The sequence below is a fragment of the Ipomoea nil genome, unplaced genomic scaffold (genome assembly GCF_001879475.1).
Source record: "Ipomoea nil cultivar Tokyo-kokei standard unplaced genomic scaffold, Asagao_1.1 scaffold2494, whole genome shotgun sequence".
NCBI classification, from domain to species: Eukaryota; Viridiplantae; Streptophyta; class Magnoliopsida; order Solanales; family Convolvulaceae; genus Ipomoea; species Ipomoea nil.
Genome location: NW_017618922.1, coordinates 686,605 through 752,153, shown reverse-complemented (window position 1 = coordinate 752,153; position 65,549 = coordinate 686,605). Strand labels below are relative to the sequence as shown.

Sequence of the window (65,549 nt, the reverse complement as noted above, 5' to 3'; positions counted from 1 at the left end):
TTTAGTTCATAGATTAGATTATGGAATTATAGTTCATCGATTATGGAATTTTAATTCATATGTTGTTACTGGGAATCGAACCTAATTTTCTTTTTTTAAAGGGGAGACGCGCGTTTTATTAAAACGACGTCGTTTTTGCATCCGTATGCACCATGCATGGTGCATACGGATGCACAGCATAATTTGCCAATATAGCTTAGGTAGACGAGAGAGACAAGAGAAAAAAGTTGAGATGCTCCTACAAAGATTGATTTTTTTGGGGGCCCAGGAAAGAAAAAAGGAAAAAGAGAAGCTATGCAGGTCTCGCACCCAGCCTGGCGCGTCCGAGCCCTTGTTAGCTTCTTTTTAATTTTTAATATTTTTGTTCTTTTTTTTTTTTTTTTTTTTTTTTTTTTTTTTTGAACCAAACATAACTTCATTAATGTAAATCATAATAGAGTTCGTTAACAATAAAGGACAGAGGGGTGGTCACCCACTCCTGACGTACAGACATAGAACAGGCTTCCCTATCAAGGTTGTGGGCAACGCTGTTCACAGTACGGCTAACATAAGAGATAGCAACCCCGGTAAGAGAACGAAGCATATCTTTAACATCAAGAAGCACTAAGTCGCATGAAGACACTTCTTGGTTGTGGTTGAGGCTTTGAACCACCTGCAGTGCATCACTTTCAATCTGCACATTGTGTATGTCCATATTCTTGATCTAGCTCAAAGCTTCCCTGATGGCCATAGCCTCTGCCTCCATAGGTGAAGATGCCCCCAATCCCGGTATACTGGAAGCCGCTCTGAACTGCCCATTATCATCTCTCAACACCCAACCGAACCCCGCTCGGTTATGGACATTATCAACAGCAACGTCAGTGTTCAATTTCAGATGGCCCGGCAGAGGTTTCTCCCACTTGTGGATCACTGGTAATCTTGTACTGGGAATGCATGAGGCATGTTCAATCGCTGAATTCCAGTCTGCCATGCAAGCTTTCGTACCTGCTACTAGGCTTCTGCAAGTGGTGTTCTTGTTATTCCATACTTTATCATTCCTTGCAAGCCAAATTTTCCAACAAAGCAAGAACAGGAAACAACATTGATCTTCGTTAAGCGTTGTAACCAGGAAGTCGACCCAAAGCTCAAGAGAAGGGAAGGCCATGGTGATGACCGGAAGGCCACTAAGATCCCAACAATCCTTAGCGAACCTCCAATTGATAAATAGATGCATGTCGGTCTCATTCGATGATTGACACAGAGAACAGATATCTTGACAATCAACCATCCTGGAGCGTAGACGATCAGTTGTTGGGAGGCTTCTTGTACAGAGTTGCCAAACAAACACTTTGACTTTCCTAGGAATATTGAGCTTCCACATGGTCGACCATTTCTTCTTCTGATTAGGGTCATGTTGAGTGGAAATCGCCCTATAGCAGCTTTTGACGGTGAAGGTGCCATTATGATCATTGTTCCAGATGAGCTTGTCTGTTCTCGTGGCCAAGGGGAGGGGAATGCTAAGTATAAGATTTGCATCCCTTTCTACAAAAATATCATGGATAACATCTGCATCCCAACACGAAGAATCCTCCCTAATTAAAGCTGATACTGGAGCATTCTCAAGCAGGAGAAACGGTGGTGACTGCACTTTGGCATCTGTTAAACTTGGCAGCCAACTATCCCCCCCAGATACGGACAGATCTGCCATCTCCGATTCTCCACCTACTATGGTTGCGAATAATATCCAAGGTTTCAGTGACACTACTCCATATATAAGATGGGTTGGCCCCTTTTCTTGCTTCCAGGATAGAACAGTTGGGAAAGTATTTGGCCTTGTACACCCATGCCACCAGAGATTCGGGATTTTGTAGCATTCTCCAGGCTTGTTTAGTGACCATTGCTAAGTTAAAGTCTCTCAAATTCCTGAAGTTGAGGCCACCCCACTCTTTTGGGTGAGTAAGGTATTTTCACTCCTTCCAATTGATGCCCCTTCTGCCATTGCAAACACCCCTCCACCAGAACGAATTCATGATTCGTTCTATCTCCCTAATCAGATCTTTCGGCAGCAGAAATAAACTCATAGCATGTAAAGGGACAGCTTGGTTTAACACCCCCTAAAAACATGCTATTTTAAAGCCTTAAACATGCAGATAACTAAACCAAACAACAATCACAGCGGAAGACTGAAAGATAGATGTATATGAATAAACTGGAATACGGGGTGCTATGCCACGTTCACCAAAGAGATGAACGCACAGGCAACATCTGCAATGTTTACATCTAAACCCATTGTCTCATTGTTCTACATCTAAGCTGGCAGACATGCCACAAAACGAAAGGGAGAAGCTATACTAGCAAGTATTAGACCGTGCACTCGCCTAGACATCACCTGAAAGAACACAATAAACATGGGACGACGCCCGGTCAGCGAATAATGCTGGTAACCTACCAATACATGTGAAATAACATACATAGGTAAGATATAAGTTGTAAAGCCATTTTCGAAACGGAATACATAAGTATATAAGTACAAAACCAAGAGTAATAGTCAACACAAGACTTAATACTCTCAACAAGAACACGGGAACACATCCCAAGACCACAAGGACAACAACAACTCAAAAGGATAAAGACAAGACCAATGGCAACACATGCTTAGGCAACACATGCCTTTGTGACTACACACGTCACAAGAAGAGAACTCACAACAACGGCTACACAAGCCCTCGTGACATCACCCATCACGAGTTGATATGCCTTCCTTATGCCCGGTTCTAACCGTATGGCTACCCCCAACCTTATGTCTAGTTCCAACCTTTACCTCCAGGACCCCTGTACACCAAGTCCAACCTTATTCCTCCGGGAACCATCGTTCCCCCTCCAACAGTCCCTCCAACAGAACCATCGATTTCATAGTACACGAGGGTACCGATCACACACACGGCAACACATGCCTCCCAAGAATCACATGAACCTTACACAAAGGTCACAACTCCATAATCACGTGATGGCCACCACGAGGACCACTGCAATACCTTGGTGACTAGTGTCCCATACCACTAATCGTGCAATCCAGGTAAAGCCACACACACATCATGCCACTACAGGAATCAATCAACGGATCACAACGAAGATATGAAACCATACTCAATCAAGGAATGGATCAAAGTCCAACAACAACGATGAATAACACAAATTATCATCAACCCATAAGAAGGTACAAACAACACACACGCTAGCATTTAAACACCGAACTAGCATGCTTATCAAACGGGTAAACCGAAAGTAGTTCCGAAGAACACACAAGACTCATCACGGTTCAATGAATCACAATGTTGAACACTTAGCACGATTCAAGACACCAAAACCTACATGGATTCCTACCATATAGTTCTAGACATACGAAACATCAAGAAGACACTCAAATAGTTCCACAAAAGAACATTGGGAAGTCAAAAGACCAAATACCGAGTCAAAAGAATCACGGGGAACAAATCCCCCAACATCCACAATACGTACCCCGCGGGTGGGCCCACGGGTAGGCCCCTACCCGTGATCCTGCCCGCGGGTACAAGCCCTTCCACAACATGTACCCCGCGGGTGGGCGGCAGGTGGGCCTCCTACCCGCGGGTACACCCCTGTACCACAACAAAACACTTCGCGGATTTTCATCTCCAAACTCAAATTCAGTCCAAAACATGCCAAATCTCACCAAATACAACAAAATGACTTGAATCAAAGAAATAGCCAAGCAATGGCATACAAGAACCCTAAACACAAGCTCTAGATATGCATTTTCACAAGACAATGCATAAACACTCACATTTCATAGCAAAACACATGTAGAATCCAAGAAATATTCATATAGGTAAGCAAAATAGATTTTGTAGAGCATGGGTTACCTCTTGTAGACTAAAGACTTCACTTTACACCTCAACAAGCTCCTCACAAGGCTCACCTTCCAAACCCACTTCAAGAACATACCAAAAGATCATAAAGATCCTATCTTTAAGAAAAGACACCTTAGATAATACTAAAAACACAATATGAACTTAGATCTTACCCTCCTGGATGCCCAAATATATGAAAGGTTGAATCTTGGAAGCAACTCTTGAAGTTTTGGCAAGACTCCAACTTGGCTTGGAAGAAAAGCTATCTACCTTTTTTAGAGAGAAGGTGGAGCTAGATTTTTAGAAAGTGTAAGGAAAGAATGAAGGTGGTCTACTAGGTTAGGTTACAATACTAACACTAAGTGAAAGGTCAAGAATACCCTTTCTAACATAATGAAGTGTAAGGGAACAAGGGAACTCCTTACAAAGCTTAAGGTACAACTTTGACTTAGGGGTTGACTAGTCAATTACTAGTCCCCGACTATTGAATTTTCAGGATTATAGGAATTAAATCACCAATTGAAATAGGATTAATTACTCAATTAATCCCTTAGTTGAATTTGGATTTCGGGGTGTCACAGATCACATTCTTTAGTGAAACCTCCCTGCCTGCCCTAGATTGAAATCTGTACATCCATCCCTTCATTCTAGTGAGGATACGGTCCTTAATGAAACTGAGGATATTCCTTTTGTTCCGGCAAATGATTGAGGGGAGCCCGAGATAATTGCCAACTGCGGCATCATTACTGACCTGGAGGATATTCTTTATAAGCTCTCTTATATCACCGCTCACATTGGTACTAAATGACACAACTGACTTATCATAATTGATAATCTGTGTGACACCCCGTAATCCAAATTCAATTAAGGGATTAATTAAGTAATTAATCCTAATCCAATTGCTAATTTAATTCCTTAAATTCCTGAAAATTCAATAGTCAGGGACTAGTAATTGACTAGTCAACCCAAAGTCAAAAGTTGTACCTAAAGCTTTGTGAGTTGTTCCCTTGTTCCCTTACACATTTCATCTTAGTAAGGGTAAATGAGACATTTCCTTGACAATAGTCTTTCAAGCTAACCTAGAAAGACACATTTCATTTCTTCAAACACTCTCCAAGAGAAAAATCATAAGCTCTCTCTCTTCTCTCTAAAAGCTAGTTAGCTTTCTCTCCAAGCCACACCTAGGGCTACCAAGATCTTTCAAGTTTGCCTTCAAGATTCTACCTTTGATACTTTTGAGCATCTAGGAGGGTAAGATCTAAGCTCCTCTTGTCTTTTTAGTGTTTTCCAAGGTATCTTTTTATAAAGGTGAAATCTTTATGTTGTTTTGGTGTGTTCTTGAAGTGGGTGTGGAAAGGGAACCTTGTTGGGAGCCTTGTGAAGTGTTGTAAGTGAAGGATAAGTCTTCAAGAGGTAACCCATGCTCTACAAAATCTATTTTGCTTACCTATATGATGATTTCTTGGATTCTACATGTGTTTTGCTATGAAATGTGAGTGTTTATGCATTGCCTTGTGAAAATGCACATCTAGAGCTTGAGTTTAGGGTTCATGTGTGCCATTGCTTGGCTATTCCTTTGATTCAAGTCATTTTGTTGTATTTGGTGAGATTTGGCATGTTTTGGACTTGAATTTGAGCTTGGTGTTGAAAATCCCCGAAGGGATTAATTGTGGTACAGGAGTGTACCCGCGGGCGGAACGGCGGGTAGGCGTCCACCCGCCGCCCCACCCGCGGGGTACAAGGTGGCTTGTGGGTGTGTACCCGCGGGCGGAACCATGGGTGGGGGTCCACCGTGGCCCCACCCGCGGGGTACATATGTGGCTTGGGCGGGGATTTGTTCCCCGTGATTCTTTTGACTCGGTATTTGGTCTTTTGACTTCCCGATGTTCTTTTGTGGAACTATTTGAGCGTCTTCTTGATGTTTCGTATGTCTAGAACTATATGGTAGGAATCCATGTAGGTTTTGGTGTCTTGAATCGTGCTAAGTGTTCAACATTGTGATTCGTTGAACCATGATGAGTCTTGTGTGTTCTTCGAAACTATGTTTGGTTTACCCGTTTGATAGGCATGCTAGTTAGGTGTTTAAATGCTAGCGTGTGTGTTGTTTTTCCTTTCCTATTGGTTGATGATGACTTGTGTTAATCATCGTTGTTGTTGGACTGTGATCCATTCCTTGATTGAGTATGGTTTCATATCTTCGTTGTGATCCGTTGATTGATTCCTGTTGTGGTGTGGTGTGTGTGGCTGTACCTGGATTGCACGATTAGTGGTATGGGACACTAGTCACCAAGGTACGGCAGTGGTCCTCGTGGTGGCCATGACGTGATTATGGAGTTTGTGACCTGTGTGTCGGGTTCACGTATTTCTTGGGTGGCATGTGTTGCCGTGTGTGTGATCGGTACCCTCGTGTACTATGAATCAGTGGTTTTGTTGGCGGTCGTTGGCGGATGGGGACGACGGTCCTCAGAGGGAAAAGGTTGGACTTGGTGTACAGGGGTCCTGGAGGTAAAGGTTGGAACTAGACATAAGGTTAGGGGTAGCCATAAGGTTGGAACCGGGCATAAGGAAGGCATATCAATTCGTGATGGGTGATGTCACGAAGGCTTGTGTAGCCGTTGTTGTGTTTCTCTATTTGTGACATGTGTTGTCACAAAGGCATGTGTTGCCTAGGCATGTGTTGCCAATGGTTGTGTCCTTATCCTCTTGTGTTATGCATGTCGGGTGTTAATCTACTGTGTGATGGTAGATTATGCCTTGAGCCGTTCTTGTGAGTCGTTGTTGTTCCTTGTGGTCTTGGGATGTGTTCCCTTGTCTTTTTGTGAGTGCTTAGAGTCTTGTGTTGACTTTTGCTCTTGGCTTTGAACTTTTATATATATATATATATATATATATATATATATATATATATATATATATATATATATATATATATATATATATATATTCCGTTTCGCAAATGATTTTACATACGTATATCCTATCTATGTATGATATTTCACATGTATTGGTTGGTTACCAGCATCATTCGCTGACCGGGCGTCGTCCCTTATTTTATGTGTTTCTTTCAGGTGATGAGTAGACGAGAGCGCGGTCTAGAACCTGTTAGCTTAGATCCCTTTGTTTTGAGATGTTGTGGCCTGTGTGCCAATGTTAGACATTAGTACTCCTGTTCTGAACGAATTTAGCTTGTGGGTTATGCAGATGTTTCGCCTGTGCGTTCACCTTTGGGTGGGCGTGGCATAACACCATTTATTTCCTATTTATATAATCCTTGTTTAGTCTTCCGCTGTGTATGATGTTTTGGCTAGTTATCTGCATGTTTAAGGTTTAATGTAGCATGGAAATTAGGGGGTGTTACAATCTGCCAAGAAGCCTTGCCATAGTACTCTAGAGTTTCCTTCAAAGCCATGCATTCCTGCTGATTATACTTGATGAAGAAGAAGCTATCATCTTCGAAGAAGAGGTGGGATATCCTCGGAGCGTTCCTAGCAATGGCAATTCCATAAATAATACCTCGAGTCTCCAGATTTCTCATCATCGCACTAAGCCCCTCGGCAAGAAGAATAAATAAGTATGGGGAGAGAGGATCCCCCTGGCGCAGTCCCCTCTTAGGTAGAATGTGGCCTATTTCCTCCCCTTCTTGAAGCACATTGTAGGAAACAGTAGAAACGCAATGCAACACCAGATTGACCGATTTTGCATCAAAACCCAGCTTGATCAAAATAGCCTTTAAGAAAAACCATTCCACTCTATCATATGCTTTTGAGATATCCACTTTGACTGCAACAAAACCTTCCTTTCCCTGAGATTTTCTTCTGAAGAAGTGTTGAGTCTCAAAAGCCAACATGATATTATCACTTATCAACCTTTGGGGGACAAAAGTGCATTGGTTTTCCGAGACCAAAGAGTTAAGTAGCGGCTTTAGGCAGTTGCAATGACTTTAGAGATAATCTTGTATGAAACATTACATAGAGCTATGGGCCTCAAGTCCCCCATCGTTCGTGGGTTATTCTTCTTTGGGATGAGGACTATGTGAGTGTGGTTAATCCCTTGTGGCAGTTCACCAGATCTGATGAAGGAATTGTAGAGGTGAACCAAGTGGTTTCCTAGAATATCCCAGTAAGCTTGATAAAATCCCGGACTGAAGCCATCCGGTCCTGGAGATTTGTCTTGTTGCATGCTAAAGACGGCAAACTTGACCTCATCATGAGACACTCTGCGTAACAAGGCCGTATTCTGACATGCAGTGATACACGAGCTTAAGCCGTTGATGACCATATCAGATTCCCCTAGACTACTGGAAAATAAATTTTGGAAGTAAGTAGAAATGAGATTGTGTAAATCAGGTCCCTTATGCCTCCAAATACCCAGGTCGTCCATGAGCTTATAAATATTGTTAGTTTGTCTTCTGCCTCGAACAATATTGTGAAAGAATCTTGTGTTGGCATCCCCCTCTTTGTACCAGGAAACCTTGGCCCTTTGTCTCTAAAAGTCACTTTGTTGTTTCAAGGTAGCCATGTAATTATGTTGAGCTTCACGAAAAGATAGAAGACTGTGATGATCATATTTCTCTCGTAATGAATCCATCTGTCTCTTGTATCCTTCCACTTTCAAATTAAAATCCTTAGTGAGATCTTTACCCCATTTCCATATAGCTTTGCCACATTTATCTAAACGCACCGGTAGATCATCTCCTCTAGAGTTCTCCCACATTAACCACAACAACTCCCTGCATCTACTCTCTTTAATCCAGATATTCTCAAAGCGAAACCTTCGTATTCTGTTACCTCTGGCAGTTGGGATAGGCAACACGATGAGAGCCAAGTGGTCACTCGATGGAACATCATCAGATATAGCTCTTGCCTTATCAAATTTTTTGAACCATGAATCAGTGGCTAGGATCCTGTCCAATTTTTCCTCAATCCAGTTTTCCGTTCCCATGCCTTTCTCCCAGGTGAATTGATGGCCTCCAAAGTAAAGCTCCCGGAGTCCGGAAGTGTCGATAGCTTGGTTGAAACCCTTGAGAAGCCACTCAGGGTGAGGGTGCCTGCCCCTTGTTAGCTTCTTTTTAATTTTTTTTTTTTTTGTTCTCTTTTTCCTTATTCTCTTTTCCACCTCTATCTCTTAGTGGCACTCCAAACTATTAGGACTATATTATTCATATTAGACTAGGACTATATTATTCGTGTTAGATTAAGATTCTATCTAGCATCTCTATATATTCGCTCCATGTACTCTCAGACATTATTATTGAATACAACACAATTATATTCTCATCTGGTATCAGTTAGCTAGGGTTTTCCGATGGCATCTAACCAAACTAATTTCTTGTAAAGACACGGCGTCACCTCGCTTCGTAGCAGTAGCCGATGCATCGAACCAAGATACACCGTATGAGAAGCGGTCTAGTCAGCGACGTGGCATTGATGATCCGTGTTAAATTTGTAAGCGTTTTGGTTACACGGGAGCCAATTGTTTTTGGCGCTGTGATGATCCTTTTCAAATTTGTAAACGTTTTTGTCACACGGGAGCCAATTGTTTTTGGCGCTATGATGATCCTTGTCAAACTTGTAAATGTTTTGGTCACACGGGAGCCAACTGTTTTCGGCGTTATTCAGGGGCTTCGGGTTTTCAGGCTAATGTGACCGTCTCTGGTGATAATGGTGATTCCAACAGTCCTCATCAGTGGTTCCCTGACACTAGTGCTACAAATCATGCTACGCCCGATTCTTCTTTGATGACTTCTGCGACACGTTATGATGGCCCGGAGACTCTGCGAGTCGGCAGTGGTATAGGTTTGCCTATTGTTAATGTTGGTTCCGCTTCGTTACCTACTGATTCTAGGTCTTTTAAGTTACATGATATTTTACATGTCCCTAGTCTCTCTTCTTCTCTATTGTCTGTCCAGCGTTTTGCAAAAGACAATAATGTTTACTTTGAGTTTCACCCTCTTTGTTTCTATGTGAAGGACATTTTGACCAGGAAGGTTCTTTTTAAGGGACATGCGTCTGGGGGTCTCTACACATGGCCTGCGTCCTCCTCAGCTCCTACTGTCCCCTTGATGGGCGGGAAAATGACCTTGGCCTTGGATTTTCAGTCACTTTGGTGAAAACCCGCATTAGTCCTGTTTTCACGTTCATGGCTTCCTTCTTTTCTTGCTTCCGGAAGGGCTTGCCCCCTTTCTTGACTTCTTGTTTTGCAGGTGACTTGGATGAGCTAAGTATACTTGACATGTTGAGCCCTCCGTTAGCTTCAATACTCAATTCCATGACATCAACACGACTGTATAGTTCTTCAAATGTTTTGGGCTTGATCCCCTGCAAGGTGTAAGAAACCTCGAAGTGCATGCCTTGGATGCACATTTTAATTGCAGAGCTTTGTGATATCCTCTCTTTACAGTTGAGGCACAACTCCCTCCATCTCTCGATGTAAGCGCCCGCACGCTCACCCTTCCATTGGCGGGTGGTGGTGAGTTCCAAGAAGTTGACAATTCTTCTTGTGATGTAGAAGCAGGTCAAGAACTCGCGTTCCATATCATTCCCGCTATCAATACAACTGTGCTCTAAGTCGGTGTACCAATCAAAGGCAGTGCCCTTCAGAGAGCGGACAAACTACTTGACGAGGAGATCTCCGTATGTTCCAGCATCGTTGCAGGTTTCAACGAAGTGGGCGATGTGCTGCCTTGGGTTTTCTTTTCCATCGAACTGTTGGAACTTGGGAGGTTGGTAGCCCAGCGGCATCTTCATTTCTTTAATTCTCTGAGTATAGGGCTTAGTGTAACTGTATGAAGATTGTCTTCCCTCGAGCTTTCCTTTGATTGCTCCCATGATGTATTCATTCAACTGCTCGACAGGTATCATGCCCTCAGAAATTAGAATACTCTTTTCAGCGGGCGATGGGCGAGAGATTGTCTCTTCCATTCCTGCTATGGGCCTACTGTGATGACGCGGTGACTCGACATCAATCTCGTCTTCTTGGGTTTGAGGCTGCTTCCCGGAAGCTCGACTTGTTTCGTCGTTTCTTCCGCTTTCAACCTTTTCGCTGAGCTCATTGATCCTCCTTTCTTGGTTATGCATGAGTACAGTTATCCCCTCAAGAGCTTTGTTGATGTTTGCTAGTTGTTCTTCCACCGAAGCTGCGTTCGTTGTCATAACGGGCATGATTGTGTAGACGTGAGTCCATTCCAATGATGTTCTCCGCAGAGGTGATGAATGGGATATAGGAGATGAGCTTCCACTACTTGGTGTTCTATTCGAGGGCGTAGGTCTCGTAGGACTCTTGTTGCTGGGAGTTCCTTCGCTTGAAGGATTGTTGTCGCCAACAGCTTCCTTTGTAGAGGATGAGTCCCTGTCATATGTAGCTCTTTGTGACATGGTGGAGCTTCTGTCTGGCGAGCGATGTCCTGGGCCTCGTGCAGCTGCACCCCTAGGTTCCTCACTAGGCTCCGAGTCATTGCTCCTTCCACGTTTTGGCTATCATCGGAATCGGCCATGGATGATGCCTTGGAGCGGGTAGCCTAAGCGTAGGTCATCTTGGAGGATGGATTTCTTGATGCCATTTGGATTCCTTCCTTATAGAGTGATAAGCGTCAAAATATGCTAGTTTTAAGGAGCCTTTTAAGGAGTTTTGTGCATGTTTTGATCTGAAAGTCTTGCTTTTTAGAGTAAATTATCCTAAAAGCACGATTTGGTACGGAAATGTCTTCCTAATTGTATTTTATATGTTTTTAGGTATTTTTGGACGGAAAAAATGGTAAAAGAGGTCAAAAAGAGCAAAGCCAAGAAAAGAGCGCACACAAGGACCAAACACGTCGTGGCCACGCACGAAAGAATGAGGAAATGGGAATTATTTCCCATTTACGCCAGCTTCACAACGTGAGAGCAGCGTAAGAAGGCAACGCGAGAACAACAGAAGAATTGTTTCAAATTTACGAAGACCTCACGGCGTAAGAGCCAGTGTAAATATGAACTAACGAAGCCGGACAGAGCTGGACGCGGAAGAGGATTATTTCCCATTTACGCCGGCGTGAAGCCGTGCGTAAATGGGAGGTCGATGGAAGATGCATTATTTAAGGCGGAAGATGCATTATTTAAGGCAGAAATTATGATTCATTTGGGAGTTCCACAATTTCTAGAAAGAAATTTTTTAGAGAGAAGTTTTAGATCTAGGGTAGTTTACATTTTCTCTTTCTAGGTTTTAGCCAAAATCTAATTGATTTGCAAGGAGATTTGAAGATTTAGAGTGATTTGTTGCATGGATCTCCATTTCCTACTTATCATTGAAGAGATCTAGCTTGGATTTAGGTGAAATCAATTTGTTACTCTTTATTGCTTATCTCTTGTTTCACCTATTCTTTAATTGCTTGATCTTGGTCTTAATGATGATTGGCTAAAATTCTAGGGGTGAGGATTGTTGTGTAGATTGTATTTGTGATGATGGCTTGATTTGATTTGTGATTTTGTGATGATTGAATGTTGTTGGCTTGAATGTCTTGTTGGAAGAGGAATGTTTATAATGAATCTTGTGTGTGAGTGCACCACATGCTTGTAGGTTTAGGAAGGATTATGTTGTCAAGAGATTGTGACATAATCCTAGCCTCTTTCCCCTTGCAATTCCCGTCCTAGATCCGAGAGGGCATGACCCGGAAAGGGATGTAGGCAAGATGTTTGCTTATTTGCCTCGTAGAAGAAATGAGCACTTGGGTGTCATATCTACCTACGGGAGGCGTATGGACCGAAATGGCTACGCACTAGCAACCCATCTCTCTTGACCCTTGTCGCAGCGCGCAATCACTATCCAACCTTTAGAGTAGCTAATCTAACAATACAAATCTGCACGCAATCCAAACCTATCTTTTTTTTCTTTTATCTTACTTTGTTATTGCCCTTCTGATTCTATTTCCTTTTCCACCGCTACATGATAATGAAACTTCTTGACCAAGAACCACAAGCCCAAACATCCTTCCCAAACACTCTCTCAACACTTCCAATTTATCACTCCTTGAGTACGACGCTCAGGATGGTTCTCACTCCCCGTTTTATCCCATCTACCTTCCCATACACGACCCTTACACACCTAATCTTTTGACGATACTGTAACACCCCCGATTTTTATGTAGTAAACAAAGCAATTAAAGCTTAGGACTTACCTTTCCTAAGGTTGTAGAGATGGAAAGGTGAAATCTTGGAGGTTTTCCTTTGCAAAGTTGGGAGGGTTTTAGTTTAGCTTGGTGAGGAAGCTAAAGTGTACAGAGAAGGGTGGAGAGATGGGAAAATCTTGAAATGACTTGGAGTGTCTTGGCTAGGGTAGGGTTTTAAGGGTAGAAATTGTGAAAAGACCAAAAGGGCCCCTTCTTCCCAAAAACAAGTTAAGAGAAAAGCAAAGTCTAGAGTACAAGGAATAAAGCATGAGGTCTACCCATTGACCAAATTAAAAAGGGTAAGGGATTTGGTCAAACTAGGTCCCTTAACTAATTTCAAAGGGGAATTAAGAAAAGAATTGTAAGGCCACAAGGAATTAATTAAGAAATTAATTCGGGTTTAAGGAGTGAATTTCTGGGGTGTCACGACGATCTAAAATGAGAACCGTAACAAAAAGCGTTCCGTCAAAAAAATGGCGTCGTTGCCGGGGAGTGGTAAACGTTGCTTTGTTGAGTTTGTAATAAAGTGAGGAAGTTTGACGCTTTGAATCTTGAGTTGAGTTTTCTTTTGCATTTGTTATTTTTAATTTCTCTTGTTTTTCTTGTGTTTGCAAAGTGTTGTTCCTAAATCTTGTGATATCAAGAGACTTGAAATGATGAACTCTCAGTATTACAATTTTGGGAATCCTTCCCATTACTCCCACCGAGCTTACACTATACCCTTTTCACATGAATACACCCCACTACCTCAATCGTACTCTGAAAATGATTTTTCCTATGACCCCTACTATCAAGACTACCATTACACCCCACCACCTTCATACTTTCATGAACATCAAGGCTATTGTTCACCAAACGAATACGCTTGTTGGAATGAATCGAGTTATGCTATTCAGCCGTCGTTTGTGTCCATAGAAGAGCATGATTGCTTCGACAGGAATGTTGATAAATTCATACATGAAGCCAAACAGGACATGGCAGACCTTGGGACCTCAATAAGAAAGGAAATTAAAGACGAAATGGCTGCCTACCGAGAAGAAACTCTACAACCATTAAGGAAGATGGAGGCCACACTAGCCAGTTTGATCGAAGAAGTCCCAAGGAAGAACCAAATGGAGTCACAAGCCGTTATGTTTAAAAATGTGAATATACCCTCGGTTCCTATGACTAGTAATGAGATTGTTTCAAACAATGAGGCCGAGGATGCACCCCGAATTGACGAGGAAGGAATGGCTAATGCCCAATCAAAGATCCAATCTAATGTGGCGAATTCCAAACCTCAAGATCCATTTCTTCAAAGACACAAGGGCAAGGAATGATGTACACCAAAAGACAAATTCTTTCAATCATTGAGGCAATTGTACCTAAACATACCTTCCGAATGCCCGGAACAAATGCCACAATATGCGAAGGACATGAAGGAATTTATAATGCTTAATAGACCACTAGTGGGGGAGAATTTTGTAATACCTGGGGAGGAATATTTGCTTGAAAGAAGATAGTACGGAAAACCGAATGAAAATGATGAGGTGTTTGTTGATGTAGAAGATGTGATTACCACAGACAACAAGGGAGGAGTTAGGGAAGAAGATACCACATTTCTCAAAACCAAGATTCAAAACTTTTACGAAGATAATGAGTGGTATGTTTACTTAAAGAAATTTGTGGATGCTCGACATGTAGGTGCATACCACAAGAACAAGGTGGACGGGACGCATGGACCGGTCCCCCTCTTGGTTTGTTTTGATGCGTGAGATAACAAGGGTACGTCGGGCTAAGACGTTAAAAGAAGCGCTGCTTGTGAGGCAACCCAAGATTTTATTTTAAGTCTTTTATATTCGTTTATCTTTTATTATTAGTTGCAATTTCTAATTTTTGAATAAATTTTTTTGAGTACTAACTTGAACATGAGTTCCACAATTTCTAGAAAGAAGTTTTTTAGAGAGAAGTTTTAGATCTAGGATAGTTTACATTTCTTCTTTCTAGGTTTTAGCCAAAATCTAATTGATTTGCAAGGAGATTTGAAGATTTAGAGTGATTTGTTGCTTGGATCTCCATTTCTTACTTGCCATTGAAGAGATGTAGCTTGGATTTGGGTGAAATCTATTCCTTACTCTTTATTGCTTATCTCTTGTTTCACCTATTTCTTAATTGTTTGATCTTGGTCTTAATGATGATTGGCTAAAATTCTAGGGGTGATGATTGTTGTGTAGATTGTATATGTGATGATGGCTTGATTTGATTTGTGATTTTGTGATGATTGAATGTTGTTGGCTTGAATGTCTTGTTGGAAGATGAATGTTTATAATGACTCTTGTGTGTGAGTGCACCACATGCTTGTAGGTTTAGGAAAGATTATGTTGTCAAGAGATTGAGACATAATCCTAGTCTCTTTCCCCTTGCAATTCCCGTCCTAGATCCGAGAGGGCATGGCCCGGAAAGGGATGTAGTAGGCAAGATGTGTAACACCCCCGATTTTCAAGACTTTTAAAACTTATATAATAAAGGTAGGATCTCATTAAATCCCAAAATACGATACAAAGAGTACGGGGTGTTATGCCACACCTGAGCTAGAGAACTCAGGTGCACAGGCCAACTAACTAATATCCTTAATAAAGTAAATGCATAACATGACACGCAGGCCGAAAAGGGAAACTATCTACTTCTACGCTCCAAGATCTAGCGCGCTCCAGTGACTTATTCTTCTGTGCCTGAAAGCCAAATATATCTGTTCAGCGAGAGATGCTGGTAACCCACTCCAACGCGTTGAAATACAATACATACATATATATATATATATATATATATATATATATATATATATATATATATATATAGATATACGAAAACCATTTTGAACATGAAGATATATCCTACGAACTCTAGCTTTTAAAACAGGGATAGACTCAACAGAGAGGGCTAAGCACAGACAGCAGTTATACCAAGCATATACAGTTTACAACAGGTAAGACAGATAAGATAAGCACAATTAATAATCATAACCCAACATATACGATTCCCAGTATAAAACCCATAGTCACATCCCCAAGGTACTCATAACAACAACTCATCAGTATCTCATCACATAGCACACTATGTTGGCGCCACAGGACCAATCGCATGCCCATACATGAGGGTCAGCGCATATAGCTCTGACACGGCCCCGCAGCACCCTGCCCCGTATCGCAACACGGAGGGGTCAATCGTAACCGACCGATGAACCGCAGCTCATCATAATGTTTGATCGCAACCAAACAGTGGACCGCAGCCCAAGAGAATGTCATCTGACCGCAGCCAGGAAATATGAACCGCAGCTCATGTAGAAACGTTTGATCGCAACCAAACGGTGGACCGCAGCCCAAGAGTGTAAATCTGACCGCAGCCAGCTTCTGAACCGCAGCTCAGGAATAACCAATCCGATCGCAACCGAATTGGGGTGTCATGCACACATAACACATAGCAAGCACATGCAACCCACATTATCACATTGGGAAGGGGAAAAAGCGTATAAAAAAACCTATGCGTGATCCTTCACATACTAAGAATGGTCCTAAGGGGTTCATACTTCTTCCACCTAGGTCAACGGGATACCGATTCAACTAGCATGCAATATATAAGACTCATAAACCTACGAACGGTACCCGAAACATCAAACTAGACACGGCACAATGAACGGAGTCCGTTAGGACACCACGGGGATCGGGGAAACATCAAACGGGGAAGCCGGGGTCCCGAATGGGGGAGATTTCCTGCGGGTAGCCGGTGGGTGGGGGCCACCCGCCGGTAAGCACTGTTCCGGGCAGCCGGTCGCCGGCGGGCAGCTGCCCGCCCGCCGGCTGCCCGCTGCCGGAGACGTCCCTTCTGGCCGCGGGTAGGTGGCGGGTCCCCTACCCCCCACTGACTCTTTATACACAAAACTCCCCGGGAACCATTGTGGAACCCGAAACCATGCTTAGACACTTTACAACGCAATTAACGATCAACACGTAGACAATTAACGGATCAAATACGTGAAACGTACGGCACATAACCTATCATGCTTTTCTAAACATAATCGACACCCAAACATGCGATTTACCCACCCGTTACACCAAGAATAATATCATACGATACAACCTAGGGTTCTAATCACTTTTATACCAACAAGAATACGATTCGTCTTCTAATTACAAGATTCGGTACAAATAACACATAAGCATCCAGAATGCCATACAATTATCAAGAACGACATATAAACATCAAGAACTCCACATAATCATCAAGAACACCATAATTATCAAGAATCTCCCAATATCAAGATCACCCATGGAATTATCCCATCAATCATCAATAATAATATCACAAATCATCAATACACAATAATATGGGGAAGTCCTACGGGAGAAATCATAGCTATGAAAATAGGTTTTGTTGAGACATGGGTTACCTCTTAGCCTTAATTAATTCGTTGGCTATGAAGGGTCTTTCTTTAAGCTTTCTTGCTTTCTTGATTTCTTCTAAGGGAATTCTTGGAGCTCTTTGGGGTGGTGAGTCGTTTATTGTGGTGGGGGGGGGGGGGGGGGGGTTCTAGGTGCCTCTTAAGTCCCCTATTTATATATTTAGGAGTCCTAATTCGGAACTAATATTATAGGCTTGCTAATTCTATTCCTTTTGGAACTAAGGATTGGATTTAGGGATAAGGGTCCATGGTCCATAGTGGACCATATTAATTAATTAAAGAGAATCCTAATCATAATCTGAATAGTAAAAGGCCTACTTCCTTTATTCCTAATAGGCCTAAGACTCTCATTCAGGCAAGGGTCCACGGTTCATGGTGGACCTCATTAATTAATTAAAGGGAAACCTAACCGAATTAAATCATATTTAATTATTATTAACGGGATTAATTAAATAATTAATCCGGGATTGAAGGCCGTAACACGGGGTGTTACACTCTCCCTCCCTTACGAGAAGCTTCGTCCCCGAAGCTTAGAAATCATTGCGGGGGTAACGAGTCAAAGGTAGTACGGTGGTCCTATAGAGAAAGTATTTTGCGGGGAAACTGTATAATTGTATGTCTATGTGTGCTGGGTTTTTGGGAACGATTAGGGTTAAAGGGCTAAGAGAGTGGGTTTCAAACATAAGGACAAAGTGAATTTAGGAATTAGGATCAAAGTTTTCAAGGTTGCAACTTAGGGCGTGAGGTTGCCACCTTGTTTGGAATCGTTAAAATAGGGAATCAAGAATGTGGTTTGAAGGGTAGAAAGGGTTTTTAAATAAGGAGGGGGGCCGATTTCCCGAGGGAGGGAAAGGAATTCGGCTAGGATGGGTTAAGGGTTCTCGATTTTAAGTGACTATTCTGGTTTGATGCTTTGATCCTGACGTATTGACGGACTGATGATCCTTCTTCCTTGGTGTTGGCACTTGCTTGACTTTAAGATCCTTGCTTCCCAGGATAAAGTTTCATCCTTCTCTCCTATCTTGAGGGAATCTCCCGTGATGATTTAACACTTACTTCGTTAATGCGTCCAAGGTCTTGACCAAGTTTGGTCAACCAAGCCGATCTCTTAGGGCGCACTTCCCAAATTCTTCCCAAAGTCTCTTGGGAGTCGATAAGCTTTGGGTTGACTTTTTTCTTATTGAATTTCATCTCTTCTTTAGTGAGTGAAATTCTTAGTGAGACTTCATGTCTTCTCCGAGGTTCGGCTTGTTGTGCCCTTTTGTGTTACTTTTAATGATGAAGGTGTCCTTGCATGCTCTTTTTCTTCTTGAAGCGCAGTTGGTTACCTAATCTCGTTGTGGAATGACTCGGTGAGTTTACGAGTCATCTCATTTCCTTGTGGCTCCTTAATGACCCTTGAGATCTTGGCACAAATGTGGTCTTTACTTTTTGCCTAGCACCACGGGCTACGTCGTTCTTGATTCCATACAACTTGTAAGGAGCCCTCTGATTTGCTTGAACGATATCCATGGTTTGGAGGAGTCCCGATCCATCCTTAGCATTTTGACTTTTAAGGCCTTTGTGAGTCTTTAGCACGAGTTCCCAACTCGTCTCCTTGGTCTGCACAATCCTTTATGACAATCATCCCTAGTCGGTTGCATTGTAGAATCCAACTTCAACTCCACGTGTAATGCAATTGGTTGTGCTTTTTCGATGGTGTCTTGCGTGTCAAGGTCTTTTACCGATGACACCATGTTTGGGCGACCCATGGTTCCTTACCCAAGACTCGCGTTCATCATTCGAGGCACACAAGTGCGCCACGAATCAATAAAACGAGGGGTTAAGAAATCAGCACATTGTACAGTGGGCGCGAGGTGGGCGGTCGTCCGCCTGCCAAGCTCCTGTCAGGGACCCGTCAAGGTCCCGCCAAGGTCCCGTCTAGGACCCGTTAGGGTCCCATCAAGGTCCCGTTGGGGACCCGCGGGAAGGTGACTAGGAAGAGTGAATTTCTTCGGGAAAAATCCCAAGAATGCACCGATTCAAGTCCCGACAAGCCCCATGCCCATGTGCACAATAAAAAGGTACTTGAATACATAGGATGACCCATCGTATAGTTTTATTGATCCTTAAGTATGAGTTATAGATGAGTCAAGACTCTCGCATGTTCTTTCCATTCAGTAGGTCGAGTCCGATTTCCAATTAGCAACCTCGTCACCTTCACCGGGAAGTTGGTTATAAGCCAACTTTGTCTTTTCCTTGCTTGATTGATGACAAGCCTTCTTGGTTTTCCTTGGAGTTCGGCTTGTCGCTCGTTCTTTGTTCAATCCTTTGGTGACCAAGTGCTTGGTGATGCGTTTCTCTTCCTTGGAATGCATTTGATTGACTACCCTTTGACGTCGCATGGTGTTTTGGCGATTTTGTGTGTTATATGTACTTCTTACGGTGCTTTAAAACCATCAAGGTCCTTGTTCCAAGGTAAGGCCCTTATTGCCGGGAGGCTCTAGTTGTATGATACTTTCTATGCGTCTGTGTAAATCTTGCATTGCACTCCGTATAGGTAATGCCTCTAAATTTTCAGTGCGAATACGATGGCGGCTAGCTCGAGGTCGTGGGTGGGGTATTTTCTTCGTGAGTTTTGAGTTGCCTAGATGCGTATGCTATTACTTTGCATTAGCACGCACCCCAACCCCTTTTTGGACGCGTCACTGAAGACCTCGAACCCTCCAACCCCGGAGGGGATGGCTAGTACGGGTGCCGTGGTTAACTTATCCTTCAATTCCTGAAAGGCTGCGACGCAGTTGTCGTCCCATCGGAAAGGGGTCTCCTTTTTCATGAGTTTAATGAGAGGTCTTGGTAAAGTCGGGTACAAACCTCCTGTAGTAGCCAGCCAAGCCCAGGAAGCTTCGGACCTCTGAAAGTGAGTTCGGTGTGGACCATTCCTTAACGGCCTGGGCTTTGGTGGGGTCCACCTTAATTCCTTCTTTGGTTATTACATGGCCCAGGAAGGTCACACTGTTTTTCCAGAATTCGCATTTGGAGAACTTAGCGTATAGCTGTGCTCTCTTAGAGTTTGTAAGGTTATGCGGAGGTGCCTTTCATGTCCTTCCTTGTTTCGGGAGTAGCCTAGGATGTCGTCAATGAATACAATGACGAAGTCATCCAGGTGGGGTCGGAATACTCGGTTCATGAGGTCCATGAGTATGGCGGGTGCGGGGTGGAGTCGTCCTTGAAGCCATGCCCCTAGGTACTCTTAGTTGAACCCCCGGTTGTTGCCCATAAGTTCTTTGTGGACCTATCAAAGATCAACCTCATGTCTCGAAGTAGAACGAGACTATCTCTGCGTGGCGTTCCTCTGGGCATTCTCCTAACCCGAGGATTTTGTTGAAGGTTCGGATTCATTTTTCGAGGAGTGTGGGATCCTTGACGGTCTTCTTATTGGCGCCATGCTGCTGGTTTTCAGGGTCAATATTTATTGTAATGATGAGTCAGTGTGCTGCACCCTTACCTTGGTGTGGTAAGCGTAGGGGGAGTTCTTTTAGAGAGGGATAAAGTGAGGGGAGGTTATGTGTAGGTTTCACAATCTCACCGCGCGTCCTAAGATTCCTGAATCCTATGTTTCTTAATACCTAGAGTTCAAGCCTAATGTCCTAAAGTCCGGTCTTAAGAGTCTTATCCTAGGGTCAAACTTAGGCTCTGATACCAACTGTAACACCCCCGATTTTCAAGACTTTTAAAACTTATATAATAAAGGTAGAATCTCATTAAATCCCAAAATACGATACAAAGAGTACGGGGTGTTATGCCACACCTGAGCTAGAGAACTCAGGTGCACAGGCCAACTAACTAATATCCTTAATAAAGTAAATGCATAACATGGCACGCAGGTCGAAAAGGGAAACTATCTACTTCTACGCTCCAAGATCTAGCGCGCTCCAGTGACTTACTCTTCTGTGCCTGAAAGCCAAATATATTTGTTCAGCGAGAGATGCTGGTAACCCACTCCAACGCGTTGAAATACAATACATGTCGATATATATATATATATATATATATATATATATATATATATATATATATATATATATATATATATATATATATATATATATATATATATATATATATATACGAAAACCATTTTGAACATGAAGATATATCCTACGAACTCTAGCTTTTAAAACAGGGATAGACTCAACAGAGAGGGCTAAGCACAGACAGCAGTTATACCAAGCATATACAGTTTACAACAGGCAAGACAGATAAGATAAGCACAATTAATAATCATAACCCAACATATACGATTCCCAGTATAAAACCCATAGTCACATCCCCAAGGTACTCATAACAACAACTCATCAGTATCTCATCACATAGCACACTATGTTGGCGCCACAGGACCAATCGCATGCCCATACATGAGGGTCAGCGCATATAGCTCTGACACGGCCCCGCAGCACCCTGTCCCGTATCGCAACACGGAGGGGTCGATCGCAACCGACCGATGAACCGCAGCTCATCATAATGTTTGATCGCAACCAAATAGTGGACCGCAGCCCAAGAGAATGTCATCTGACCGCAGCCAGGAAATATGAACCGCAGCTCATGTAGAAACGTTTGATCGCAACAAAACGGTGGACCGCAGCCCAAGAGTGTAAATCTGACCGCAGCCAGTTTCTGAACCGCAGCTCAGGAATAACCAATCCGATCGCAACCGAATTGGGGTGTCATGCACACATAACACATAGCAAGCACATGCAACCCACATTAACACATTGGGAAGGGGAGAAAGCGTATAACAAAACCTATGCGTGATCCTTCACATACTAAGAATGGTCCTAAGGGGTTCATACTTCTTCCACCTAGGTCAACGGGATACCGATTCAACTAGCATGCAATATATAAGACTCATAAACCTACGAACGGTACCCGAAACATCAAACTAGACACGGCACGATGAACGGAGTCCGTTGGGACACCACGGGGATCGGGGAAACATCAAACGGGGAAGCCGGGGTCCCGAATGGGGGAGATTTCCAGCGGGTAGCCGGTGGGTGGGGGCCACCCGCCGGCTGCCCGCCGGTAAGCACTGTTCCGGGCAGCGGGTCGCCGGCGGGCAGCTGCCCGCCCGCCGGCTGCCCGCTGCCGGAGACGTCCCTTCTGGCCGCGGGTAGGTGGCGGGTCCCCTACCCCCCACTGACTCTTTATACACAAAACTCCCCGGGAACCATTGTGGAACCCAAAACCATGCTTAGACACTTTACAACGCAATTAACGATCAACACGTAGACAATTAACGGATCAAATACGTGAAACGTACGGCACATAACCTATCATGCTTTTCTAAACATAATCGACACCCAAACATGCGATTTCCCCACCCGTTACACCAAGAATAATATCATTCGATACAACCTAGGGTTCTAATCACTTTTATACCAACAAGAATACGATTCGTCTTCTAATTACAAGATTCGGTACAAATAACACATAAGCATCCAGAATGCCATACAATTATCAAGAACGACATATAAACATCAAGAACTCCACATAATCATCAAGAACACCATAATTATCAAGAATCTCCCAATATCAAGATCACCCATGGAATTATCCCATCAATCATCAATAATAATATCATAAATCATCAATACACAATAATATGGGGAAATCCTACGGGGGAAATCATAGCTATGAAAATAGGTTTTGTTGAGACATGGGTTACCTCTTAGCCTTAATTAATTCCTTGGCTATGAAGGGTCTTTCTTTAAGCTTTCTTGCTTTCTTGATTTCTTCTAAGGGAATTCTTGGAGCTCTTTGGGGTGGTGAGTCGTTTATTGTGGTGGGGGGGGGGGGGGGGTTCTAGGTGCCTCTTAAGTCCCCTATTTATATATTTAGGAGTCCTAATTAGGAACTAATATTATAGGCTTGCTAATTCTATTCCTTTTGGAACTAAGGATTGGGTTTAGGGATAAGGGTCCATGGTCCATAGTGGACCATATTAATTAATTAAAGAGAATCCTAATCATAATCTGAATAGTAAAAGGCCTACTTCCTTTATTCCTAATAGGCCTAAGACTCTCATTCAGGCAAGGGTCCACGGTTCATGGTGGACCTCATTAATTAATTAAAGGGAAACCTAACCGAATTAAATCATATTTAATTATTATTAACGGGATTAATTAAATAATTAATCCGGGATTGAAGGCCGTAACATGGGGTGTTACAAGATGTTTGCTTATTTGCCTCGTAGAAGAAATGAGCACTTGGGTGTCATATATACCTACGGGAAGCGCATGGACCGAAATAGCTACGCACTAGCAACCCATCTCTGTTGACCCTTGTCGCAGCGCGCAATCACCATCCAACCTTTAGAGTAGCTAATCTCACATTACAAATCAATATGCAATCCAAACTCGTCTTTCTTTCTTTTATCTTACTTTGTTATTGCCCTTCTGATTCTTTTTCCTTTTCCACCGTTGCATGATAATGAAAATCCTTGACCAAGAACCACAAGCTCAAACATCCTTACCATAACACTCTCTCAACGCTTCCAATTTATCACTCCTTGAGTACGACACTCGGGGTGGTTCTCACTCCCCATTTTATCCCATACACGATCCTTGCACACCTAATCTTTTGACAACGGGATCTAAAATGAAAACCGTAACGAAAAGCGTTCCGTCATAGAGCTCGCGAATCAACAGTGAAGATATGAGAGGCAGAGTGGTCCCACTGAGCGTGCCAAATTATGTAAACACAAAAAATAAACTTTGTATATATTACACAAAATTTGTTTACAGTGTATAATTTAAAGTGCAGGTACAAAATCTCTTTTTAGTCCTCTGATTCTTCACTAACGTGTTCTACTTAAGTGCCTCCGGGATTCAAGTGGTGTAGCCTCCGAGATTCAAGTGGCGTAGCCTCCTGGATTCAAGTGGCGTAGCCTCCGCGATTCAAGTGGCGTAGCCTCCGGGATTCAAATGGCACGTTCCTCCGGGATTCAAATAGCGTAGCTTCCGCGATTCAATTGGCGTGATCTTGAACAGCAAACGTCAAGCTTCGAAACAATCAACCCTGCAAAGCTTCAAAGTACCTGCAATGGTTTCAAGTTGCCTTCAAAATTTTCAAAACCTGCATAGTGCCTTCAAAGCCTTCAAGTTCTTCAAATACTCTCAACTCCTCAAGTCTTCAATTGTGTTTTAGAATGAAAATGAAGGCCTTATTTATAGTAAGAAGCCTAACCAAAATCCTTCAACAAACTCTCCATTTATTTATTAAATTAAATTAACTAATTATCTAACAAAATGAACCTTGCCCAAAATCAAGTCTAGGTTCGTTATTCTATAATCTAATTCAAAATTCAAATTAAATTATAATTATTTAATTCAAATATAATAAAATTATATTATATTATATTTAAATTATAATTATAATTATAGTTCAAATTCAAATATGAAATGAGCTTGGACCAATTAATTAATTAATTCAATAGTCCAAGATCAAATTTAATTGGACTCATTAAATTAAATTAATTTAATTATTATGGCCCAATTAATTAAATTGGTTCAATAATCACTCTCAACATCGGCCCAATAACAATTTTGTTCGTCCATTTGTTGGGTTCAAATTTTCAGTGTCTACAGCCACTTTAAAGATTATTGCACAATAGAGGGCTTAAAGTGAAGCCCTAAGCTATTTTCAAATCTTTATATCTATTTTGGAAAATCTACATCTATATGCATTGAGAAGCTTGCATGATAATTAGATTTCCAATATGAGAAAGAGAAGTTATATGAGATATATATGTGCATTGAGAAACTTGCATGATATCTAGATTTCTAGCATGAGGAAAAGAAGTTGCATGTGATATATATATGCTATTTATATTAAGTGAGGAAAATCTATGTTTTGGAAGTTTCCGTTAGGACTATGTCCTTTCGGAAGAAAAGAGAAAGAAAGAAGTTCCGAGAAAAGAAAAAAACGGTCACAGAGGACCGATAGTTTATTTTAGAAGTTACTTGGAAGAACAATCCCGAGTTGCTAGGTTCGATGCTACCCGCTAGGCTTGGAATCCTAGTTAGGGGGTGTGCACACTAAAGGTACGATATGATACCTGATTCCACAGAGTTATAAGAACCACAAGTACCGGTTCTGTGGGCGAGATGAGTATTAGGCTGGCTAGATTGCCGAGCCCGGATAGGTCCATTCACGATTCGTGAAGTTCCTACCTCCCCCCCACGAGTTCATAAAGAAAGAAAGAAAGAAAGAAAGAAAGAAGAGAAAAGCGAGTCAAGTGACTCAACATAGATCCTCCACAGAAAAGTATTTCTTTTTAAATAAAGAGCGAGAGTATAAGTATATATTTATACCATCACATCCCCATTTATATATCATGGCATAGCATATGTCATATCTTGATTATATGAGAAGTACAATATCGTTCATTGTTTAAGCATTGGCATGAAAGTATGACCTTACCTGATAAGCATAAGTCCATTTCAGTATCTATCTTGACATTATCAGTATGATTGTTAGAAGTGCATAGTAGCTTATAGATGATTTCTATCTATTTTCGGTACATGTATGTGCAAAAGTATGAGTTACGAGTTAATGCCTGTTTATATAAAAATATAGGTTGTCAAACATATAGAAGTATATAAAGTATTCTTATTTAAGATCTATTGATTGAGTATCATGATTACTTATGTTCATACTTGAGAATGTGTATGAATGCAAAATGTTTTCCAACCTATATCTATAGTATTTTACAGGGTTGAGTGGTTTTATACTTAGCATTTATTGCTAACGGGTTTATTTTCCTATGTGCTTTTATAACCCCTTTCAGGTGGACCCAGTGCATGAGAGCGCGCGTTGATAGAGTAGTGCATAGCTCTAGATTTAGTAGATGCTAGATTCGTACCCGTATTTCCTTATTAGTATTTTGTTGATGGTTGTAGTTAAACTACCTTACTTTTGCTGGTGCATAGACACCGGGGATTGCTTCCCCTTTTTGACGTTTTGTTAAGCTTTGACTCTAGTACTTAATAGTTTTGTTTAGCCTGTGCAGTTACTCAAGAGTGGGTAACTGTTTAGATTGTTTATTTATGGGCTCTAGAGTTTAGAAAAAGGGGGTGTTACACTACCTCCCGATGAGGTCGACGGCAAGCTCGTGAAGCGACAAGCCCCCACCTATCTGGTCCTTTGCGACACGCCGTATAAGACATTTTACAACGACGCCTTGCTACGTTGCCTATACCCCTACGAAGCGAGATCGGTCATCGAAGAGATCCACGAAGGGACCTGATGGACAATTTTAATATATAGTCCTCGCAAGTGCACGAGTCAATTGTTGTAGTAGCATGCTTTTAGCAAGAGTCGAACCCACAGGGAATTGATAGTATGCAATTTAATAATTAAACTTAGAAATAATGAAATGAAATGTTCTAAAGTACTCAAAGTCCAATAAACTTAATATCAATGGTAAAAAAACTAATTAAGCAAGACAATTAACAACTCATTATGATCAACAGTGACAATTGATATCAATATTTTAACCTCTTCATACGAGACAATCAACAATTCCAACTAAGCATTATAATTGAATGGCACAATTAACATTATAACGTAACACTAAGCATGTTAATTAGCTTTGGACTTACACATTAAGCATATGATCAAGATCTGTGATTAAGTCTATAATTAGGCTTTACTGTAGCACTACTTTCACAAGGCACAAATTGTGATTGAACTTGAGAAATTAACACTCGAACAATTGCATGTGAATTAAAGAAAAAGAACCAGAAATAACAATTAAACCATAGCGTCTGAATTAAAGAAAAAGAAATGGTAATTAAACAACCGTATGTGAATTAAAGAAAAAGAAACAGAAATGGTAAGCTGCTGCAATTTGAAGAAATAAAAAGGAAAACCAAGAGAAGAATGTCAAACTTTCGCTGCTGTCACCAAGATTTTTCGCCCAGAAATTAGAAATGCAGATGCCTAGAATGAATTTTTGTCGAGCCTAATCGGAATCGCTGATGCACCGAAGAAATCGACACTGGCCGCCACCCAGAATTGGGTAATTTTGCCGAGTATTCCACTTTTATATGTTGGATACGGAAATAAGCCACATGGGAATTTGGTCACCAACAAGGGAAAACCGAATTTGGGAAGACCGACTCTTTAAAAAGTAGAGTTGGTCTTCCCCAGACCGAGTCTTTAAAATATGAAAAAAAAAAAAAAAAAAAAAAAAAAAAAGGAAGAGTTGGTCTTGCATATAGTCCGACTCTGCTTTTTATATTATATTTATTTTTTTGACAGAAGAATGTGACCACTTAGTCTGTTCTACAATCACAAAACACAGCTTAATAGTATTTGTTTAAAAACTTCTAATGATAAAGAATCACATTTTTAAAAAATATATCATCTAGTATTTCTTTGTTTTTCACACATGAAATATGCCATATGTTCTGGACATATATCTATAGTTAAGAACTGAAACCTTTTGAGTTTAATTAGTACTTCCTTTTCTTTCCTAGTCATGTTGTTTGTATTGCACTTCATGTCTTTCTTGCTTCTCCTTTGAGCATAGAGTTTGAATTCAAAAGTTTTTTAAATTTACAACAAGAAGTTTTTTAATTTAAAAAGTTGAAAGTTTTTTCTTCTCCTTTAACTGTGATAATATTAATTTATTTTATTTTTTTTGAATATGATTTTACTAGGGTCTTTAGAATATCTTAGATGGAACATTTTGACAATGTGTGGTTCAATGGAATATGCACGGTTATTGTTCAATTCACAAGTACCATTTCTTTTTGTAAAAAAAAAAAAAAAAAAAAAAAAAAAAAAAAAAAAACAAAACAAAACAAAATAAAAAAAATCAAAATTAAAAGCTTAAATAAATAAATTAGAGTCCATGTAAAACTAATCTACACTAAGTTTAACACTTATTAATCTACTAAAAATCATTATTATTATTAAGTTAGGATCAACGAATTATTAGACTGATAGAATTCAAATAATAAAATAAATTTAGTAATTAAAACAACCTAAAATTGAATAATATTAACAAAGTTATTTAATCAAAATAATAAATAAAAATATATATAAATTAATTAATTATTACAAATTAACTATAAAAATATTATTTAAAATGACAATGAAACTAATGTTTATCAAGACCTACTTAGCCCACCAGGGGCCTATACCATGGCCCATAGGGCCATCCTACAAGGGTACTTCTCGCCCAACATGGCTAAAGAATGCACCGACTACGCCAGCAATTGCGAAACATGTCAACACTTCCAGGTCGGCCCCGGTAGACCTGTCATGAACTACACCCCTATCAGCTCAGTCATCCCCTTCTTCAGGTGGGGGGTAGACATAGTTGAAGCTCTACCTATGGGGTCGGGCAAAAGGAAATACTTGATAGTGGCGGTGGACTACTTCACCAAATGGGTAGAGGCCGAGCCCCTAGCAAGTATGACAAGTGTCCGTTGTAAACAATTCGTCTACAAGAATATTTTATGTCGTTGCGGGGTACCGATGCAACTCATCACCGACAATGGGTGCCAATTCGAGGGGCAGGAGTTCGAGAAATTTTGTGCGGAGTGGCGCATCATCCAAAGCCGAGTGGCTGTGTGCTACCCGCAAGCAAACGGGCAGGTGGAGAAAGCCAATCGCACCATTGTAGATGGCCTAAAGAAGAAACTCGAATCCGCAGGAGGAGCATGGGTAGAAGAGCTAGACGCCATTCTTTGGGCCTACCGCACCACCCCCGGAGGGCTACCAGCGAAGCACCTTTCTCTTTAGCCTATGACTTCGAAGCCCGAGCTCCTGAAGAGGTGGTCATACCCCCCCCCCCCCCCCCCCCCACCGAGCAAAAGAGTACGACCCCGACACTAACGAGGAGCACCACCAGGCCGACCTCCACCTAGTAGACGACAGGAGAGAGGCAACCATGATCCGAGCTGAAAACTACCAAAGGCAAGCTAAACCCTACCGCGACAAACGGGTCCGACCCTGCTATTTTCAGATGGGTGATTATGTGTTGAGGATGAGAGAGGCGAGCCAGCCCCAAATTAGGGGTAAATTCGCCGCAAAATGGGAAGGCCCGTACATCATTTTGGCCGTGATCCGCCCAGGCAGTTACAAGCTCAAGAACCCCAAAGGAAAGACAATAGCTAGAGTATGAAACTCGGAGCAATTGTTAAGATACTACAAGTAATTTTTAGTTTTTAGGATGTGGTCCGTCCACTCTATTGCAAATCAACAATGCTTAGATAGAACCTTGCCTACACTACCTTTCTAGCCAATCCAAATTGGATTATGAGGCTAGAAAATGTCAAGGCTAGAAGCTACAAGTGATCTAGCAATCTCTTGCCTAGATCACTTGCTTAGCACAACCCTAAGAGGTGGCTTAGCTCCATAGGATGCTTACAAATCAAACCCTAACAACAAGACTTCAATTATAGCAAGTATTCAATCCCCAATTCAAGAATTAAGTCACATAGGAATCCTAATCAATCACTTCATAATTCAACCCCTAACTAATCTAACCAAGCATAGCAATCAACATTGATAACATGAAATCAAATATAAGAAAGCAATACAAAAGTAGAATTAGAAATATATCAATGTGTTTTCAAAAAAAAAAAAAAAAAAAAAAAAGAAATATATCAATGTAGTTACAAGCTTGCTAAGACCTCTTGATTAGGGGGTTGTCAATCTCCTTCTTCAATTGATCTTCAATGAAAATCTAGAAAACTATATAAAATCTAAAGGATTTTGTGGTGTTTCTCTCTCTACAATTGATTGTAGTATAATTTGACAAACAAATAATACCCGAAGTAACGGGTAATCGATCCACAGGGAAGTGGGGTACTAAACACTAGCTACTAGACTACTCACGAGAAGCTAATCCTTTCGAAATAGATGGTTTATCAATTGTAAAGAATAGCAAAACAAAATTAACTAATTAAGCAAGTTGTTGAAAACAATAGAGCAAAATGGAATTCTTAGGATTCAAGTGTTTAATCACCTAGTGTCAATCAATGTTGCAATATCTAGTTTGGGTTAAAACTAGTGTGAGAATGCAAAGGTGAAATAAAGTTACTCCCGTAATCTCTATCCCTAGTGAATATTCACTCCCGTGATATAAACATTCAATAAAAATAAGAACATGCATTCATGAATTCCTAATTACGACCATCTTCCGATGTGCAATAATCAAGAATAAATTCCTCAACTAATAGGCCCTTTCCCAAGGTGCAACAGTCAAGTACAATCGCGTGTGCCCTAATTTATGCCTAACTCCCGTTATGACATGAATATGGCTATGAAGCAAGTAATTTAGGCCTTTAATTACTAGCAACAACAATATGATACACGATTGCAACACAAGTAATAAATCCAAACATAAATATATTAATAAAATTAAGCTCTAGGAACATAGGTTCATAAACACATTCACCCAAAAATCCCTAAGGTGTTGACAGAGTAATGGTGCCAGCGCCCGACCCGGGTTGTCAACAGCACCTGACCCGGCACCGCGTGGAAACCCGATGGGAAGAACTCCAACGGACAGAATATCAATGGGTGGAAGCGTTACTATGAGACATTTACTGCACCGTCATTCAAGAGAGAGGAATGAATGCGCAGGTCCTCATTATGCCTGATGGACAATTTTTAATGTCCTCGCAAGTGCACGAGTCACTGTAGTGATAGTGTGCTTTCGCAAGGGTCGATCTCACGGGGAATTGTAACAATGCAATTTAACAACTAAACTTAATAAATAATTGAATGAATCGTTTTAAATTACTCAAAATGCAATAAGTACTCTTAGAACTAAAGCAATTAACTTAACAATCCTACCGTGCTAAAAACAAACATCAAGGATCATTATCAAACTTAAATGCAAAAATCACTGTAGCAAATGAATATTAAAACACTAAGGGTTAATTAGCTTTGTACTTAGAGTGGAAGACCATCGTAATTAAAGAGTGGAAATTGCCAAACCCAATTAAGTACAGAGTTCCAATCACAGGCACAGAAGAGTGGAAGACAACTGCAAATTAAGTAAATAAAAGAAAGAACCAGAGACTTTTGTTGCCCAGATTAATTGCCAAAATGAAGTTAACGCTGTCGTGCAAAATTGAATTGGAGATGCCGATAGGAGCTACTAAGAACAGAGATCGCCGTCGAATGCCGACCCTGCCGTACCGATCGGAATTTCTGCCGCCAACGGAGACTCTGTTCACCGCCACCGGAAATTGTCACATATAACACCGCCGGAAAATCAAACTCAGCCGTACCGACCGGAGTTGCTCCGGGGTGAATTCATATCTTCTCCCTCCGATCACTCTCTTTTTATACTGCTCCGCCCAACTGCTTCTTCCGCTTATCAAACGGATCGCCAGAGGAATCCAAATGCGAAATATGGTTCTACTTTGTGTAGCCCTCTGGCCTTGCGCCTTTCTCTCTCGTAAATATTGACTAACAGTAATTTATTAAATGACCTATTAATATTAATAATAATAATAATAATAATAATAATAATAATAATAATAGAGACCAAATATAACTAATCTACATTTTTTAAACACCTACTGAACATGTACTACTAAAATTATTAATATTATCATTAAATTAGAATCAACGAATTATTGGACTAACAGAATTCAAATAATAAAATAAATATAATAAAAACAACCTAAAATGAATAATATTAACAAAGTTATTTAATCAAAATAATAAATAAAACTATATATAAATTAATCAATTATTGTAAATTAACTATAAAAATATCATTAAAAATAACACTAAAAATAATGTTTATCAAATTTCCCCACACTTATTTATTTGCTTGTCCTCAAGCAAAGACATTATTAAAAGGAAAAGAAATTAAATTAAAATCAAGCATAAGATCGAGCTTTACCCAAATAGACTTCCAAATTTATTACCACCAATGCAAAATTAGTGCCATCTCAAAGAATGTATAAAACATTTGACTAGAAATTAAAAACTTTAACAACTAAAATAAATATAAAACGTGTGTTCGTGTGCTGACACCCCTTATATGAACTATACAAAAGCTCAATAGAAAAATATGAAAATTTCACCAAATTCAACCTAAACCAAATTCAGAAATATTCTATCACTGTGCAGGTGCAAAACATGAAGGAAATAAGGATCAAGGCATTTCTTAAAATTGAAATGCAATTGCTCGTCTTTTCCAAAGTTCACTCATTATTTTTTTATTTTGACTTTTTTCCAAAGAGAACTTCCCCAAAAACCTCGCCATTTTACGCCAGACTTATTTGGATTTTCAATTTTGTGTGTACTCATAAATCAGACCACGACACTTATTTATTTATGGTACATGTGTATAGGTGGTTGATTCAACGGAGTAGAATCTCTTACTTTATTGCAAACAAAATAAATAAATAAATAATACACTCTTTTTTTTTTTCATATTTTTCAAATCTTTTTTTTTTTCACCTCACTTATGTTAGAGGGATGATCCTTGAACCAACACACTACACCACAATTTATAGCACTCAAGAATTGTTTAAGAATTTGATGAAGGTAATATAAGGTGAAAGACACATATAAACTACTAAAGAAATTGTATAGAACACATAAGGGTATTTGTGATTTTCAAATTCTATTTTTTTTTTTAGATTTTTTTTTGTTCTCTGATTCGACAAAGATATAAAATTAAAAAAATTAACAACTAGTCAAAAGCAATATACACACTAAGAGCTGACAAAAACCTGCATTATTTTTATCACCGAATATTTAAAAGACTTATGAATAAAGCTCAACTAATACTAGAATTTTAAAATAAACAGGTTTAAGAAAATATACATAAGAAAATTAAAAAGTTTAAAATTTTTCAATTTTTTGTGATTTGTGGGTAAAATCTCTTCCCCACACTTATTTTCAACATTGTCCCCAATGTTGTGAGAGGAAAGAAAAGAAGACAAAGAGAGTCCTCCTTTATTAGATTTTTTATTTGTGGAATTATCATTTAGCCCTGCAGTTTGAGAATAACAAAAAGAAACTAATTTATCAACGCCATTCAAAAGATTTTCTTTTTGGAGTTTATCAAACTCCAACTTACCATCCCCTGCGAAATTCAACCCCTTAACTGCAAAAACTTGATTAGATCTGTCAGACAAATTCATAGATTTAAAATTTGAAAAATCAACAGTTTCATCAAGCACACTTTTGGTCAGTTTGCCTGCTTGAACATCAATAGAGATTGGGGGCAATTCTTTTTGTAACACTACACTTACAGGCACACAACTTTTGAGCCTATTTGGAAATGGAATTGGCGGCACATAAGGCTGGGGTGATACATAAAGCTCTTCTTCCTCAAAATCTTCATCTTGTATAGGGGTGATTTCAAAGCTTTCATCAACAAGGATTGGGGGCACATAAAGCTTGGGAGGCATATAAGGATTATCAGATTTATGCAATTGAGGCTCATTTTCAACAATAATATCAACATCATTTTGCAATTTTTCAATTATTTCAGTTTGTTTAGAAGTGATATTATCTTTTAACTTATTTTTTTCATCATTCAGAGCATCCTCAGGTTGATTAGGTAACTTACCTGGCACATGCCCTTGCACAAATTTTGTAATTTGCTCTAAATGTTCTTCTATTCTTTTAAAGCAAGCCTCATTTTCTTCAAATCGTTGTTCATCTATTTCTTGGGGCTCATAAGCTTCTTGTTGCATCTGCAACCATTGATCATGTTCTTCTTGTTGCTTTTGGAACCATTGATCATGTTCTTCTTGTTGCTTTCGAAACCGTAGATCATTTGCTTCTTGCCGCCTATTGCAAGCCTGTATATAATCATTCAAGGAATCCTCCAAAGATGGTTTTTCAAGTTGGGGTGGAGTTGAATGAAAATTATTTTGATTATCATCCCAATAAAAATTAGGATGACTAAGTTGAAAATCTTTTTGATCATTATCCCAGAAATTAGGATGACTTGATTGATAATCATGTTGATTATCATCCCAAGAAAAATTAGAATGATTTGGTTGAAAATCATTTTGATTATAATCACAATAAAAATTGGGATAGTTTGGCTCAAAATCATTTTGATTATTCCCAAAAAAATTCGGGTGATTTTCCCAACACGAATTATAAGAATTATAAAATGGGTCGGGCACAGGCTTTTGATTAGAAACATTAATTGAATTTGCCTGTACGAAATCATCATTATAAGAATTATTTTGGTTTGATAAAAAAGAGTACATATTAAAATGTAAAATTTTTCAAACTTTAAGTTTTTGTGTGATTGAGAATGAAAATAGAATTTTCAAAAAATAGAATGGAGGAATGAATTAAATAAATGAGCAAGCTTAAAAAGGAAAAACAAATGAAATAATAAGATAGCATTAAAGAATCAAGCAGTTAAGAAATGAGAAAATTAAATAAAGAGAGTAGCGAAAGCAAAAACAAATATAAAGCAGTTCTTAAATGGACGAAAGACTTAAATGAAATGCAAGATTAAAAATAAAGAAGATGACAATAATGAAGGGATAAGGAACAAAATCAAGCAATTAACGGAAAGAAAAGAAAACAAAAAAATTAAATTGCAAAATAAACAATTCCCCGGCAACGGCGCCAAAATTGATGGACAATTTTTAATGTCCTCGCAAGTGCACGAGTCACTGTAGTGATAGTGTGCTTTCGCAAGGGTCGATCTCACGGGGAATTGTAACAATGCAATTTAACAACTAAACTTAATAAATAATTGAATGAATCGTTTTAAATTACTCAAAATGCAATAAGTACTCTTAGAACTAAAGCAATTAACTTAACAATCCTACCGTGCTAAAAACAAACATCAAGGATCATTATCAAACTTAAATGCAAAAATCACTGTAGCAAATGAATATTAAAACACTAAGGGGTAATTAGCTTTGTACTTAGAGTGGAAGACCATCATAATTAAAGAGTGGAAATTGCCAAACCCAATTAAGTACAGAGTTCCAATCACAGGCACAGAAGAGTGGAAGACAACTGCAAATTAAGTAAATAAAAGAAAGAACCAGAGACTTTTGTTGCCCAGATTAATTGCCAAAATGAAGTTAACGCTGTGGTGCAAAATTGAATTGGAGATGCCGATAAGAGCTACTGAGAACAGAGATCGCCGTCGAATGCCGACCCTGTCGTACCGACCGAAATTTCTGCCGCCAACGGAGACTCTGTTCACCGCCACCGGAAATTGTCACATATAACACCACCGGAAAATCAAACTCAGCCGTACCGACCGGAGTTGCTCCGGGGTGAATTCATATCTTCTCCCTCCGATCACTCTCTTTTTATACTGCTCCGCCCAACTGCTTCTTCCGCTTATCAAACGGATCGCCATAGGAATCCAAATGCGAAATATGGTTCTGCTTTGTGTAGCCCTCTGGCCTTGCGCTTTTCTCTCTCGTAAATATTGACTAACAGTAATTTATTAAATGACCTATTAATAATAATAATAATAATAATAATAATAATAATAATAATAATAATAATAATAATAATAAACTTAATAGAGACCAAATATAACTAATCTACATTTTTTAAACACCTACTGAACATGTACTACTAAAATTATTAATATTGTCATTAAATTAGAATCAACGAATTATTGGACTAACAGAATTCAAATAATAAAATAAATATAATAAAAACAACCTAAAATGAATAATATTAACAAAGTTATTTAATCAAAATAATAAATAAAACTATATATAAATTAATCAATTATTGTAAATTAACTATAAAAATATCATTAAAAATAACACTAAAAATAATGTTTATCAATGCCTCATTATGATGTTACCGTTAGGAAATTGATATAAGTATGACCTCTCCTCAGCCAGAGAGGACACGCTCAATATTTTGTGCTGAAACACTTAGCAATACAACAATTCATTATTCTCATATTATATTTCTGGTAACATACTTACCGTCATTGGTGCTTTCGTTGAGAGCCTGAGTTCAATACTTAAGCAGGCGACTACACACACAACTCACTCTTTCTTTCAACAGCAAGCTTGAAAGCATGGTGTCCGGCAGCTCCCACGATTCCCGCAACTTGAACAACGGCAACGCCTAAGGTGAACTTCGAGACCAACTCACCAACAATCATGGAGGGGACCTCTAAGAACAGCTCAATAACAGGAGGCCCGGGGACCTTCGAGAACAACCCAATAATGGAGGAACAAACCAAGCCGTGAACCTCCAGGCGACCGCCAAAGCCATTTGGCAAACGTCAACGACACTAACTCATGCAGCGGCGGGATTGCAAGGCCAAGTGCCCCCGTCGCGGCCCCAGAAAGTAGAGGTAGAGTCCCTACGAATGATAGAAGCCCAGCAACAACAGAACACAACCCGTGCAGCGAGGGACGCGGGACGTCATACCAGGACAGGGGGTTCAGAGGAGGGCACCCAAAGAAGTGGGCCGGCCAGACGGCGACCAGGACCTTCCCAGTCCGCCCTTGATCGATTGGGACATAGGGCGCCCGTGCGGCAAAGATTGGGATCGCGGGCCGAGGGGTCCTCCACCAGAAGCCCTTGTTGACACGAAAGCATATCAGCAGAGAGATCACCTGTGACACCCCGTAGATCCAAAATCTATTTAAGGATTAATTAGATAATTAGTCCTAGCTTAATTGGTAATTTATTCCTAAAATCCAGAAAATTCAATAGTCGGAGGACTAGAAATTGACTAGTCAATCCAAGTCAAAGAGTTGTACTCTATGCCTTATGAGTTGTTCCCTTGTCACCTTATTCTTCCAACTTTAGTAAAGGCAAAGAAGACTTTTTACCTTATGTTTGTGCCCCAAGCTAACCTAGCATCATCCTTCATTTCATTTCCCTAACACCCTAAACACAAAAGCTCCACCTTCTCTCTAGAAACTTGATAGCTTCTTCTTCAAGCCAATTTTTGGGCAATCCTAGATTCTACAAGTTGGTCTCCAAGATTCATACTTTCTTAACCTTGAGCATAGGGAAGGGTAAGATCTTTGGTCTCTTGGTGTTTTTAGTATGTTTTTAGGTGTCTTTTTCTAAAGATAGAATCTTTGTTGTCTTTTGGTATGTTCATGAAGTTGGAGTTGAAGGAGATCTTTAAGAGAAGCCTTTAAGGGTGTGAAAAGTGAAGTATTAGACTACAAGAGGTAACCCATGTTTTACAAAACCTATTTTCTTACCTATATGATGATTTCTTGACTTCTACTTGTGATTTTTGCTATGAAATGTGAGATTTGATGCATTGTCTTGTGAGAATGCATATCTAGAGCTTGTTATTAGGATTCTTGTATGCCATTGCTTGGTTATTTCTTGGGTTCAAGTCATATTGTTGTATTTTGTGATATTTTGGGTGTTTTGGACTTGAATTTGAACTTGTTGTTGAAAATCCCCGAAGGGATATTTTGTGGTACAGGGCGTACCCGCGGGTGGAACGGCGGGCAGTGGCCTACCCGCCGCCCCACCCGCGGGGTACACCTCTCGTGGGTAATGGTACCCGCGGGCGGAACCACGGGTGGAGGTCCACCCGTGGCCCCACCTGCGGGGTACATGTTTGGTGTCGGTCGGGGATTTGTTCCCCGTGATTCTTTTGACTCGGTAATTGATGTTTTGACCTCCCGATGTTGTTTTATTGGGCTATTTGAGTGTCTTCTTGATGTTTCATATGTCTAGAACGGTATGTTAGGAATCCGTGTAGGATTTGGTGTCTTGAATCGTGCTAAGTGTTCAACTTTGTGATTCGTTGGACCATGATGAGTCTTGTATATTCTACGGAACTATGTTTGGTTTACCCGTTTGATAAGCATGCTAGTTTGATGTTGAAATGCTAGCGTGTGCGGTTTGTTCTTTCCTTTTGAGGATGGCAACTTGTGTTGACCATCGTTGGAGTCGGATTGTAATCCTTCCTTGTTGAGTATGGTTTCATTTCTTTGTTGTGATCCATTGATTGATTCCTGTGATGAAAATGTGTGTATTGGCTGTACCTTGATTGCACGGTTAATGGTATGGGACATTAATCACCAAGGTACAGATGTGGTCCTCGTGGTGGCCATGAATTGAGATTGGTGGTTTGTTATTTGAGCTTTGCTCATGAGTTTGGCAGTTTTGTGACATGATATTGCACAATACCCTCATGTACTGAGCGTTCGGCGGTATTGATTGACGGTTGTTGGAGGGGGGAACGACGGTTCCCAGAGGCAAAAGGTTGGACTTGGAAGTACAAGGTGGCACTCGGAGGTAAATGTTGGAATCGTAATAAGGCCGGGGGTAGCCATAAGGTTGGAACAGGGCATAAGGTTGGAACATGGAACTTGAAAGTGTATTCTTGTGACATGAAGTGTCACTGTGGCATGTAGTTGCCAATGTGTGTATGCGTTTCTTTGCTAGTGAGCATGTCGAGTGGTATTCTACTTTGTGAACAGTAGAATACGCCTCGAGTTGTATTTGGTTAATGTTGTTGTCCTTGTCTTGTTGTTGTCTTGGGATGTTGATTTCCCTTGTTCCTTTGAGAGTGAAATAGAGTCTTTGCAATTGACTTCTCTCTATGACTTTTGAACTGATATATACTGTATTCCGTTTCGAAAATGGTTTTGTTTTATACTATCTATATATGCTACTTAATGCGTATTGATGGGTTACCAACATTATTCGCTGACCGGGCGTCGTCCCCTTTCTTTATGTTGCTTTACAGGTCTTGAGTAGCTTATGGCGAGTGCGTTAGCTGTTGGTTTTAGCGTAGCTCCCTTGGACTTGTAGGTAGTGTTTTTGGGCCTGTGTGACGTGGTTATGTTGAACAAGATAGTATGTTGGTTTTAGACTTGCCTGTGCATCCACATTGAGGTGAATGTGGCATAACACTTCCTGTTTTCACGTTTCTAATTAAAGTCTTCCGCTGTTGTTTAAGTTTTATGATATCTGTTAGTTACCATGCCTTATGAATTTAAGTTTTAAAATGTCATGAAAATCGGGGGTGTTACAGTTGGTATCAGAGCCTAGGTTTGAGCATAGGATGTTAGAGTCTGGACTTTTAAGAAGTTAAGTGTGGTTTGAGACCCTAAGGTGACCTTAAATATCTAAGTGTTTAGGACTTAGGATTTTTAGGACGCGTGGTGAGCTGTGTGTTGTTTATCGTTGGTTCTGCTTGCTTGTTGTTTCTGCTTAGTTTCGTGTTCTTTTAGTTAGCGACAGGTAAGGGTGCGTTGTTGTTTGTGCCTACCGTAACCGTGTTGTTGTTGTAGAAGCTTTGTCATGGCACCACCTCGTCAACGCACTCGTACGCCGGAGACACCAACTAACGAACAGTTGGCCCAGAACTTGCAACACCTCACGCAGACCATGCAAACCTTGAGTGAAGCTCTCCTGCACAACAATCATCCTGCTCCGCCACCACAGCCTGCCGGACACCGGGATGTGGGACGCCTTGTATCGGGCCATAGACCCCCGACGTTTTCCGGAGAGGAGGACCCTATCGTACTCGAGGAATGGATCCGAACCGTCGACAAGATCCTCTCCGTCGTAGGGTGCCCCAAGGAGCGCCGAGTGGAGTTAGCATCCTTCTACTTCAGTCATGAAGCTGACTTGTGGTGGGTGCACGAGGGACCCGCATGCCTAGAGGAGCTCGACTTCGACTAGACGGCTTTAAAGGACCGGATGAAAGAGAGGTTTTACCCGGAACATGTCTCAGCTGCTATGTACGAGGAGTTTCTACACCTCCAACAGGGTTCATCGTCTGTGGTGGAGTACCACAAGAGGTTCTTGGAGCTCGCTCGTTTCACTAGGATGCTTGTCCCCACCGAGCTCGCGAAATTTGAGAAGTCCGTGGCTAGAATTAACTACGAGGCTCGTAAGGCGTTGACCGTGAGCAAGCCGAGGACCTTAAAGAAAGCTTATCTGAGTGCTGCTGACTTATACCGGGGTACAACAACTGCAACGAGGATCGTATGAGCTTTCTAGGATGAGGAACGAAAGCGGTGGATCCCACAACTTCAAGAAACCAAGACTGGACTTGGGAGCCAAGACCGCACCTTCACCACCCCAAGGATCAACCCGAGTGGAGCCCGGTGATCAAGTTAAGAGGTTCGCATGCAGAAACTGTGGGAAAGGACTACCAATGGAATGCTTTACGGTGTTTCAAGTGCGGAGAGAGAGGACACAAGGCTGCCGTATGCCCTCTACAAGCTAATCAAAGAGCGTTGCCACCTAGCTCGGGATCCGGTACGGTGGAACATCGGGAGGGAGTTCAAGTCGAGGAGCAGCTGGAGCTAGACCTTCGGGTCGGGTGTTTGTGATGGGACGATCCCAGGCTGAGACGGAGGGGTTGGTTGAGGATGAGATGACATGTAACCCTTTTCTAAGCCTATCTTTATCTTGAGAGTGTGCATTTTCCTTGTTGGCCTTTTCCCTTGTCATATGATTCTTTTGGCATTTTAAGTGAGATTCTTTCATGAAGTTAATTGTTTATCTCTAAGTGGGTCGTGCTTGTGTTAATCCCGTAGCCTTGCATATGTGCTCTTTTAACTCAACCTTTCTTGTGGGTCATCTAAGTGCTTCTTGTGTAGCCTAAAAAGACCAAGAAAATTTTAATTTGTAACCACCAAGTTTCAAACCCAGGTGTGTAAGTTACACAATCAAACTCGTGAACCACTTGATCCAATTATATTTCTTAAACATTATTTTATTTATAAATTCCATTTAACCTATTATTTTTCACTTTACCCAAAAATCCCCAAATTAAAACCTTCTTCTTCCCAAATTTCCCCAAATTCCCAAACCCTTCATTCTTCCCTCTTCCACCCGTGAGACACCCGAACGCCCCCCCCCCCCCCCCCCTACCCGTCGCCGACCCGTCCCTGCCGATGCCGACCAGCCGCCGTGCGAAACCTCGCCACCATTGCCACCGTCGCCGACCGCCGTCGCTGCCGCCATGCTCTGCTGTCTAATCGCCACAGTACCCTCGTGTACTGAGCGTTCAGCGGTATTGATTGGCGGTTGTTGGAGGGGGAACGACGGTTCCCGGAGGCAAAATGTTGGACTTGGAAGTACAGGGTGGCACTCGGAGGTAAAGGTTGGAACCGTAATAAGGTCGGGGGTAGCCATAAGGTTGGAACAGGGCATAAGGTTGGAACTTGGAACTTGAAAGTCTATTCTTGTGACATGAAGTGTCACTGTGGCATGTAGGTGTCAATGTGTGTATGCGTTTCTTTGCTAGTGAACATGTCGAGTGGTATTCTACTTTGTGATCAGTAGAATACGCCTCGAGTTGTATTTGGTTAATGTTGTTGTCCTTGTCTTGGGATGTTGATTTCCCTTGTTCCTTTGAGAGTGAAATAGAGTCTTTGTAGTTGACTTCTCTCTATGACTTTTGAACTGATATATATTGTATTCCGTTTCGAAAATGGTTTTGTTTTATACTATCTATATATGCTACTTAACGCGTATTGATGGGTTACCAGCATTATTCGCTGACCGGGCGTTGTCCCCTTTCTTTATGTTGCTTTACAGGTCTTGAGTAGCTTATGGTGAGTGTGTTAGCTGTTGGTTGTTGCGTAGCTCCCTTGGACTTGTAGATAGTGTTTTGGGCCTGTGTGCCGTGGTTAGGTTGAACAAGATAGTATGTTGGTTTTAGACTTGCCTGTGCATCCACATTGAGGTGAATGTGGCATAACACTTCCTGTTTTCACGTTTCTAATTAAAGTCTTCCGCTGTTATTTAAGTTTTATGATATCTGTTAGTTACCATGCCTTATGAATTTAAGTTTTAAAATGTCATGAAAATCGGGGGTGTTACATCACCCACGGAGATGATGGGCGAATCTGGTGAGCCTTGATTAGTCGACTCGACGCCGACACTTGGACGAGCGGCACGTTTATGAGTCGGCCCCGCGCCGGCATGCTGATGAGCCAGCTCCACGGCGACACTTGGATGAGCGGCACGTTGATGAGCCGACCCCGCGCCGGCACGTTGATGAGTCGGCTCCACAACGACACATGGATGAGTCGGACCCGCGTCGGCGCTTTGATGAACTGGCCCCGCGCCGGCACCCTGACAAGTCGGCCCTGGTCGAGAGGCTGCAGAGAAGAATTGAAGAGTTAGCGTAGAAGGTGGACGCACGAGAGCAATCGCCGGAACCCGAGGTACGGATGGCAGCACCATTTTCCCCAAGTATAATGGATGTGCCTCTGCCGAGGGACTTTAGGTTGCCCGCCATCAAAGCATACACGGGGACCACCGACCCACGTGTCCACATGACGCGGTATAAGGCTGCTATGGTAATGATCGGGGCGGGGGATGTCGTCATGTGCCGAGCATTCTTGTCCACTGATGGACAATTTTAAATAATATATGTCCTCGCAAGTGCACGAGTCAGTGTAGTAATAAGGTGCCAAAGCAAGGGTCGAACCCACAGGGAATTGATACAATGCAATTTAACAACTAAACTTAAAAGAAATAATTGACTTGATAATTAAAAGTTCTTGAATAAAATGCCAAAGATGATCAATTAGACTCAGGAAGTTAAATAATAAAATTAAACAAGGAAGCAGAATAGCAAATAGATTAAACTAAACAGCGCAGACAAAAATAAAGGCAGGTAAAACAATTGAATAACCTTGAAACCAAATAGCAAGTAAATAAAGACTAAGAACCAGAATCAACTATCATTACTAGTTTTGCAGATTAATTCAACTTTGTCAATCAACTAATACAAATTGTTCATAGTAAGGTCATCATATTCCACAAAAACGAATTGAAGATTTGCCTAGTAGAGTATAAAGTAATGAAATCATAAAGCATAACATTCAAAACAGAAAACACAAAATAAATTAACAAATAAAAAGAATGAAAGAGATTAAAGAAACACAAAATAAATTATAAAAAGAACGAAGAGGATAATGAGTTGCAATAAGAAACCGATGCTGCCGAATCTAAACTAAATGAAATTCTTGCTTCTAAATAATTATCTAAACGAATTAAAATCTTTGCTGCCAAACCAGAATAACTCTGCTGCTTCACCAAAAATAATAATAATAATAATAATAATAATAATAATAATAATAATAATAATAATAATAATAATAATAATAATAATAATAATAATAATAATAATATTAGAATCCGCGTCACCCAGATGGACCGGAGCCGCGGCTATAATATTATTATTATACTCGTATTGAAATCCGAGGCACCCTCTTAGACCGAAGCCTCGGATTCCCATTCAACATTTACCCTAACTACCAGATTGGGCGAATTGAAGTTTAACCTATGTTTAAAAAAAAAAAAAAAAACACCGATCACAGCAGCAGCGCTGAGAGCTGAGCCAGTCGTCGTCCGCGTCGTGTAACACCCCCCAAACATGCTATATAAAAAACCTTAACACATGCAGATCATACAACAAAACTAGCACAACAGAAGATAAAACGGAAACTGGATAGAAGAAATCTAAACGGGGTGTTATGCCACGTCTACCAAACACGATAAACGCTACGGCAATCAATCTGCAAGTGTATACATCTATCCCAAAAGGTAACAGTCTAACACTACAACGGCACACATGCCACAAAACAAAGGTAAAGATACTAGACTGCCGGCCACTAACATCGTGCTCGTCTAGACATCACCTGAAAGATACAAAGATAAACATTGGGACGACGCCCGGTTAGCGATAATGCTGGTAACCCACCAATACCTGTTAAGTATCATACATAGGTAGGGTATATACAAAAATCATTTCGAAACGGAATACATATATATATAAGTGTAAAACCAAGAGTAAACACCAACTCAAGACTCAACACTCATCAATAAACACCACGGGAACACATCCCAAGACCACAACGGATAACGACACCACAAGGATCAAGACACGACAACCGGCACACATGCCTAGGCATCACATGCCTTTGTGACTACACACGTCACAAGAGAGAACACACAACCACGGCTACACAAGCCCTCGTGACATCACCCGCCACGAGTTGATATGCCTTCCTTATGCCCTGTTCCAACCTTATGGCTACCCCCAACCTTATATCTAGTTCCAACCTTTACCTCCAGGACCCCTGTACATACAGTCCAACCTTATTCCCCCGGGAACCGTCGTTCCCCCTCCAACAGTCCTCCAACAAAGCCACCGATTCATAGTACACGAGGTACCGTACACGCACATGGCACACATGCCCGGATAACACCTGTTATCCCCCAAAAACGTGAACCTTACACAAAGGCCACATCTCCATAATCACGCCACGGCCACCACGAGGACCGCTGCAATACCTTGGTGACTAGTGTCCCATACCACTAATCGTGCAATCCAGGTAAAGCCACACACGCACCACAACTCAACAAGAGTCAAACAACGGATCACAACGAAGGTATGAAACATACTCAATCAAGGAACGGGTCACAGCCCAACAACATCAACGATGAATAACACAAGTTATCATCAACCAAACGGAAGGTACAAACCACACACACGCTAGCATTAAGACAATAAACTAGCATGCTTAACAACGGAGAAACTCAAGATAGTTCCGAGGAACACACAAGACACCTCTCGGTCCAACGAAACACAATGTTGAACACTTAGCACGATTCAAGACACCAAAGTCCTACATGGATACCTACCATATAGTTCTAGACATACGAAACATCAAGAAGACGCTCAAATAGTTCCACAAAAGAACATCGGGAAGTCAAAAGACCAAATATCGAGTCAAACGAATCACGGGGAACAAATCCCATCACAACACCAACCATGTACCCGTAGGTGGACCCACGGGTAGTGCCCCACCCGTGGTCCTGCCCGCGGGAACATCATCCCACAAGGCTATGTACCCGCGGGTAGGCCGGCGGGTGGTGCCCCGCCCGCCGTTCCGCCCGCGGGTACACACTTGTACCACAACAAATCCCTTCGGGGATTTTCTTCTCCAAACACAAATTCAAGTCCAAAACATGCCAAATCTCACCCAACACAAAAAAATGACTTGAATCATGGAAAATTCCAAGCAATGGCACAAAGGAACCCTAAACACAAGCTCTAGATATGCAATATCACAAGACAAATGCATAAACCCTCACATTTCATAGCAAAGAACAAGTAGAATCCAAGAAATCACATATAGGTAAGCAAAATAGGTTTTATTAGAGCATGGGTTACCTCTTGTAGACCAAAAGACTTCACTTTACACCTCAACAAGCTCCTTACAAGGCTTACTATCCAAACCCACTTCAAGATCAAACCAAAAGATCATAAAGATCCTACTTTTAAGAAAAAGACAACTAAGATGGAACCAAAAACACAAGATGGACTTAGATCTTACCCTCCTAGATGCCCAAATAGGTGAAAGGTTGAATCTTGGGAGCAAATCTTGGAATCTTGACAAGGGTCTCAACTTGGCTTGGAGAATAAGCTACACTTCTTTTCTAGAGAGAAGGTAGAGCTAATTTCTAGGAATTGTAAGGAATGAAATGAAGAAGTCTTCTAGGTTATGTTACAATACTAACTCTTGGTGAAAAGTCAAGAATACCCTTACTAACCTTTAGAAAGTGTAAGGAACAAGGGAACTCCCCTCAAAGCTCAAGGTACAACACAACTTTAAGGTTGACTAGTCAAATACTAGTCCTTGAGCATTAAAAATCAGGATTTTAGGAATTAATTCCTCAAATAAAATAGGATTAATTACTCAATTAATCCATGGATTGAATGTGGATTTTTGGGGTGTCACATGTCGTCCCGGCCTTCTCCTTCGATCATCGTCTGTCAGCTCGCCGTCCGTCCGTCCGTCCGCCATCCCGGCTCTCCACCTCGCCGCTCGCCGCCAACAGTCACTTTGCAAGTAAGTTTAATTTTACGTTTTTTTTTTAAAATTTATTTTGTATTTTAATTGTTTAATTTTACGCAGCAGTCACCGTAGTTTAATTTTACGCAGCAGCAATTTATTTTATTGATTTAAAAATAAATTTTTAGTAAATTAAAATTGAATATTTAATATATTAAAAATGAATCTTTTGGTAGTTATTCATCCCCTTTTTCTAGCTTTTTCAATTCTGAGATCACCAGAAATTAATATATGGAGGAGGAGATGAGAAGATTTTATGGGTGCAGTAGTGGTTGTTTGAAAAGTGAGTCAGCTTGCGTATATGATGTGCCTAATTGAAAATAACAAACTTACCTACCTAACACTTGAAGCAAAGGGGCCTGAGTTTCCACTCTCTTCTACTTCAAGAATTGTAGGTTTGGATGGAGATCGGATGGTTAGTTTGGAAGTTTGAACACCTTGTGATTATCAAGTTATTTGTCCAACTAACTTAGTTTGGATTGCCCAAAATGCAATAAATTGAGACAAAGAGTAGAAGAGGTTATATCATGCAGGAAAATTCAACAATAATTAGAAATAGAAAATGATGCATATTTAGTTAATTACACAATTTATAAAGGCTTCGAATATGTTGTCACTCTCTTTTTAACTAGTAGTATTCTTTATCATTGTTTGACTATATATAGAAAGTGATGCATCTCTAATGATAAAGTATTTAGCCAGAGTTTTCATTCCCCACAGAATGCAAATAACGTACGACTGATGTTAAATAATAATTGGATATTGGTTAAAAATCATAAGTTTTCAAAGCCAGAATATATGAAGATAGCATACTGAAGAGTGTACACAAACCAGAAAAACTAAAACAGAAGAAAAGAACATGGGCAGGCAGATTACACATACCAAACAAAGCGGACTTATAATTAGTTATAGGACATAAACAAGCATTGGTTTCAAAATAGTATTATTTGATCTAATAATGTTAGTTTAAGGTGTCAAATCTTAATATTAGTGACACAAATATTAAAATAGTATTATTTCTAAGTATATGAAATAAATGGTATTTCATAGCTAGTACTATAATTGACAGATATGGATCGGAGTTGGATGTATGAAAAACGCACTACATTCAAATATATACAAGGGGTTCAAGAGTTTATAGAATGTGCTGAAAAAAATAAATGTCAAAAGGCCGAAGATTTTATATCGTGCCCGTGTTGTGATTGTAAAAATTTGAAAAGATATCGTAGTTCTGAAGAAGCGAAAATCCATTTAATACGCCGTGGCTTTAAGGAATGGTACGATCAATGGATATGGCATGGTGAAAGCTTACCTCATAGTACAAGTGTTAGTAAGAATGAAGCTCATGCAGACAGTCAAACTCATGCAAAGAGTGAAACTGAAGCAAATAGTCGAACTCAGGCAGATAACGAGGAGAATGATGAGGATGATGGAATTAAAGACCGAATAGATGAAATGATGCGTGATATGCAGGGAGATTGTAGTGAAATGCCTCTTGAATTTAAATGTTTGTTTGAGAATGCTGAAAAACCTTTGTTTTCTGGGTGTGCCAAATATACTAAGTTATCTGGTGTGCTTAAATTATATAATTTAAAAGCAAATAATGGATGGAGTGATAAGAGTTTCACGGGATTATTAGAACTAATAAAAGACATGCTTCCTAATGATAATGAACTTCCAAATTCAACTTATGAAGCAAAGAAGTTGTTGAGTCCGTTGGGTATGGAAATTGAGAGGATACATGCATGTCCAAATGATTGTATATTGTATTGAAAAGAATACAAAGACTTGCATGTATGTCCAAAGTGTGGGTCATCGCGTTACAAAAGGAAAAATGTTGGTGATGAACCAAAGAATAAGAAAGGTCCACCAGCCAAAGTGTTATGGTATTTACCTGTAATACCAAGATTTAAACGCATGTTTGCTAATCCAAGGGATGCAAAAAATTTGCAATGGCATGCTATTGGGAGAAAAGACGATGGAAAACTAAGACACCCAGCCGATTCACCACAATGGAGGAATATTGATAGGAGGTGTCCTAAATTCGGTACTGAAAATAGGAGTCTTAGACTTGGATTGTGTACTGATGGAATGAATCCTCATGGTAACATGAGTAGTCGACACAGTACTTGGCCTATCCTTTTAGTAGTCTACAATCTTCCACCTTGGTTGTGTATGAAGCGAAAATACATCATGTTATCGTTGTTAATATCGGGCCTAAACAACCAGGAAATGACATAGATGTATATCTAGCGCCACTTATTGAAGATTTAAAATTGTTGTGGAATGAAGGTGTGTCGGTGTATGATGCTTATACTCGAGAAAGTATTACCTTACGTGCAATGATCTTTTGCACCATAAATGATTTTCCAGCCTATGGTAACCTATCAGGTTATACTAATAAAGGAGCTAAGGCATGTCCTATTTGTGAAGATGAAACAGTCAATCTATGGTTGAACAACAGTAAAAAGAATGTGTTCATGAGTCATAGGACATTTCTTCCAATTGACCATCCTTATCGAAAGAAGAAAAAAGCTTTCAATGGAGAATCAGAGACTGGAGTAGCTCGTTTGTCTTTATCTGGTTTAGTGGTTTATGACTGTGTTAAAAATGTTAATGTTGCTTTCAGCAAAACGTGTAAGACTACTCAGAAGACTCTATGGAAGAAGAGGTCTATATTTTGGGATCTACCATACTGGAAGCATTTAGCTGTTAGACATTGTCTTGATGTAATGCATATTGAGAAGAATGTTTGTGACATCATTATTGGAACACTATTGAACATTCAGGGAAAGACAAAAGATGGTATTAAAGCTAGAAAGGATATGGTTGTAATGGGAATACGGGAGAAATTAGCACCACAAGAAATGGGAAAACGGGCATACTTACCTCCAGCTTGTCATACTTTGTCAAAAAAAGAGAAAACAAGTTTTTGTGCTTGTTTAAATGGTGTCAAGGTCCCTTCCGGTTATTCATCGAATATTAAAAAACTTGTGTCAATGAAGGACCTTAAATTGGTTGGCATGAAGTCTCATGATTGTCATGTATTAATGCAGCAAATGTTACATATTGCTATTCGAGATTTTTACCCAAACATGTTAGGGTAGCTATAACAAAACTTTGTTTCTTTTCAATGCTATTTGCAGTAAAGTTGTTGATGCAGATGTGTTAGATGCTTTGCAGGCTGAAGTGGTTGTTACTTTGTGTCAACTTGAAATGTATTTTCCCCCATCCTTTTTTGATATTATGGTGCACTTGATTGTTCACTTGGTAAGGGAAATAAAGATGACTGGTCCGGTTTTTATGAGATATATGTATCCGTTTGAAAGATACATGGGAATATTGAAAGGATATTTGAGGAACAGATATCGACCTGAAGGAAGTATAATTGAAGGTTATGGTTCTGAAGAGGCAGTTGAGTTTTGTACTGATTATTTAGCTAATGTTGAGTCTATTGGTAATCCCAAGCCTATTCATGAAGGAAGACTCAGTGGGAAAGGTACTATTGGATTTAAACACTTTGTTCCACCTACTAATTTACGAGATAAGGCACATCATCTCGTATTGGAACACCTTACTGAGGTTCATCCGTACTTGGAGCAACACATGTCTATGATAAGACAACAAAATCCTTCAAAGGGTGAAAGAAGGGTGGTTATATTGAACACAATTGCACTTTCATAAGATGGTTCAATGATATTGTGATGAAAGAGCTATCTCAAGTGCCAAATAATGTCAGTGAAACCATCAAATGGTTATCATATGGGCCTAAATTACTTGTGAATTGTTATGAAGGTTATGACATAAATGGATATACATTTTACACCAAGCGACAAGATGAAAAGAGTGTGGTGCAAAATAGTGGGGTTACATTAGTAGCAACATCAAAAGATTATTCAAGTGCTAAAGATACTAAACCGATTGATGTTGTTATGCCTTACTATGGTGTGATTGAAGAGATTTGGGAAATCGATTACAATGTATTTCGAATTCCTCTATTCCGTTGTAATTGGGTTGATAATAGAAGGGGCGTTCAAATAGATGGATTGGGTTTTACTTTGGTTGATTTTGGTCGGTTAGGTTATCATGATGAACCATTCATACTCGCATCTCAAGCAAAATAGGTGTTTTATGTTTCTGATCCTGTGGATAAAAAGTGGTCAATTGTTTTACAAGGCAAGAGAAGTATTGTTGGTGTTGGAGATGTTGTTGATGAAGAAGAGTATGATCATTTTGATGAAACTCCTCCATTTTCAATTGGTATTCAGTCTTTATCTTCAGAGGATAATAACCTTGAAATTAGTTACATGCGTAGTGATCATGAAGAAGATTGTGGGTTGACCATCGGCCATCATAGTGTTTTGCTGTAAGATTTATGAATTGTTGACAATATCTTTTGTTTTGTATTTTATTAGACTTGAAATACAATATAACATGTTTATTGATATATATTTTTGCATGTGCAGGTATATATAGACAACCATGACTGATCATACTAGAGAAACCTCTAGTCCAACCCCTAAAGAAACTCGTACTGTACCTAAAAGAATAGGTCCCAATTCATGCAAAAACATGAAAAAGAAAAAGGGCAAAGGTGAAATATCAGTTGCGTTTGATGAGTTTAATAGGCCAGTTGGCGAGTATAAAAAGAAATGTGTCTCTTATTGATGGAATAATCACGGAGCAGGATCGGAGCAGAGCAGTGCGGAGCGGGTTGGACCCGGCACCCATGGACTACCCGCAACCCGTGGCGAACCGCCCCAGGGTCGGCCCAACGTGAGTTCGGCTCGGCGTTGGCCGACCTCCACGAGCTCGGCCACGGACCCATGGGCTCGGCCACGTGGGCTCCACGAGCTCGGCCACTAGGTCCTCGCGTGGAGCGAGTCTTGCGGAACGGGCCGCGGCTCCTCCCGCGGACCCAGTGCCCGTAGCGGCCGGGGGGTATATAAACACCCCTCGGTTTCCTAATCAATCATTTTCTACTTCCTATCTACAATTGTATTGTTATTGCACGTCCCAAACCCCTATAATAGCACTATACACTCAATTAATACAATATTTATCATTTTGTTATCCGTTCGTCATATTTAATCATATATACGGGTTGTATAATCCGGACCCCCGAGTTCATATAATCCATCATTGGTGCTCTAGTTGAGAGCGGCTGTACAAGCTTAAGCTCTTTCCCTAATATCATTCATCCACTGCGATGACAAGATCCGGGTCGAACACCCACAACTTGCAGGGTTCACGCAACACACGCGACCTCTCCCTCGCCAACCACCCCAACGGGGCCACGGCGAGTCGGCAGACCGTGCCCGTGGTGGCGGGAGGGGACCTTCGAGATCAAATCAACGTGAGTCGGCGGGGGACAGCAGAGGACCTCCGGGGTCGGCTCACCAACAATCGCCCGCAGGGTCGGCCGACATCGAGGTCGGCCGGCGCGGTGTTGGCCGACCTGAGGACGACCACACCGGGGAGGCCGGACATGGCGGTTGCGTACTTGGTGACCCCGACGGCCAACTCAGACATAGTGCATGCCCTAGGGGTGGTACGAGGTCCGACCTCGCCTATCGCCGAACGGAAGGATTCGGGGTGCGAGGCAAAGGACTCCACCCCCAGAATTGCTAAAGCGTCCTAGGGGCGGTACGAGGTCCGCCCTCGCCTATCGCCGGACGGGCGTAACGTGATCCCAACACCCTAGGGGTAATACGAGGTCCGACCTCGCCTATCGCCGAACGGAAGGATTCGGGGTGCGAGTCAAGAGACTCCATCCCAGGAATCGCTAAGATGTCCTAGGGGCGGTACGAGGTCCGACCTCGCCTATCGCCGGACGGGCGTAACGCAATCCTAACACCCTCGGGGCGGTACGAGGCCCGGCCTCGCCTATCGCCGAACGGAAGGATTCGGGATGCGAGTCGAGAGACTCCATCTCAAGAATCGCTAAGACGTCCTAGGGGCGGTACGGGGCCCGACCTCGCCTATCGTCGGACGGGCGTAACGCAACCTTGACACCCTAGGGGCGGTACGAGGCCCAACCTCGCCTATCGCCGAACGGAAAGATTTTGGGGTGCGAGTCAAAGGACTCCAACCCCAGAATCGCTAAAACGTCCTAAGGGCGGTAAGAGGTCCGACCTCGCCTACCGCCGAACGGGCGTAACATAACCCCAACACCGTAGGGGCGGTACGGGGTACCCGACCTCGCACATCGCCGAACGGGTAACACAACAGTGAGGAACAAGTTCCCGGAGTGAGTGGTCGAGCTCACGAGGTCGGCCGGGTGAAGGCCGCGGCAATCGTTATACCATACACCACGTTGCACGTAGGTCTATGCGCCTACGGGCAAAACGGTGGCGTTTTAATATTACTCCGTTAGTGGATATTTGACGGGACGGGCGCCTCTCCGTCCGTCCAATCACATTTAATATATATATATATATATATATATATATATATATATATATATATATATATATATATATATATATATATATATATATATATATATATATATATATATATATATATATCAAACCTTTCTTCTTCACGAAGCCTTTCAATTACCACTCCCTGCAATTCAAAAACGATCACATTTTTTCCGCGAATTACGCCAAAAACCTCAAAAACTTCACCACATTCTTCTGCAAAAGGGCATACAACATCGCAACGATACAAGTAAGCATAACTACTATTACTTCTCATTCCAAACATTCATGCTATTACTTCATTGTGTTAATACAGCAACGATACCAAGGGTTACATATTACTTGGACTTGTGTATATTCTGGTATAAGATTATGTACATGACTGTTTTCAGGTCCTATGCCTTATCATTGATAACCGCTATTTTTATACTCCACATTATGTGTATTCCTGATATATGTTATGTGTATTCATGGTATATGTTATGTGTATTCATTCATTATATTATGTACATTGGTGTTCTCAGTTGCTATACCTCATCATAGATAGTCATTATTCTTCTATTCCAAAATTATGTGTATCCTGGTTATATGTTATGTGTATTTCTTCATAGCATTATGTACATTGCACATTTGCATCCCTGCAAACTTCTCAATCCCAGTATATTGTCTGTCTGGTGTTAATATTAGTGCTACCTAATACTTAAAACTGTTATTATGTGTATTATGTTATTATGTCAACTAGGGTTACATATTACTTATACTTGTGTTTATTCTGATATAATATTAAGTACATTAATGTTCTCAGTTCCTATACCTCATCATAGATAACCATTTTTCTTACATTAATGTTCTCAGTTCCTATACCTCATCATAGATAACCATTTTTCTTATATTCAACATTATGTGTATCCTAGTTATATATTATGTGTATTCATTCATTAGATTATGTACATTGTATATTTGCACCCCTGTAAAATTCTCAATCCCAATCTACTGCCTGTTTGGTGTTAATATTAGTGTTACGTATTCCTTATATTTGTATTTATGTGTATTGTGTTGTTACAGATATGTCAACCCCTACACCCACTAATCCCCAGAGATCTCCCAGAAAAAGGAATGTTGCACCTACATCAACACCTACAACCACGTCTGATCCTACACTACTACAAATTGCCAGAGAGGGTAAACGAAAGAAAAATATCGCTGCTTCGTCAAAGGGTGCTGAAACATGTTCTGAATCACCAAATGTTGAAACCAGTACAAATGCCGGTGATGCCCCCAAACAGCCTGCTGCCAAAAAACAAAAGAAAACCCATGCCAGTGCAGCTGCTGAACCTGCCAAAAAACAAAAGAAAACCCATGCCAGTGCAGCTGCTGAACCTGCCAAAGCCCCAAAGAGCATAAGAAGTAATGAAAAACAGAAGAGGAGAAAACCAAGAAACAATGATTATTTATCTGTACGGACCTCCCCAAAGCAGCTCTGTGCACTCGTCAGTAGTCTGAGCCCAGAACAGCACCAAGCTGTTCGAGATATTGGATTTGGATCCCTTTTAAATGCAACACTGTCCTTGTGTGATTGTGAACTTCTGAGATACCTTCTAGAGCGCTTTGATGTTGGTAGATGCTCAATACATATGGAAGAGGAGGAGCTCCTTCTAGGAGATGATGATGTACAGAAAACACTTGGCATCCCCAGAGGCCAACAGACTGTTGTGGAGGCTGAAATAACAAGCAAGGACCCACAGTTCACTGGCTTGGTTGCACTTTGGAGACAGCGGTGGGGAGTGATGACAGGCACACCAACTACAAGCCAGATGCTGAATGGCATTATTGAGAGCCGTGATCATGGAGACATGTTCAAACGTGACTTCATAATATATGTTGTTTCCACATTGATAAGAGGCTTCAAGAACATGTTCTGCAACTACAGGCTTCTGTATTCACTGCAAGCAAGATGTCAGCAAGATCCAAACTTCAACTGGTGTGCTTACACGATACGATCTCTGGTTGACACCACCACAACATGGAGGGGCAAACGTGATGCAGCCTTCACTGGTCCTGCAACTTTCCTAATGGTATGCACTCTGTATATTGACCTATAACCTTATGTGTATTCATTATATACATTATGTACATTGTAGACTATAATTATGTACATCTTTTAATAACTTTATGTGTATCCTACTCTGCCAACCTAAACATAAACTGATACTGATTTTGAATGGTTTATCTTCTTCTTTTTTTTTTTTTTCTTTTTTTTTTTTTGTTTCTCTATTTGAAGCTGGCATACCTAGACAAAGTGCAGGTTAGAGGAGAAATAGTCAGAAAGAGAATTCCCACCATCACTTCATGGACTTCAAGTGATTTGAGGGCAAGGGTCATGGTTGAAAGTGACATAGGCGGCTTTGGAAAGGGCAAAGTCGTTGAATATATCCCAGATGCACATCAGCCACCACCTCCTCAACTGCCACCGCCCCGTGAACTGCCACAAGGTCAGGAAGTTGAAAAGGTCACCACCGCATTGAAAAAGATGACCACGAGCATTATGGAGTTCGGTGAGGTCATGGCAGATGTTGGGGCAAACACCTCTATTGTTGAGATTATAAAAAATGTGTTTAGCAACTTATCCGCCACTGCCAACCTCACCCCAAGCCCGAATCCAACCCCACCGGAAAACTTACTACGAGATGATGCTATCTACAACCAACCCAGTTTCTTGGATGCGGTTGCTGAACTTGAAGCGGCATTCCTGGCAACATTGAAGAACATGACAACTGCTGACATACCCGCACCAACTTTTAATCTCCTGACGCCAACTAGCCGTGACGCTACTCCCAAAGAGGCCCCAAGAAATGCAACTCCACCTGAAACAACACCACCTCCGCCCGAACCCACATCTGAACCCCGAGCAGCAACTCTATCAGCATCACCCACCACACCACCACCATAAACAACCGAAGGAAACACAGCAGCAGCAGCACTTACCCCAATTGCAACACTCTTGGAGAATATCGTTGATGACATAGCTGATGGTTCACCCCAATCACTACCAGCAACTGAACAGAAAAATCCAGAACAAATTGAATTTGATAGGTAAAACTCACATATCACTTAACAGTATCCTTGTATGCATTTATCCTTGTTAATTATTTAATCATGTTGTTATGCCTACTGCTTAACACATTAAAACATGTTCCTAATTACTTTTCTGTCTCTACAAAGCATCATTGCTGAATCTGAAGATGATGTTGAAGATGTCAATGTCCGGAAGAGGCCACAGCGAAAGTTCAAAAACCTCCCTCTGGCTTGTCGATCCCCGTACTGGACAAGCAACATTTCAAAGCTCAAGAATGTTTCCGCCAGGGAAAAACTGATCTCAGACTATGCATTCCTGCCATCAGATGAAACTGAGTACCCTTATTAGTATGTATTTCATTTATAACTTGTTATAACAGATGCTTTAAGTTGATATACCACATTATGTGTATTCATGATATTTGTTATGTGTATTCATGATATATGTTATGTGTATTCATTCATAATATTATGTACATTGGTGTTCTCAGTTGATATACCACATTATGTGTATTCCTGATATATGTTATGTGTATTCATGGTATATGTTATGTGTATTCATTCATGATATTATGTACATTGGTGTATCCTGGTTATATGTTATGTGTATTACTTCATGACATTATATTACTTTAAATTGTGAAATGTTTATTTTGTAATATCAACTTGTTTTGTTTGTTTCCAGTGAAATGTTGTTTTCTGCCCATGATCTGTTTGCAACGAGGGAGGACATTGCAACATTGGCAAATGGACAACTAGCTACAAATATCCTGCAAATCTGGGCACACAGATTGACGATGCTTGATATGAAAAGATCAATTGATCAACCAAAAAGGATCTTCTTCTCGGAAGCTGCTTACGTAAGTACACATCTAGAACTAACGCATTTTTTAAAACAATGTACTATATGACACACAACCTCTTCTTTACAGATGACGCTTGAAAATGTTGAAATAAAAGCAAGGAATATGGATATAGGTGACTTCTGTGCAAATATTAACTACCAGTTGAGGGGGACTACAATTGATATCACAGATGCAAGTCTTGTAAGTAAAACAATATATATATATATATATATATATATATATATATATATATATATATATATATATATATATATATATATATATATATATATATATATGAATTCTAAGATTATAATTTATGTCTGTATTTGACACAGTTTGTTAAATACCTTTTAATTATTCATTTCAGGTTTTCTTTACAATCTTGAGGCACAATCACTACTACTTGATGTGCTTTAACATCCCCAACTCAAAACTTCAGATCATTGATAACAAGCTAATGCCCAAGGGAATACCAAATACGAACAGATATGAGAACTGCCCGGCTAAGTTGGTAAGATAAAATAATACTCCTATTAAATATCTATACCCTATAGTTTAATATTTACATTACTTAAATTAATTAAACACTGCAATTACTATAATGTGCAGAAAACAGCTTTCTACAAATACCTCCAATCGAAGAAAAACACCCTTGCAAGAAAAGTGAAGAATATCGAAGCTGAGTGCATTCACATGTCATGGCAAGATGAAGAGAACACAACAGATTGTGGTGTGTATTGCATGCGCCACATGGAAACTTACAAAGGGACTGCAGTAGACAAATGGGAAACTGGTTTCGTAGGGGGTGATAGTGATGTAAGTAATAATCAACTTTGTTCTACATTACACATGTTATCTCTTGTTTCTTCTAATTTTAACATGTATCTTTTGTTTACTGTAGGCTGCTTTCATTACATCGCTTAGAGCAAAATATGCAGCAAACATCATCATGTGGAAGCAAAACGAATACATGGAAACAGTCATGCAATCAGCAAGGGACAACTACAAGAAAGAGAAGTGAAACTACTAACCACAATCTGTAAAAATCAGTTCTGCTAATCCAAACACATGGTTACTTGTATTTTTGGTTCAATTTCTAGAAGTTTCAGTTGATAAACAATTATCAGAAATTTGTATATGCTCCTTTTGGTAATCCAATCTAATGTTTACTTGTATTCTATATTTTTCATATTCCCCAATATGGTTTTGTGCATAATCAATGCATATGCTACACAAACTGTGAACTATCAAAAATTGTACATAATCATATGAAGTAATACACATAACCCATATAATGAATACACATAAACTTTCAAACAGTGCACATACTACTAAAAAAAAGTCTAACAAATATTTTGTTTCTGCTAATATATATAATCAAACATCCTACTGAATGTAAACATGTACATAATACACATATGACCAAGCATATCGTTTCCCTATACTGATAACTGCAAATCTAAAAAATAAATGTACATAAATAAATAAAAGTAATTAACACAAATAAAAATGTACATAATCATATTAAGTAATACACATAAAGTATATAATTAATACACATAAACTTTTAAAACAGCACATATCATAATAAAAGTCTATTTTATTACTGCTGAGTTATGTGATTTAACATCGTTCTGTACGTGATACATATTACTACGATGATTAACACTAACATGTGCTTTAATTATCATCCATGCTTGACATTGTGCTAACGTGACAAAAACTAGAACCTCCGGAACTTGGGTGCACAAGATATCCATCGCCTGCAATATTTAAAATATCACCCTCAACTTGAGACTGAACAGCAGATTTTATTTTGGAAGCAACCATATTTGCAAGATGCTTCCGTCCCCTTGCTTTGTTATATTTCTTTGAAATAACGCTGCTCACCCTCCTATTCCGCAACCCTTTCATCCGCCTAGTAGGTGGATCCTTTATAACACCACTTGTCGATCCTATGTCACAATCTTCAAATAAACTGCCACCACATTCAGCTTCAAGTCTTCTCTTTGCATCTGCAATTGCTTCTTCACAAATCTTCCGTCCTTCGATATTTTCCTGACTATAAACAGCAAGCCTCTGAAATTTCCTAATGATTTCTAATAACCAAACAGAAGATGCACCATTACCACTATCAACTCTAGACATTATATCAACATTATCAACTTCAACAAATTTTTTAGTCCACCTCTTCAAAATATACTTCTCGGGGACTTCAGAAACACAATGCACATTTAGAATGCGTAAACAATGACAACACAAAATCCCCAATTCAGTAAACAACTTGCAACTACATCCAATGTCCATTTGTCTACTGTTAAACACCACTTCATGCCTAATAATATCAACATCAGGCCTCCAAACATGATACTTATACACACCATCTTCCAACATCACACACTCTTGATAGCATGATCCACCTTTCAAAAATTGTTCTTCAAACAAATAGTATATCTCAATTGTATAAATTTCCCTAGCATGCAACAGAATCTTAACATTATCCATCACCATTGTGGGTACACCTTGTGAACACCGAACATCTTCCCCATTCTCTCTACTTCTCCACTCTGATATGACCCCAACAAAAGAGTTATAAAAATCACACAAACCAGATGTCTTGGACAACCTTCTAAAAATAGAGTGATTGGTGGTCTCACTCCTTTGAGAAGATAAAATCCCACCCGAAAAATAATCTTTATTAAAAGCAGGACACCATTTTTCTCTACACCCATACAACTTTTCAATCCAGTGATTATTGTGACATTTATATGTTGTAACCATCCTGAAATAACATGCCATAGATATATTAAAGTAAACATACAAGCATGTCAGTATATAACATACAGAACAGACTAATGTACATAATCTTATACATGAATACACATAAACTATCAAACAGATACACATAAACTTGATCCAGAAAAATAATTCTGTATTCTGTATAATATAATCTACAACTATTCATTCAATGATAATCCATATGTAAACTAATAATAAAAACAAACAAACAAAAAAAAAAACAAAATAACGAAGCATACATGAGACACGTACCTCGTCCAGTAAAATTCAAACTCTGCCTCTGTATCCGTATACTTCAACAAGCAATTGAATATATCTAGGAAATCTTTTTGATTTCTTAACCCTTTAATGTGTTTCTTTGAGTTCTCGCCAATATGCCATATACATAGCCGATGTCGTAAACTTGGAAAAACTTGAACAATTGCAGCAGCCATAGCAGCACATTGATCAGTCATTATGCTTTGTGGACTTTTGTAATCCATAGATCTCAAAAATGTCTTAAACAACCATACAAATGACTCAATCTTCTCATTCATCAAAAAACCGCATCCAAACATAACATTCATGCAATGGTTATTCATGCCAACAAAAGGTCCACAAATCATGTCATATTTGTTAGTACGATATGTTGTATCGTGAACTAGCAAATCCCCGAACAAATCATAGTCTCTCCTCATCCGTCCATCCCTCCAAAAAAAACTACATAACCTTGACTCCAAATCCACCTCAAAATCAAAGTAAAAATCCCTTTCACTTGACTGCCTCCGTTTGAATATTTCAATCAATGTGTTTGAATCGGTACCATCCAATCTGTTCAATGCATCGGTACATAGAGAGTTATATGCATCCCTACTTGTAAACCCAACAAGTGGTGATCCCCCTGATTGTGTTTTAAGAAATCTTACACCATCTGCAACAGACACACCACTGCTCTTCAAATCAGTAAGATATGATATATGATTCCTAGACACCATCCTATGTGACCTTAGAAGGTAACTCTTGCTTGGTGGAACCAATTCATGATTATGCAAGTTCTCGTGCTTCGAAACAATCCACATCCCATTCTCATGTAAATCGAATTGGACAAATGCACCACAACCTGTACGACCATCAATTTTAGAATAACACCCTTTTCTTGTACTCCTTTTAAATCCATCCTTCGAACAATGGAACATCTTCGTCTTCATTGTTTTTGTAGCAGAACTATATCTTTGCTTACCCCTCCTCACGCTAAAACCTACTCTAAAGGCATAATCATTATACATGTCATATGCTTCATCAACCGAACACACTGACATCCCTACCAAATCCTGATCAGCTGCAAATAACATACATTTTAACTACCCATACTGTTAATGTACATAATCCATATCTACAATACACATAAACATATGGCACAATACACATAATCATTAAAATACATAAAACCTATATCGCATACTGTTAATGTACATAATCCATAACTACAATACACATACACATATGGCACAATACACATAATCATAAAACAAAACAAATCAAACCAAATAATACACGTACAACCTCACTAAAACAACAACTTCAAATCAAACCATACTAACATCCAAAACAACCACAATCAAACAGAAATTCTATATCAATTCTTATATAATTCAACAGCGAGTTCAATATATTCATCATACATCAAACACAAATACAAAATAAAATCTTAAAAATCAAATACCTGGATTAGCATCCTCTGTATCTACCACTCCAACAGGATCAGTTGTATGCTCTGTCTCCGCAACATCCTGCTGCACAATCGAATCAGACATGGCTTCCATCCAACAATTGCAGAATATGACGCAAATCAAACAATCAGGTAGCTCTCGTGTTCTCTAATCCAATATGCATGATCGGCGCGATGACACCATGTCTTTAGAGCCGCTCTCTCACTTCCCTCTTCTTACCGTTTGACGGCGTTAACAGACTAATAAAAAAATCCGTTACATAACAATTCCATACGGCGTCGTTTTGATGCTGGGCGTACATAGCTCTATACACCGGGGTGTATGGTATAAATTGCCAGGCCGCGGCGAAACGCGGGGGGTCGGCCGGCCGACCTCGTGGGCCGCCAGGCTCGCGTTGGCGGGCGAACCACCAAGGCGGCCAAACACCGGGGGGCCTCGAGGTCCGCGAGAACACCTTTTGGTGAGAAACAAGTCACGCAGAGGAGCAATCAAGACTTAGCACACAAACAAAAATAAGGAGAGCACAAGTATAGAATGAAGTAAGCAAACAGTGTCATAGCAAAGTTAACAGTTTGATGTGAACGAAGGGAAATAGTTTGGCGGCGGCCCGCGCAAAAAAATAACAACAATCCATGCAAACAAAAGAAATAGTTTGCGCAAACAACTAAACAAGACTAAGGGTCCGCCAACTCTAGCAAGGACTAAGAGAAATCAAGGATGCGTGGTCTCGTGGGTGCCCACATCACTACCCCCATGGCTAGCCGGATCAACCTGGGTCTCCTCCTATGGGGCGTCCACGCCTGCAAAGTGAAGAAGGTCGGCCGCGAAGTCCATGCTCGACGAACGGTCGGCCGCCGAGTAACGCGGGGAGGTCGGACCACCCCCCCCCCCCCCCCCCCCCTCTGCCACATCCATGGGGTCAGCTGGCTCCTCCAACACCTCGGGGTCGAAGAACGCGTCTCTCGCGCGAAGGGTGGAGTAGATCTTACTCTGCATCGAGTACTCCCCCGCCACGTACATCGCCAGTCCCTGCACCGCCACGTACTCCCGCCCCTCGGGAAGGCACATAAGATCATCCAGGGTCTCCTGCACGTGCCCGCCAAGGTAGGACTTGATATCACGAACAAAGGCCTCGGAGTCCTTGTAGCTCGACACGGCCACCCTTGCAGCCTCCTGGTGCGCCTTCAAGGCCTCCTGATGCGCTGCGCGCTCCCGCGACCGGCTATCAATCAACTCAGCATGCTGACCCTCCAGCGCCGCAAGCTTGTCGCTCACGGCCTGGCGAGCCCGCGTCTTGTCCTCCAACTGACTGCGGGTACTCTCTAACTGACCGCGGGTACTCCCCAAGACCTCCTCCATGGTCACGACACGGGCAACCGTCTACACAAGGGCAAATATAAGCAGAAGAAAAGACGGCAAGGAACAAGGAAACACATGTAATCATAAGAGAATAGTGAATACGTACCTCTAGCAAAGGTCGGAAGACGGCGTGATCCTCATGCATCGCCGCGTCACGGGGAAGGCGGAGGCTGCGCAGAAAGGTCTCCGGAGGGACATCCCCACAAAGTATCGAGGCCGTAGGGCGGAGATGGACAGACCACTCAGTCAAGGCACCCTGGGGGGCGCCGTGGTCATCGGAGCTCGAACAGGGGGGTCGGTCGGCCGACACTCCGACAGGCGGTCCACGTCAGTGACGGACCTCGTCTCGCGTCGGTGCGATACACGAGTACCTGATGGGGCTCGGACACCCGAGGGAGCACGGCTAGTCTCGCCGGTCTTGCGGCGCTTGGGGTCCTCGCCGCCACGGCTCCGCAAGATCTATACGAGGTTCACGATAGCAGAATGACGGTAAGCCATACCTGCACCAAGAAAATCGGTAAGCACTTCACATAGAAACACATAAACGAACATGCACGTCAGCGGGGTGACAAACCAGAGCTGGCAGGGAGAGGCGTCAAGGGACCAGCCTGCAGCACAACAACATCATCATCCGACTCCTCGCTCGAACGGCCCTCCTCAATCTCCCCCGATGAGCGGGGAGGGGAGGAGGGGCCACAGGGAGGCGGCAGGGTTGGGTCATGGGCAAAACCCGCCCCTACCAAGGCCTCGTGACCGACAAGGGCCTAAGAATCCATCAAGGCGCCCGTATTACCCAGGAAAAGCTGGGCCTGAGCAGTAAGCTCCGTTATATCCCTCGGATGGGGGCACTTGCAGAAGTACCCCCCCAGGGGACCTCGAAAGGGAGTGCCGCACCAGTTGAGACGAACACGAACCGTGGCTTCCAACCCTTGTTGAAGTCCCGTACGCGGTCTATAATCTTCACCCCTGCCCGGGCCGAAAATGCCATGTAACCCTTGCTCTCTTTAGAAGAAGAGCTAATCGCATGGAAGAAGGAATGAAAGATGTCTAAGTTGGGACGTATGCCCACCTCGACACACCGGACAATGAAAACCGCCAACACCCAGTGAGAGTTGGGGACTAACTGGCCTGGGGAGACGCGATGGTAGTTCAGGACCTCTATAGTGAAGGGGTGAAGCGGGAAGGCCAAACCCATCAGAAGAGACGTAACATGGACACCAAAGAAGTTGGCCACGGGGGGCTCCATAATGCTCATCCCCGGGGGAGGAGCGCGGACCTCAGCAGTCGGCCCCACCAACACCCGTGTCACGGAAATATCATGGGGACTCACGGAAGACCCGAACCCCCGAGGGATGGCGGAGTCAAGCACGGTGTACTGACTCAAGGGGAAGGGGTCCGGAAGAGGCGTAGGAGTCAACATGTAGGGGGGATGCATGGCTAGCGGTTCGATATAAGGGTACTCAAGGTAATATTGCTCAACGTAAGGGGAAGGGAACCGATCTAAGTCAATGGACTGGTCGTCACTCGGCGGGAGGTCCGCGTAGTCAATAAAGTCCAGGATGGTGCAAAAATCAGAAGGCAAAGCTAAAGCCGTGGGGCGTACGTCCCCGGCACGAGGTACTAAATGCATAAAACTAGCTTGGAAATTCTGGAAGGCAACGGAACTCTAAAGAATGGTGGAGGTGTACTCACCCGACACGAAGGAGGAGACGAACTAAGAAGACCCGGTGGTGAACTCGAGCTGGAGGGGTGAGGTCGGCCGGGGGGGTTGGCATCGGCTTCTCGAGGTCGACTGGGCGGGGTCGGCCGGGTGAGAAGTCGGTCGTGTGTGATGTCGGCCGGGCGTGGGGTCGGCAGCGGAGGTGGCAGCGCGATGGCGACAGTCTGGCGGCGGCGGCGTGGCGGTGGTCGGCAGGTGGGGTGGCCAGATTTTTGGAGGGGGAGAGGGGGAGAAATTTTCAGATTCTTGGAGGCTTTTGTGTGTGTGTGGGGGAAGAGAGAGGGATGTGGCTTTATATAGAAGGGTGGAGGGGTGAAAAGGGGGGGAAAAGAGTGGACATTTTTTAGGAAAAGAGTGGGGAAAGTTTGGGGAAGAGGAAAGGTGTGACTTTTGGGGGGAGTTAGGATTGGGAAAGTGAAGGGTATATTTATGGGGGGAAGATGAAGTGTTATGGTAGGAGGGAAACTCTTGAGTTGATAAGGATGAACACATTTTTGGATTCCAGTCTGGTTGGGAATCCTGTCGAAATGGGAATTCTACCTGAACGCGAATCGCAATTTTTGGAACGCAATTTGGCGCCCCGCAATTATTAATTTGTTCTTACTCTCTTGTGCTGACGACTTCTCGCAACCCCGAGAGTGAGGGACTGATGATGGAATAATCACGGAGCAGAGCAGTGCGGAGCGAGTTGGACCCGGCACCCACGGACTACCCGCGACCCGTGGCGAACCGTCCTGAGGTCGGCCAACCACCCCGGGGTCGGCCCAGCATGGGGTCGGCTCGGCGTTGGCCGACCTCCACAAGCTCGGCCACGTGGGCTCGGCCGAACCCATGGTCGGCCCCTTGGCCGAGCTCCGTGCTCGGCCAAGGACTGGGTCCTTGCGTGGAGTGAGTCTTGTGGCACGGGCCGCGGCTCCTCCCGTGGACCCAGGGCCCGTAGTAGCCGGGGGGTATATAAACACCCCCCGGTTTCCTAATCAATCATCTTCTACTTCCTATCTACAATTGTATTGTTATTACACATCCCGAACCCCTGTAATAGCACTATACACTCAATTAATACAATATGTATCATTTTATTATTCGTTCGTCATATTCAATCATATATACGGGTTGTATAATTCGGACCCCCGGGTTCATATAATCCATCACTTATATTGGGGCTTTAGTTCGCGATAGAGTAAATAGCAACACCGGCAGTTGGCCCGACGTAGATGCAACGATTAAAAATTCAATTTGGACAAATGTTAAGGTATCCAATAACTTTATATTAATTTTCAATTATTGATATACGTTATTGTTATTG

General features: G+C 41.2%; 2 protein-coding genes across 2 annotated transcripts; both read left to right on the top strand.

Moving 5' to 3' along the window:
* The first annotated feature begins 40,427 nt into the window (after positions 1–40,427).
* LOC109153494 lies at positions 40,428–50,678 on the top strand. The gene is made up of 7 exons (XM_019301362.1): positions 40,428–40,549; positions 47,529–48,028; positions 48,086–48,412; positions 48,538–49,411; positions 49,455–49,948; positions 50,104–50,288; positions 50,433–50,678. The coding sequence occupies exons 1-7, from the start codon at positions 40,428–40,430 to the stop codon at positions 50,676–50,678; spliced, it is 2,748 nt and encodes a 915-aa protein (XP_019156907.1).
* A 6,411-nt stretch (positions 50,679–57,089) lies between these two features.
* On the top strand, positions 57,090–57,677 carry LOC109153493. The gene is made up of 3 exons (XM_019301361.1): positions 57,090–57,167; positions 57,266–57,472; positions 57,558–57,677. The coding sequence occupies exons 1-3, from the start codon at positions 57,114–57,116 to the stop codon at positions 57,675–57,677; spliced, it is 381 nt and encodes a 126-aa protein (XP_019156906.1). The 5' UTR covers positions 57,090–57,113.
* The last annotated feature ends 7,872 nt before the right edge of the window (positions 57,678–65,549 follow it).

Coding starts and splice junctions, on each gene's coding strand:
- LOC109153494 (XM_019301362.1), top strand. CDS start 40,428: ATGAGGAACGAAAGCGGTGGATCCCACAACTTCAAGAAACCAAGACTG. Junction 40,550..47,528: donor CCCGGTGATCAAGTTAAGAG/GTTCGCATGCAG, acceptor AAATTTGAAAAG/ATATCGTAGTTCTGAAGAAG. Junction 48,413..48,537: donor TGATGGAATGAATCCTCATG/GTAACATGAGTA, acceptor CTAAACAACCAG/GAAATGACATAGATGTATAT.
- LOC109153493 (XM_019301361.1), top strand. CDS start 57,114: ATGCCCAAGGGAATACCAAATACGAACAGATATGAGAACTGCCCGGCT. Junction 57,168..57,265: donor AGAACTGCCCGGCTAAGTTG/GTAAGATAAAAT, acceptor TATAATGTGCAG/AAAACAGCTTTCTACAAATA. Junction 57,473..57,557: donor TCGTAGGGGGTGATAGTGAT/GTAAGTAATAAT, acceptor TGTTTACTGTAG/GCTGCTTTCATTACATCGCT.